The following is a 54175-nucleotide window of genomic DNA, read 5'->3' as shown; positions in this document are numbered from 1 at the left end:
CCAGCGGGCACAGTTTTTTTATTATAAATGCCTATATCTATATACCAATCGTTAGTTCTTCGTTAGTTCTCGATAGTTCTCCAATATTTACGTTAGTTCTCAAAAAATAAAAAAGTTAAGAGGCATACAAAGTGGGTACGCACACTTCACAATTATAGAATTTCCAGCGGGCACAGTTTTTTTACTATAAATACCTATATCTATATACCAATCGTTAGTTCTTCGTTAGTTCTCGATAGTTCTCAAATATTTACGTTAGTTCTCAAAAAATAAAAAAGTTAAGAGGCATACAAAGTGGGTACGCTAACTTCACAATTGTACAATTTCCAGCGGGAACAGTTTTTTTTACTATAAATGCCTATATCTATATACCAATCGTTAGTTCTTCGTTAGTTCTCCAATATTTACGTTAGTTCTCAAAAAATAAGAAAGTTAAGAGGCATACAAAGTGGGTACGCTAACTTCACAACTATACAATTTCCAGCAGGCACCGTTTTCTGACTATAAATGCTTAGGCTATATCTATACACCAATCGTTAGTTCTTCGTTAGTTCTCGATAATTCTTCAATATTTACGTTAGTTCTCAAAAAATAAAAAGTTACGAAGCATAAAAAGTGGGTACGCCAACTACACAACTATAGAATTTCCAGCGGGCACTGTTTACTGACTATAAATGCTTATATCTATACACCAATCGTTAGTTCTTCGTTAGTTCTCGATAGTTCTTCAATATTTACGTTAGTTCTCAAAAAATAAAAGTTACGAAGCATAAAAAGTGGGTACGCCAACTTCACAACTATAGAATTTCCAGCGGGCACTGTTTACTGACTATAAATGCCTGTATCTATATACCAATCGTTAGTTCTTCGTTAGTTCTCGATAGTTCTCCAATATTTACGTTAGTTCTCAAAAAATAAAAAAGTTACGAGGCATACAAAGAGGGTTCGCTAATTTCACAATTATACAATTTCCAGCGGGCACCTTTTTCTGACTATAAATGCCTATATCTATATACCAATCGTTAGGTCTTCGTTAGTTCTCGATAGTTCTGTAATATTTACGTTAGTTCTCAAAAAAATAAAAAAGTTACGAGGCGTACAAAGTGAGTACGCTGACTTCAAATTTATAAAATTTCCTGCGGGCACCGTTTTCTGACTAAAAACGCTTATATCTATTTACCAATTTTTAGTTCTTCGTTATGTCGTGTTAGTTCCCCAATATTATTACTAGTTCTTAAAAAATAAAAAGGCAATAAGGTCTTAAACGTGGTTATGCCAACCTCAAACCCAAATCATTACTAGCGTGCACCCTTGTCTGACTAAAAGTGCCTATATCTTAATATTAATCGTAAGATGGGCTCACTCATTTATTTTGTTAGTTCTAAAAAAATTAAATAAATATACGTATAGCCAATAATCAATAGATAAACTTATTTAATGCTTCTGATTTCCAGCGCGCACCTTCATTCAACGAAAAATGCTTACAGTATACTACTATACAACTAAATAAATATTGTCTCGACCCCGCCATACCCAATACGCCATGCTAGTAATGTGTTGTACACATTTATTCCATCCACTACTCCAGTCTCCAGTTTGTTCAAGTCCGTATGACCTTCCAGTCTCGATCCGTGCAACTGTCACTCGTAACGTGTTACGTTTAATGATGTAATTTTATAATACTAATACCGAACACAAACAAATACAAACAATACAAACGATTAGTTTAATTAATTTTTAATTGTTTAATTAATAATTAATTAATAAACAATTGTGAAGTTAGCGTACCCACTTTGTATGCCTCTTAACTTTTTTATTTTTTGAGAACTAACGTAAATATTGGAGAACTATCGAGAACTAACGAAGAACTAACGATTGGTATATAGATATAGGTATTTATAGTAAAAAAACTGTGCCCGCTGGAAATTCTATAATTGTGAAGTTGGCGTACCCACTTTGTATGCCTCTTAACTTTTTTATTTTTTGAGAACTAACGTAAATATTGGAGAACTATCGAGAACTAACGAAGAACTAACGATTGGTGTATAGATATAGGCATTTATAGTAAAAAAACTGTGCCCGCTGGAAATTCTATAACTGTGAAGTTGGCGTACCCACTTTTTATGCTTCGTAACTTTTTTATATTTTGAGAACTAACGTTAATTTTGGAGAACTATCGAGAACTAACGAAGAACTAACGATTGGTATATAGATATAGGCATTTATGGTAAAAAAACTGTTCCCGCTGGAAATTGTACAATTGTGAAGTTAGCGTACCCACTTTGTATGCCTCATAACTTTTTTATTTTTTGAGAACTAACGAAAAAAATTGGGAACTATCGAGGACTAACGAAGAACTAACGATTGGTATATAGATGTAAACATTTCTCCTCAGAAAACGGCGCGTGCTAGAACCCGGAAGTGTGAAGTTAGCGTACCCATTTATAATCGGCTATAACTTTTTTATTTTTTGAGAACTAACGAAAAAATTTGGGAACTATCGAGAACTAACGATGAACTAACGATTGGTATGATCAAAAGTGGATACGCTAATATGGGTACGCCAACTTCACGGACCTATCAGGTACAATTCGGCAAATATTTAATTCATTTTTGGACTTCCACCAACTTAATTAAGAATACGCGAGTATCAACATGAACAAGTCGGATCAACAATTAAATTGGTCAACTGATCAGCTGATTAGTTGACGTTCGAAGCATTACAATTTTAATTCTTTTCTCTCAATACTTGAACCTCATTGGTCCGTTACCTGTGTGGATATGAGAAAAACTATGCTGATATGAAATGAAACTATGCTGATATGAAAGTAAACAGCTGTAAAGTGAAACTTTTCAATTCTAAGAACTGGACTGAAATGGCTACTTTAAAAAACGGTCGTAGGTAAACACGTTTTCCAAATGACCTACATTTACAGACAGCCTAGAAAATTTGAGAATATAACACAATAATGACAGCAAATTGTGCGTATTTAGCCAAAGTTCTGTTTTATTCAGATCAACTTATTAGCGAAGGGACATCCCTCTACGTTGATAATGGATTAAAACACGCAAATCAAGGACTTGGCGAGGTTTTAACTAGATTAGTTTCAAACATTCTCGTTTTAACTCGAGTAGGTACTTTCTAAATTATAACAATAATGTTAGAGTAGTGAGTTTTATATCAAGGTTAATTTTGTGGAAATCAATTAGTGTTAGAAATGGTTGAACGATTTTACAGATATGCTTTGATTGTTTATGACGATAGGTTATGGTTTAGGTTGTGTATTATGTTTGTGATCAATTTTTAAATATTAGATGTCCAGTTGGAAATCATTGTGGCGTATAATTCCACCAAATATGGTGCAAGCTTAAGTCATATATAACGACATATAACCTATAAGTCAATATAACTCGTTGAAATAATCGTATGATTGCATAGCCATATACTTTTGCAAACCAGTGTTACATTCAACATCCAGTAAGAGCAATTCGGTTATTTGGCATAAAGTATTCACTTTGGGAATTCCTCCATTTGGCAACCATAAATTGTCCACTTCACAGGAGTGTCAAAGGTCCTAAATAATTTATCTTGATATAAATCATATGTTTGACGGTTGATTTCTTGCCTCAATATTCATCACAATTTTACCACTTTGATTTTAAGGATTTTTAGTAAGAAGTTTAACAAGCCAATAAAAGGAATGGAAGGGGAATTCCTGAACTAATCCGGAAGGTTACTAATCCACCTTTCCACATGCCATAGTTGTAAATGTATGTTTTATATGTACCTATGTCAGTTTGTTCTAATGTATGTTATTTATGTAAATTGAAAGTTTTGTCGCCATCAATCCCTCTTAGGTAAAGGATTAAGATGATAATAAGGTAAGATGATAATAATAATCCTAAGACTGAATAAATTATACTTTACAATGGTGTACTCAACCATTGACTATTGGTTTTATAAATAGTCAAAGAATCAAACCCTACGCGATAAACTAATTTGAAATCAGTTTTTTCAGCGATTACCATTTTAACGCTCAAACGAATCATTTTCCACAATTTGACGCCCGCAATCAGTTCACGTCCAGTTTCAGTTTCTCGTCACTTTGCCATCGAGATCGGCAGGGTCAAGTGATAGTATTGATAACAGGTAAGACAGGATCGTTACCTACCTCCACAGCTGCCCGCTAGGGGCGCGCGCGTCGGTGAAAGTCACAACCAGTGTAGCCTCCGCCGTGTCGTCACCTCCGACATAACAAGCTTACGTAGACCTTTAGTGCTGTGAAGTCATGACTAGTGTCGAAGGAATCCTCAACTACCAGAAGAAGGAAGAGGAAGACCTCTACGGAATCCTGGGATGTGACGAGAACGCAACGGTAAACACCAGTTTTAGATCTTAAGTTGGTGAAAGATTATACTAGGACGTATTGATTCCGGAAATTCCTAGGTATAAAACAGATTGTAGTTTGCAAATGTATCGTCAAATTGTATTAAAAAATATTTAAATTTTTATTACATGCAAGAAGTACGGAAGTAATTGTTGAAGAGATGCTGAAGGAGTTTACTACAACGATATGCTATAATCTTGTTTACAAACACTACCTGTTGAATTTTCCTTGTTTGCTTGATTCACTTTGAAATTTGCTACATTGAATGCTTTTTTATGTACTTTATTGGTAGAACGGCTACTTATCAGTTCTGTTTTGTTTTGTCGAGATAAAGCTGTTTACATCGCTATATTATTGGATTTTAAAAGTATTTTAGATGATTGATAACCTTGAAACCTTTTAATTATTCGTTATCACCCGTCATACGATGCTGCTAAACTTATTTTCATTTAAGTTAGGGTCTATTTTTTTATTTGATGGTAGGAACCGGTATATTCTCTAGTAATGTTTCCGCTACCAGTAAACTTGTTATAATTAATCGAAATGAGACCTCTTATAAAAAGAGACACTTAAATGTTACTAGCTCACCCGTGCGAAGCATTCGCACTGACTCCTTCTTAAATCTCACTTATTTAGTACTCAACATACAGTTAAAACTGCCTAGTAAGTGAATCCTTGATTTAAATATAAACCCTTACTTGTGTATATATTATATATTATTGTGTTATATGTGTGCTTACATTTTAGATAATTAACTTTTTCAAAATATAATGCTTAGTTTATGTATAACGATTTTACATGTTTACGGAACCTCTTTCCATACCTCTACATATTTGTATGCATTTGTTAATTGATACTAATAAAGTAGGCCTACGTATATAATTTTTTATACAATTTTTCTAAAGATTTTTTTTTATTTTTCGTTAAAATTGTAAACTTTTTGTTATAACACTATACAATTAGTTTAAACGACATTTGAATGTGTGAAATAAAGAACACAAAACACAACCATTTAAAATGTTTGTTATTTACGAGTACTCATGTTGTACAATTTCATATTTATTGCTTAAAATTGTTTATGTTGACATTAAACATTCTTTTCAAACCAAATTAGTTAGGAATATTTAAAAAGTATCCTATGTTTAATCTACTGTAACTGATAAATAAAATAGTACCCACAGAGTTAGTTTATTAGATTAAATAATTGTTATGTCTTCTGTTACAGTGAGCACAACAGTTGTTGTATTGATAAATTACTAGATAACCCAATGATCGAAATCGAGCAAAAATGCTACTTGTAATAAGAGAATATAGACCAAAAACATAAACAGCAAGAGCTCAATCAAAGAGTCACTCTAAAGTAATTTGTATGACTGATTATATAAATTTGAAATATGTTGTAAAAAATTGTATAAGTAATCTACAATATTGAAATATGGAACCGGTCTCATACTGCATTGGTTATGTTATGTTATCTCTTATGTACAGTTGGCGGGTGCACTCTATGAGCAAGTAGATTACAACCACACACTGTAAAGTGAGCTTTTCAGACATAATGTAGTAAGCTAAATACATCTCTTGACACCAACCAGTACGACACGTTCTATAGCATAGTTAAATTATTTCTACGATATGTTATGTTTTATTCGTGTTTTAATTAGGGGCCCCAACCAAAGTCTCCGGTTGGGAAAATGAGAGGGCAAGCAAGTGTATATAACGACGGATCTAGAATGAATACGCGTTTAACATGATTAGTTAAAAAACTATGATTTATTTGGCCAGGTGGTGCTCTGTTTTGAGCTTCAAAAATAGCTGCGACATCTAACAGGTAGCATCATTGTAGCGAGGGAATTTTGTCTCTTATTATGTACATAAGAATTTCACTTGACTCCTCGGAGCTCTCGTCCCTAAAAATTTCTTCCACATTCTTAAAAGATTGGGCAAATGGTTTGGCATGTGTCCTTATTTCCCGCATATTTTTTAATTGAATTCCGCAAAAAACGAACCTTTCATTTATGGCAACAAAGAGTAATAATCTAACCGTCACGGCCAGTCTTTTCTGCTTAAAATGTAAGCCACGACAATGTAAACTTTTAGTGTTTATTTGTCCAAGGTTGGATGTATCACCACGGTGGTAGGCCTACTGCCACTCTGTATCCGTCAAATGTTCCATTGGGAGGTTGATGAAAGCGGTCACGTTCGCTCCCTCCAGCCACTTATAACAGTTCTTGGTCTTTCTGGTGGCATTTAATTTTAAATTCAAATAAAATACGAAGGTTAACCAAACAACAGAAAACACTGTAAAGGATTTTTGATACACATTGTAAATTCCATGATAAAATGGTAATGTAGAGGGTAACTGCACTGTGAATAATCACTTTTAAACATTCACTTCATCACACAAAATTACAATATGATAATTCAGTAAAATACGATGCAAAGTAAATCAATTATTCAACTATTACAAACAATTTGTTGTCTAGTATTGCGTATTAATACATAGATTTAAAATTTTCAATTCAGTATTAAAATTCTGTAACTAATACTGTACAGTATTAACACTATTAACAATGGGGGTTCTAGAACCATGCGAGAAGCCATGTTATGTAATAGAAACATCTGCGTAATACATGGACGATAATTATACAGTAAATTTTGCAGTACCCTACTATTACTCCAACTAAAATGATTGTAACACAAATTCTCTTCAGTAAAATTAATAGTTTTTCTTTCAATCAAATACAAATGCTTATTGCTAATTAGTATTTTTAGAACTCTTTTACAACTATACTATGAGGCATCCTCTCAACACTTTTATTACTGTTATATGGAAACACTTAAGAGGAGTTAAATCTACTCTTATAATAATTCCGTTTTGAAAATCTTTGTACAACCATTGCCTATTGGATACTGAAGTATAATAGTAAAAAGGTACAGCTTAATTGACAGTTCTAGTGGACCGATTTGTTTAATTAATAAAAAAGCTTTCGCTGGAAAGCTCACTCCCTGTAGATTTTCAAATAATTAATTATGAAAGTTTGCTTTTGTTCAAATGTATAGTGAAAAAAACATGTTTTAAACACCATTTAAAAGTTATTTGCAAAAAGAAAAAGACTACTTGACAGCTTTGTTTTTCTTAACAATACGAGTAATGGACCAATGACGATCAAGGATTAAGAAAAAATAAGTAAATTTGCAACGCTTTGAATGTCAACCTATCAGCTGTAAAGACCAATTTAATTTAATATACAATGAGTGAGTGGTTCTGGTTGGGACATTGAGTCTTTGCATCAGAATCAGTGGCAATGAGAGGTTATAAACTAAAACATAACCTCTCTTAGACGTTATGAGTAGTGATTATTAGTAATTAAAAACGGTCGTAGGTAAAGTAGTGTACGCAACTCGCGTGGTAATTAGCCTTTAAGACACTCGTAAAAGTTTTAAAGGCAATCGCCAAGGCTCTTAGCTTTAATCGTGTCTTAAAGACTGTCTTTACGCGATCGTTGCGTAAACTACTATACCAGCTGATTTAATTGTTGTACTGTTATTTATTTCCATGATTTGTCTTTGTTATTTTGTGGTTAAAGTACATGTGTTCTTTATGTTTTGTGTGTATTTCTAAAGCTATGTGCACAATCTGTAACATTATTATTGATTAATTAGTATGGTGTTTGGATTTCATACCCATTATTTTTCTAGAGACCGTTGTATTTAACAGGGCTCTGTTGATGGTCATTAAGTATTTATATTTTAATAGCACTGTCTCTCTAAATTCTAATCTTACTTGTATGAATACCAAATTGATATCTGACAGTGTTTTTCTTTTCTACAGGAAGAACAAATAACAGCGGAGTACAAAGTGTTGGCCCTGCAATACCATCCTGACAAGAATGAAGGAAACAAGGAAGCTGAAGCCAAGTTTCAACAACTCAAGGTAAACTTGTTTTTTAAATACTATTGATTCTTTCATTAGAAACTTATACCAAATATTTAAAATCTAATCTACTGTTGTTCCTATACAACTTTAATTTTAATATTAACATACGATATAAATTTCTGTAATACTGTATATGTAACCTAAAAAAAGTAATAAGTTTGTAAATCAAAAGCTTAACTGCATATGTTTTAAAAAATAGGCCTACAACAACTTTGAACAAATATAGGCTACACATGCAGAAATTCCAAAGACTAAATATAAAAAAAATTTAAATTATCTTTCACAATCCTACTAAAAAATTGCATAAATAAAAGCATATTTTATCTGTTAGTGTTTCCTGATCTTTTTCTGTAATTTTCCACCAACTAATAATCTTGCCTGAAAGTTAGCTGGTTTTGTTATGTATTAAACTATTAAATGGACCCACTCATTCCATACAATAAGTTCATTTAAATTTTAACACATGACAGTACATCTTGGTGTCTTTGTACGTAAAAAAAGTCACTGACAGTAAAAACAGATAAAAATATTAAGTGCTACAATTTTATTAAATATTTTGTCTAAAAGAAAACGGTTTATTAACTATTTTTATTCATGATAGAGCGCCTTCCAAGCCCAAATATCATTTTTCAAAAATATCATACACTCCTCGATCTCAAATAAACCCCTTCCCTTGGTCAGACTGAGCTGGTTTGTGAACTCAACCAAATGGAAGCCGCTTTAGAGGTTTGATCAAAATTTGAGAGTTATCGTCAAAGAACGATGTTTGCTTTATGAAAATTTCCTCAAGTGAACTCATTTACTTGATGTGAGCCAAATATGTCCATGGTCGCACTTAAATGTTTAGGTGATAATTTTTTTGGAACCAAATTTATCAAATTGTGTAAATTTTGTGATAAAATTAAACAGATAGTAACCATAATTGAAGGTATAGCATATTTTTTTAATAGGCTAGATATCTTATTCAAAACTTTTTTCAAACAACTGTTAAAAGAAAAGGTTAGGTAAACGATACACTTTTTAACTTGAGAATACTCAACTACTCTTACAGTTGATGCAATGTCAAGGAGATGTTACCACAATTATAGAACACTGAGTCTTTCACTAAATGCTATTGACCAGCCAATTTAGATAAGATAACTAAGTAATTATGGAGAATGAGATTTTGGATTTGTTTAATAGTAAAAATACTCTATGAAAACCAATACATAAAATTATATTCTGTAAACAATGTGAGGCTGGGCTAGTGTTTGGAGCTTAGGACATCTCTCCTGGGAACTTGGGTTCGAATCCCTCCAATCACCAACAGTAAATAATTGTAGTATCATGACCTTAGTGGTTAGTAATCCATCTATAAAGAAAATACCCATGTCCCAGCAAACCTGCAGACTAAGCGAATGTTCATTTACCTCTTTGAATGTTCAATAATAAATTTTCCCTTAAAATAATTTTCCGCTGAATGCCACTTTAAATTCACCTAGATCGCTATATTTTATTGTTGACATTAAATCATGAAAAATATATCTATTGTGGTACCTTCTTATTTTTTGTGTTCATTATTTGAGGGAGCTGGGCCCCCCTTATATTCGCCCCTATATGTGACGTTTGTAACTTTTAAGTTCCCTACATTTTAAATTAATTTATAGTTTTTATAAGAGTAACATTTTCTACTATCCACATATAAAAATGATTGGTTGTTTATTTGGATTCGTACAGTTTATACAACTTTACAGGAAGCAAAAGAGATTCTATGTGATCCAGAGAAGAGAGCAAACTACGATAAATGGCGACACAGCGGAATCTCCATCAGCTATAAGCAGTGGCTCGGCATGAAGGAACATGTACATCAGGTAAAGTATGGTTTTAAATCATTGATCATGTCTAACTCTACAAACATCTTACACTATTTAATTTCAATTTATTTATACTTTAAAGTTGTTTTAACTATAAAGGACAAGAAAATTTTATTCATCTTCTAGTTTTGTCCTTTGATAAAATTAAGAAGCATGTCGTGGAAAAAGAAGCTGACAATGTCCATTGAAATATTCAAAATATATCCCCATTTAATAGATCAGGTACCAATGTACTGCAAATTGCTGGAGGCAGGTAAAATGTAGCGCTGTAATGCAGTTTTTAACATGCTAAGATATCTTTAGGATAAAACTTTTAGTAATGGAGGATAAATAAGGCTTTTAGATGGATTTATACTGGTGCAAAGTTCTTTTGTTAATTCCACTCAATGCTTGAACCCTTGTTTCATTCATAGTCAGATAAATACTTAACCTTTGAATAAAAAATAACCAAGATTTAAATGACAAAATTATGATCAATGAACTCCAGTAGCTTTAAATAATAAAAGTTAAACGGGTTTTTTTAACAATATACAGACCGAATCATGATAAGGTGTCCACTATTGTTTTCAGACAAACTTTCCTAAAACTTAATTCATTTTGAAGTTTAACCATAATTTTGTTGCAGTCAATGCACTGGACCTCTTACAAGACGAAGGACAGGATGTTACCAGAGACAGCTGGTGAAGGAGTAGCTGCAGGTGCGTCGTCTGCATCACGACTACCGCCCTCGGCCAGTCGACGTGCGTCTGAAGGTGGAGCGAACATACACTGGGGCGGACGACAAACCTCCGGCTGGAAATCTGACACTCCCAATGATGTCGTCAGTAAATTCCGAAACTACGAGATATAAGGACAGATGTATTTCGCCTTGCGGCTGTTTGATTAATCGTGAGTTTGGTGTATCCCGATGTTTGTCCACCACCTCGCTCCTTTATCTGTGATGTGTGTATACCTGTACACTGTACAAAGCTCCTATATTTTGCTATTTTTATTTGTAAATGTAGGTACACCATATAGGTGAAGATAGAAGAATGTGTAGGATTTTGAATCCTGTACTTTGGAAGGTAGAAGCAATAAAATAAAATTTCCCTGGGAGAAGATGTAAATTTTTATCGCAATGAATGTCATTGAGTCAAACTATTAAATTTGAATTACAATCACAAACTGTTGTTATCTTGGGCTCAAGATGCACCTACCCAATTGCTTACCTGGTAATAAAAGTCTGCCATTGTTTTCATCAAAATGTTATAGCATTGACCATCCGTACTAGTCCGTTCAAAAAATGTTGGCGGTTTAAGGGAAGGGTACCTGGGTTGACAGCAAGTATTGGTCAAAGTGGCACAAAAGCAATTGGCGGTATTAGGAAAATTCAAATGCATATTCTCCTTTAAAAATCAATTTATATGCTAGTCAAAGTACTATGTGAACCATCATTGTTACCGTACAAAAAATATTTTATTTATGACAATCTAAATAAATCATAAAAATGATTTCTTAATTGAGTGCATTCGCAAACAAGTATTGTGGTTTATTTAATGTTTCTAATATCTTATAATTGAAGTTTCAAATAATCTCCATAATAAAATTTGATCAGTGAAATGTGAGTTTTATATGTATAATTAATATAATTAATAATTAATAATTAATTTAACAAAATTAATATAGTAATTATATTAATCATTAATATAATTAATATGTAGTAATATAAATTACTAAGGAGGCTATTCTAGTTTCTTCAAATACTTACATAGAAAATGAATCTGTAAAGAAATGGCATGTAGATAAAAATCATGTTTAGCGGGAAAAACTGTAATTTATTATGATGCCAAGACAGTTAATTAATCATATTTTTATATTTTTTTTTCAAAAAATACCCTTTGAAGCTTACACACCATATTAGGAACACAATGTTTAAAAATGGTATAGGTACCAAAATTACAATTTTTCTCAAGAGGTCAATGTCTTGTCTAAGGTCAAGAATGTTAACATTTAATGTTTTCAGTTGTTCACTGCTCTAAAATGCATTTGTGTAGACAATCCATAACTACTTACCAATTATGCATAGGTTTTCTACTTGAAAGTATATATTTTCATAGAAGCTATATTTAAACATATAAAGTTTTAAGTACCAGTAAGTCTAGATTTAAAAAAATATATTCTTAAACTATAGATAACTTACTTCAAGTTACAGATTTTCAGCACAATTTTATTTCTAGCTTATTAATATTGTTAATTGTAAACTGTAATAACACATTATTACGTTTAATTATTTTTAATTTTTTTCGAAAGCTATACTTCACAAACTAGTTTTTATCATTGAGATTACTGTATTGTACAAAGAATGGTTTATAGTCAAGGTTTATATTAGTTCAGATAATAAGTTTATTAATATTTGTTAAACTAGTTTGTTGTTAATGTTTTAAGTTTCTATATAACTAGAGTTTACTATATTGTATTTTATAGAAGTTCAAAAGTTGAGTGATCTTCAATGGTGCTTCCTACACTTTCCTCTTATGTGGTATAAATAAAGAAGTGTTTGAGTTTATTTCAAACATAGAACACCAGTAGACTAACTATTTTACTAAACATTATTAAACTGATGTCTATTTATGAACTATCTAAGATCAATCAGTTTGTAAAAAAATGTGGCAAAGTATTATATATTTAATTTATTCTAACCTACTGAATCTTGCCTTCTGTATCTAATTTAATTCATTTCTTTACCCTAGAACACTTTATGCTTACTCTTGCCAGATAAGAATTCTATCTATAATTTGTAACTTCTTATTTTAAGTAATTCTGTCATTTTGGACCTCACATGTAGGCAAGTGATCAGTCTTGTTTAATGAAAATTTGTGAATTTCTATATAATAAACACTCTTAAGTTGGTAGAAATTATAATAGGTAAACAATAAACATATAGACTAATTTAAGCATGGAAAGTGTTTTTGTGAGACATAAATTCTTATGTTGGTAATTTAAAATATTCAACAATCACACCTCTAACAGATTGACTTTTAGTGTAACATTTTGGAAACACAGGGTATAAAAATTTAGGATTCATATTGTCGAATGTCTTTTGAAACAGTACATTCAATATTATGAAGTAAATCTATCAATTACAATTCTGTATTGTCTTTTACGTATGGATTCTAGAACCTAAGAATATCCTACACCAATTAACGATCTTTAAATGTTCTATAACCTATAAATCCCACACAAACGCACAACATTTACATTATGTTCAGTATTTTTGTTAAATAAAAAATCACTGGTGAGTTTTTGTGTGGTTTAATTTATTTTGAAGTGTTGCTGTTATTACATTGATAAAATACATGGAGCATAATGTTTTAGTCGGCTCCCTGTTGGATTTGTTACACATAACATGTCTGCAGGTAATAGGCTTTACGCCTTATAAATATTTCCTGTAAATGCGTGTGAGTGTTACTGCTCGTAACACGTTGGTGTCGATGCAATAAAATGTATGTATTGACTTGAAAGTATGAGTGTTTTTAAGTTGCTCCTTACACACCTCTATCATAGAATTTATGGTGGTTGTCGTTGTCATATTCCAAAGTATACTGTATCAAGATTATAAAATAATTTAATCGAGAATGAGAATTAGCATTATAAAAGCAATTTTTATTTGGCATGGAGCACAGATATTGCAACAGAAACGGCATGGATCATAAACATGAAAAATTACGTTACTGGCTGGAATTTGTACTGTAGGCCTACTTTGTTCATAAAATTTAGGCGGTTTGATGGGAAGTGATTCCATCCCTAACGATGAAACAGCCGCCAACTGATCAACTGATATATACAATAAGCTAAAAAGATTGGTGGGTGACCCAGAAAACCTTCCCTTTAAACCGCCTAGATTTTGTGAACAAATTCTAATACTGTTAATACTGTTCAACGAAATGGCGACAATACATAGTAGGTATTTTAAGCAAAGTATGAATGGAGATGAGTTTAGGATGAGTGGCGCGATCTTGTAGTCTTGTACGTTAACATGGTTTGGAGGTTTTTTCATTTTAATTATAAATACAAACATGTTCACTTCCGGGTCAGTGACATAATTTGTTTATGTTTTACTGTTTGTAGCTTGAATGGAAATTTGAACTTGAACACTTGGTGGCAGGTTCAGTGAAATTAAGCATTGACTTTCTTAAATTAAAGTCATTCTGGATTTAATTCAAGCTGGTTGAAAGGCGATTAAGCCCTATCTTGCTTTTAGGATGTTATAGGGTAAATTATTTAAAAACTTTGGTTAATCACTTAGTTGATATTGGAATACACTGCATAACCATGGAGCTATGTTTTGAGTTCACTTCTCAGTAGTACCTATAAAATTTGTTTAGATCTGTTCATACTGGCCTCTTTTGTACAATCCATACATTGACCCTGAGGCCTATACGAGTGAGCAAACAAAACTAAGAAGAAAACTTCTTCCTCTTGATTGAGAAACACTATAGACCTTTCAGTGTGAGAATGCAAGGTGCTAGGTGAGCCTTTCAAACACTCTTTAGCCCAGCCTTCCTGCTACAAAATGTCACTAATAAATTTCAAATTTCATGAAATCAACTAGCTGAATTGAAGGTGGGTTGTCGGTCAAGACAGTCTTTAATATTTTCTAAATTAATATTTACAGTGGTATTACAACTCAAAACAATTATTCTTGAAACCATATCACAAAGTAACTATAATTAAGACGCTAGTTTATCAACTGTTTTTCGAGTGGGGAGACTTGTGAAGGGGAATGCCAGGACTTTACGATTTCTGTAGGACGAAGATTCTTCAAGATGGGTACTTCTGCATGTATGATATTATTTTTGTGTTCTAAATTAGTTACTTATTTGATGGTTTAATCAGAGGCTCAAATTCTTCATCATCATCCATGACCGTTGGCTGAATCATAGTTCAAATTACAACAAATATTTTGCTTTTGTACTTTATCGTGCAAATCTTGTTGAATAAATATGATATTCAACTTATCCTCTACAAAATACTTCAGGCCAAAAGAAATAAGGGTTTGAATAAAAAGGTAGATCTCAATGTTTAATGTCATTTATAAAAATATTTAATTCCGGAATCAACAAAAGTACTAAATAAATAAACGAAATTAATTACCTAACTAACAAATTATTTACTAACACGAAAACGGGGAAACCGTGTACTAAGGTAATAAAATAGGACTAAACTTAAAAACGTAATTATGCATAACAACTCATAAAATTACAAAATAGTATGGTATATAACTATATTGTCTGAGAAAACATTTCCTACTACTTAAACAAACAGCAATAAAATCTCAAACTTTCTTAACATGGCTGTTTCAAATGATTAACTAATAGAAATTCTATATGGCAAACAGAACAACAGCTAGTGACACAAACATTGTATTGTTTGCTGTATTATAGTTGCAGAATGATAATAAATATTAATTTTAAGGTTGAAAAAATGTGACATTACAACAATAAGACTGATAAAAATTAAAAACTGTAAGCAGATTTAACATTCCGTTTCTCTAAACATGTTAAGTTTGTAAAAATAAACAAGCCATGAACATGAAATCTAAATAAAGTTGTTTTGGATAAAAAAGCAAATACAAAAAATAATTTGACTTTTACCCAAGCATAAGACATCTATAATTTTCTAGGTAGAATTATTGAACAGTCTGCGTTCTTTCTAAAGGTACACACGACTTAATCTATACAAAGCAACAACAAAAAACTTGTGTAAACTGTTAAATTTTAGTTACTTCTTGTAACAGTAATTTAACTATTAAAAAAATAGATAGTACAGACTATTTGACATGATTTGAACATAAATTAATCAATTAATTTGGAGAGAGTTCATTTGAAAGATATTAAACATATTTTTGCACATGACAAAAATTCAGATGATCTTTGATGTATTAACAAAATTGGAGAGCTATAACTTTTACAACTGATAACAAACATGAGTTTGAGTTTATAAATACTCCTTGTGATTTTAATGTAAACCTCTAAGATTTATGATTATTATTTTAAATCCATTATATTAACTAACAGTCAACTAATATTTCAATATAGCTATAACTCACTGTAGAAGTATCTAGTATCCACAAAACGATAGCTAAGGAGCTAGTTTCCACTGATTAATAATATTAATAATATACAAATTTAGAGTTTGAATGGATGTAATTTTTAATAGCTCAAAAAATGATTAAGGAGTGTAATTTATATTTATCAACATAAAATCTGGATTAAGTTAATCCACAGTTTACAACAAACTTGTAACTACAAATTCTATATTTTGTTGTTGGGTTCTAGTTAAGTCAATAATGGGAATTGTAATAGAGTATTATTGTTCTAAAACTATTTCCAAGCAAAAAACAATGTAAATTCTTTATTTGTACTGATCAATAAAATACATACAAATCCCAATCTCCCTCATAATAACTTGTTGACTTAAATCAATTTTTATTTCAGTAATATTAAAACCTTTATTGTGTTGTGAATAAAATAGATTGAAAACGTTTAAGGTCTAATCAAAAACCAAATAAGTTGTCTTAAATGCTAAAAACTATAAAAAGTTCCTTGAATATATTTTAAGGAATTTTCAAATTTGCAACATATTAACATATATTATCCAACCTTAAGGTGATCCGAACTTCTTTTTCAGATCTAAATTTTTACATTTAAAATAGCAAGGTAAAAACTATTCCATTTTATTGTACTTCTTGCATGCAATTATTGTTTCTAGCATAGAACACAATAAATTAATCAAACTACCTCCTATATCTAATGTAGAGGTACACAACTTATAAATTTAAAATGTACTGTCTTTTCTTATTTTGATTTTTACTATAGAATATGTGAATGTGCTTTTATTATACAGGGTGACTTTGGATGATGTATTTTGAATAAATTATCATGCTACAAGCTAAATAAGTAAGTATGTTACACGAAAGCATAATAGTTTCTGTACAAGGCTTGCGGAACGTGGGATTTCATGCAAGTATCGTAAAATACCTTCCGGAGTGAATCGTGCATGATACTTTCCACCACACTACTAGCAAAAAATGTATAAGTAAAACTCATTGTATACAAACAATCCCAACAATGTAGCACTAATTTAAAACATTTTAACATAATTTTAAAATTGTTATATAATGAAACAAAGTGTTTTAGTTTTGTGATTGTTGTGGAATTGCAGTGTGCCTGTCCAAACCTATCTAATATAGGGTAGCTTCATTGGAAGCCTGCTGAAGAAACTCCCATTATTTTCCCCACAAGAGTGCTAGGTAAATTTACCAATCTCCAGTCGATTTACCTACTTCAGCTATTTTTACTGATCCCTTTCAGTAAACAACCACTTTTTGGTCTACAATGAAACCAGAATCTAGCTGCTTACTGGGTAGTGTGGACAGTGTGGTGATAATATTTTTGTTCAGCTAGTTCCATTAATGCTCAGCAGGCTGTAGTAATATTAATATAGAGGGTGTCCCGTAAGTAAACAGCCAAACTCCGGGAAATGGTTCTATGGGTCAAAATAAAGAGAAAATCAAGCATAACATTTTTTACAAAATCGCGTTGTTAACCAGATATCCGCCATTTTGTATTTTTTACATAAACATTTTTATTTTTGAGTTTTTTTCAACCAATCTTTATAAAACTTTGTATGTAGGTTAAAGTAGAAAAGATCAATGTAAAAAAATTCATCTTGATTCAACTTAAAATTTCAAAATGGCGGCCACTTTAATTTTTTAAATTTAAATTACTCAAAAACGGCTAATTTTATGAAAAAGTGCCAAGAGCACTTATATTTAGCTAATTTAATTAATCAAACGATACCAAGATTGAATAAGAATTAGCTGAAATATTACGATTTTTAGTTGTAAAAAGGGGCAACCTGACTAGCTTCTGTCTTTCTACCCCATTTTACAACTAAAAATGGTAATATTTCAGGTATTTCTCATTCAATCTTTTTGGACTTGGTATCGTTTGATAGGGAATTAAAAATGCTAAATAAAAATGTACTTCACATTTTTTCATAAAATTAGCCGTTTTGAGTAATTTTAGTTTAAAAAATTAAAATGGTCGCCATTTTGAAATTTTAAGTTGAATTAAGATGAATTTTCTTTTCTAAAATTGGTCTTTTATACCTTAACCTACATACCAAGTTTTATAAAGATTGGTTGAAAAAAACTCAAAAATAAATATGTTTATGCAAAAAATACAAAATGGCGGATATCTGGTTAATAAAGCGATTTTGGAAAAAATGTGTTTCTTGATTTCCTTTTTATTTTGACCCATAGAACCATTTCCCGGAGTTTGGCTGTTTACTTACGGGACACCCTGTATACACAATCCAATGCTTCCAATCCAATGTAGTGTAGCTTTAAAGCCTAAACTTCATTAGCCTTTAGTATTCTTAACTCATCTGAGACGATTAAATAATTTCACATCTTAATTCAAAAATGTTCCTGAATCAATGGCACAAGTTATGACAAACAAAATGTGGAAAGAAACCCTGTATAAAAAACTTAGTGTTAACTGACAGGTAAAAGCTTTCAATATCAATTAAACCTACCTAAAACTAAACATTATTACGTACATTAACTTTACGTTGTTTACTAACTTAGCTTGACTTGAATGAGTGAACTATGAAGATTGCACCACTTAATTACTGTCTCATTAGTTTGTATAAAGCACACATACAGAAAACATAATGCCTAGCAACCAACAAGTTTATCATAAAGGCAGTATTCTTATATAACCTTAAATCAATCAACTTTAAACAGTTTAAACGCATGCTTACTAAATGTCAAAAAACAGTACTGAATTAATAAACATCTTTTTAACTAAAACATTTATTATTTAAAAATTATTTACACATAAATTAGAAAGATTTATTACAAGGCATAGTTTTATGAGATTAATCATGTAAAAAATACATTTTTTTATTCGAATACTCGTCCAGCACCCATCTATCAGTCTCTATACCCAGACTATTAATGTAAAATATTTTTTTTAATGTTGCTAAAATGATTTAATCTTCAACATCATACCAGTAATTTAAATATTGTTTATTATTGGGAAATAAAAATATTAATGCTCAAATTGAAAGTTTAAACATTAAAAAATATGTTTGGTTAAATAATAAAACACCCTTAAAGAGGATAGAGGCTTATAAATAGTAAATAAGTTTTCAAAATTATAAAAAAGTTTTAGTCTTGTGTGTGGTAAAAATATAACTTAAAATAAAGAAACATGATGAAACCAACTCATGAGCACCAGTAACTCTTTCTAAACCTTCTATAATTACCTCTCTTAAAACTACAGAAATAAATTAAAATTAAGTATCTATAATAAAAAGATCACAAAATAAAACATCAACATATTGTATAAAATATCATGTAATCAACGCTCATAACCTACAGATATTTGTAGAATCCATATATTGTGTTACTATTGACTTTGGATTCTGAAGTGGACATCCCATCTATTTGGACCAACTGTAGCTATTTTTATTTAAAAGGAACATAGTTGAATAAACCACTCGCAGAGTGTAGAGTCTATAATTATTTTCCCTCCAAAAGTGTTTGTTCCATCAGCTCACACTTCTAATGGCTTCTTTCAACTTTGTTCATATTAATTATAAAACTGGCTACAACTTCAGATGGGAACGGTATGTCCAGTTCTATCCTTAGTCAAAGGAGATACCACAAAATAATTAATTACTTAAATTATACATAGTCAGCATTGATCACAATGATTCAACTACAACTAAGAAAGACCGAGCTAACAGCTATAATGACTGCAAACATATGGTGATTTACTTTATTTTGATTTTGTGTAGTTTCAGTTTGAAGCCGAGCATTTCTGAGAGCACTCCTGATAGAGCGGAGAGAATGACTACTTTGGTGATGGTGTAGAGGTACGGGTTGGCCGACAAACCAGATATTTTAAAAGGACTTTCCAGTTCCTAATAAACAACAAAAAATCAATTTTGTGTTTGAAGACTAGTATAACTTACCATACAAAACATTTTTTTTTTACTGATTGTACGTAATAGGACAGAAATGTTAAAACTAACATTAATTTATAGTGCATACAGTGACTGGTGGGCTTAAATCTTAGTGGGACATTCAAACGTAAAACAATCATGTAGGCATATTTAACATTTCTTTCATTTCCTTTAGACAATTTTATTTCCTTACCCCTTGGCGCTACAGTTACATCTCTTACTCTTATTATTTATTTCTTTTGCCTTCCCTTTACATCCCCTTAGGCCCATACTATACGGACGCTAAATGCACGTTAAATATGCTGCGCTATTTTTCATTTTGGATGGCAATGCAAGTCAATTGGAACGACTATACGAGTGCAGTCTACGCGACGCCCTCCAAAATTGCCGTTGACACATTTTACACGACCAGCCCTGGAAAAATAACCGCTAGCATCGCAACGTAGATACCGCTGCGCAACGCTAGAGGCTAGACTATACGGACGATAGATGCGTTGCGCGCTGGCTTGAGCCGTGAGTGAGTAATCTGGGAAGCACTGTGGTGGTTTTTGCGCTTGTATAGTCTGGCCATGCGGGTTGACTTAAAAACAGCACGTTTTTTGCGTTCGTATAGTCTGAATTAATAATGCGCACCTTAGCATTAACACGACGCATTAACGCAACGTATTTAGCGTCCGTACATTAATGGCCTAAAATTAAATTTTCTTAAACCCGTACGTCTTGCCTCGTCTTTTCTTTCCTCTACGTCTTGCTTTCATCGTTTAGTAAGTCTTCCTATCCAATAGTCCAATAGTCTTTCTTACTCCAATTATCTTTACTATCCGACAATTAATTTTGTATGTCAAGTAAGTCACAAGGCAGCAAGGACTATTCATTTTTGTTTCGAATTCAACAACATTTAGTAAGAAATAAGAGTAAAGTAGGTATGTTAAAACAAACTGAAGAAGTGTCTTTTTCCAGTTTGACAAGGAAGGCTTGTCAAACTGCCTTGAAGGGTTAATGACACTGTGGGTTTACAAATTAACTGACTTACCTTCAACAAATCAGCAGCCAGCTTTAAAACACTGTTGGCCACCATCAGTTCCTCCTTCTTGTTTGGTTTTTGTTCAATCTGCAGATACAAATTTATCTGGAACAGAAAACAATTGAACATTATTATTATAGGCTAGGTGCTTTAAGAATCTGTAGTACTTCCATAATTTGATATTTAAGGCTAAGAACTCAGTCTCAATTTTAACAATGTACACATAATATAAATCCATATTCTGATAAACAATAGGTTACCTACTAAATAACGGTTTTATATAAAGTATCTCTACTTCAGTATTCAAAAGTCAATACTACTTTAACATGGAAATGCAATATACATTTCCTTATTCTAAGGTACTATTGAGAAACTGAAATGGGTTTTGTAAATCAAAGATTTTGTAACCACTTGACCCCACCTGTTCCGTGATGAGGACAGACAGGTTGCGATACTTCCGGTTGATCTTGGTCCCCAGGGTCATGAACCTGAGTAGGAACACGCCCATCACCAGACACCAGCCAAGCGCCTCCACGTTGTACACTGACCTCAGCTGCTCCGAGTCCTGCATACACTCAAACTATCAAACATAATAACAGACTGCCACAGAAACATGGTGAGAAAAGTGTTTTAAAACTATCAAACATAACAACAGACTGCCACAGCAACAGGGTGAGAAAAGTGTTTTAAAACTGTCAAACATAACAACAGACTGCCACAGAAACATGGTGAGAAAGGTGTTTTAAAACTGTCAAACATAACAACAGACTGCCACAGAAACATGGAGAGAAAAGTGTTTTAAAACTGTCAAACATAACAACAGACTGCCACAGCAACAAACAGTAAAACTGCATACAATTATCTGTATTTTAAGTTGACTCAAACGACTTAAAAGTCCTAAGGGTTTTTGTTAGAACAGCAAGCTTGCCTTAAAGGGTAATGAGTCCACATTTTCACAAGAAACATAAAAACCGTTTACTTCACTCGGGGGAAAATAATTAACTGACACTGATAGCTTTTTCGACCAAGGAATGTTTAGGGTGTTCTTGTGTTTCTTGTGCCTGGGAGGACTCTTTCCTATTCAGGTAAACCTGACCAAACAAAAATCCCTAAAACTAGAGTTCGTGGTTCTATGTTAAATTCTTAAATTTTTTTATTAAAAGCCCTTTAAAATAATTTTTGCCATTGCTCACATGTCATGTAAATCGGTTTCTGTAAAATTTGAAATTCTAATCTTTCTTTGTGTTAGAAAAAAAACAGAACAATTTTTCTATTCCCTTCCTCCTACAACAACACAAAGTAAAATGCTCTTTTTTCTTTCTAGGGGGAATTCGCTAAAAAGGGAAATCATCAAATTTTACAAAATCACACCGAACACCAGGCGACACACCTCAAGCAAAGACGCTACTACACCAAAACTTAAGTCATAATCAGTTGCATATCAGCTAAAATACTCATCCTTCAGTTCATATGGATCCAAATTCTAGATCATGTGTGAACTTAGGCTACTTGAGCAAACGTCAGTTCCTTTACAATGAAAATCAAGCTAAAAGTTACTTAGTATTTGACACAAATAGGTTATATACCTTGAGTAGCTCCACACTAAGGAAGGAGAGCAGCAGTAGGGTGATGATGAAAGCTGCTGAGACGACCACGTCCACTGATCGCTGCGGACCTCGCTTCTGTAAAATCATTATAATGTTTGTTTGTTTTTGCATTAGCATTGTTCGTTACCTATCTTGCATTTGCCCATCCACATAGTCTATGGACCTGTGCTTGGAATGTATCCAGCAAAGCAAGGTGTAAAGCTCATACATTAAAAGGGTACTGACTTATAAAAAGTTGCAGCAGTGACCAGGATCCCAACCCACGACATCGCTGCCTCCTACCAACTGAGCCACTGACTCACCAATCTCGTAAGGATAATACATCACAGTAATCAAAGCAATGATTCATTTGACTTAACCAAAGCTGGCAGCATTCTTAAAAAAAATATCTTTGGCCACCATGAAGGAATTAAAAAAATAAGAAGGGGATTTTAGTTGATAGACTACTATGCAGGAAGTGCGGTAGAAAGAAGGAAGCATTTTTCAATGTGGGTTGAATGCCCAGCCCTACTAGATTAGCATATTAAATATCTTTTCTTTATGCCCAACCTTCACATTCTAGAACGGTAGGTTCTAACCCAGAACTGTTTTACATATTACTTCAGGCTAAAGGGTCTAGGTAATTGTGTTATTGTACATGTCAATATGTCCAACTATTGACAAGAATGCAAAAATAAGCTATCAAAGATTAAACAAATTGATATATCATTTCGATACATGCGACAATCTAAATATAGCTGGGTAGATCAGTGGTTATAGTGCTCGCCTAGTAATCAAAAGGTCGCAGGTTTGATCCCGAGAAAAGTGTATAGCTTTTTAATGGTTTGAAACTGGACCCAGTTGTCCTTGATCCTTGAGCCTTCAATAAATGGTCCTGACTAATGAAACAGCTGGTCTTAGTCACTAAAAAATGCAACACAAGGCAACACACTCCATTAATTCTAAACTCATCCTCAACTCATATATTAAGGGTTAAAAAATGCACATAGGTGGTGTCCCTATCTTAAATGGTAATAATAATAATAATAAATAATTACAAGTGACTGATTTTTACTCCCTAGGGAAAAAGACTTTTTACCTAAGTGCTCAGCAGTAAAAGGTGTTTAAAAACTACTTGATCAAAAACTTCTTAAACAGGGACAAGAATTTTTCCTAAAACATAATCATCTAAAATGGTTTGCATCACCCACCTTAAGGTAAGACCTCACTGAGAGCCAGGTTTTTATGTTTCTGACTTTGTTCAGCCTGAAGTGAGGTAACTCAGATTTTCGAGCCCTTCGGAACGATGTCAGGTGTGAAAAGAATTTTGCATACAGGAACCTCTGTTTGAACGTCCTCTCCGCAACGGCGAGGAGGAAGAAGAAAATTGCTCCGAGTGCAAATTTCTCCATCATGGCTATTGAAGTTATGATTCTTTCGCTGGAAAAATCACAATTCTTATTAATAGGGGGTAAGTATTACAATTAAAATTAATGTAATGAGTTATGATTATGCTGCTTGCAGGTTATACATATTTGGTTTTGCAATTAAAATTAAGACTGGTATATACATACTAAAAATAATAATTTTAACTGGAAGTGCTTATCAAGTTTTACATTTTTATTTTTTGTAAAAAATTACATCTAACTAAATTACTTCCTGTATTTCTAATTTAGTCACTGTGAAAGATGAGTCCTCACATCATTCGCAAAGAAGCGACCAATGAATTTTCAACACTAAAAAGAATAATTTATTTGATTTCTTAAGAAATTCATATTAAAATATGAATAAAACTAGAACTCATATACCTGATGACGGTTTGGTTTTATTTTGCGATCACAATTTTCTTACTACTGTACATATCATAATGTAAAAAAATAACCAAAGAAAAGCCAATAATGAATAATGATGTTATTCAACCATCGGGTAATAATAACAAAGGAACCGAAAAAACTGGGAATTGTGCATAAATTGTATCGAAAAAATTAGTGAACCATAGATTAATTTTTCTGGGCTCGGGAAATTTTGATAAGTATCATTTCAAATTTCACAAGCCAAAAAATTCATCTAAAATTCACAGACTTTTCCCCGTCAAAACACACGTATCATTACCAAGTTTCCTGCAGCTAGACACCGTGTCAAAACTAAATTTGAAAGTTTGAAGCTGAAGTTGCTGTACCTGTGACTAGATCCGAATGCAGAATGCATGGCGAGGTCCAGGGAGTCTGACAGTGTGAAGCTGGACAGTAGTGAGGTCATGTTGAGAGTAACTCCTGTGGAACCATCACTGACTCCAGCGCTGAGTCTCCACAGACTGGGGATGGCAGCCAGCAACAGAGAGGCAATCAGTCCTGCAAGTGACGAAAAACATCAGAAACATCAGTCTTTTCACACTTGTACATTATTGAGTTTACATGAACCGTGTTTGCTTGAAAAATCCTAAGGAAAATATTCAAGCAATCACCCTAATCACTGCTCAGTGACGTTATTAAATTAGACACCAAAATCTATTCTTGATTTGATACAGATACCATGGTGGTGGTTTGAAAACTCTGTCTTTGATGTCCTTATACAAAGTAGTTTTGGGATAATCGGGAGTTTTTTTAAGTAAGGAAGGATTTTAATCAGCAATGACAGAGTCTAACCAACCAATTCAAATATAACCCTTCCAAACACATTAAATAAGTATGGACGATTGTGATAGATGTATCACAAGCATAATGTGTTGGTATGTGTTTTATGATGAGTCCTGGATATGGGGTCACTAGACAAAAATAAAAGAGAGTGAAGCCAACAAAAAATGTCCACAAGTAAATACTACCTTGCCTTAAAGCATGTAATTTAAAAACAGAAGTTCTTGTGAATCCTGCAAAATCACAAATATTTTCTTCGGTCACAAAAAGATCACCATCGTCTTCTGTAATCCCAAAATTCCATGGTCTTGTGGACATCATTGTCGTCATCCACAATCACGGCAAAACCTTGAACTTCTCCCCCAGTCAAGGGAATATTATCATCGTTTTACACGATCATAGCAAAACCCTAAATAACAACAGGAACCATCATCACATCATCTCCCGCGATGGCGGCAGAATCCTAAATATCTCCCTCGGTCTTTTGGACATCATAGTCTCCCGCAGTCAGTGAAGTGTTATTGTCATGATTCGCATTCGTAGTAAATGTGTTAATTATTCAACTACGCAATATAGGCAGGCACCGTTTGTGATTACAATAACTGTAGAATATTTTTATTAGCATCAATTTATGACTTGATACCGCTGTCAATGTCCCAAGTATTGATGGTACCAAGAATCGACAAATCCCTAAATTAAACACAGACATACTTTGTATAAACTTGTTCAAACTTAAAAAAACTTTTTTTTATATGTAGAAACTTTAGTCAAAAACAACTGTGCATGGTGCCACAGGTTCATAGAAAGAGTATCCCGATGGCAATAAATGTTTATACCTCCGTAGAAGTAGTCGAGGTTCTCCGGCATGCTCTCCACCCGAGCAATGATGGCCGAGCTGATATCCAGCACAGACAGTTCTGCCTTCTTAACATCCCTCTTGTCCCACATAGTGCAGCTCACTGAGGAAAAAAACAGAAACTTATCTTTGCCTAAATCAAAAATCACTTTTATTTTATTTTAGAAATTAATAACATACGTTACGATCTTTTTGATCTCGGTGTCGTTTGATAGAGAATCAGGAATTCAAAATAAAAGTGTGCGTGACATGATTTTACAAAATTAAACTTTTTTTAAATAGTAGCCGTTTAGCAATGTTTATATTAGTTCGACTTGTCTTTCCTAACATAATATTAATATACATTCCCCTGTTTTATTATAATATACATACCAAGTTTTATAAGGATCAGTTAAAGATGAAAATATTATATATACAAATCAAAATGGCGGGTATCTGAGTGAATATGACACCTTTATATAAACCTTTTTCTTTTTTTTGAAATCTAAATAAAGAAAAAAACTTCTTTTTTCTTTGAGACATCATTTACCAAAGTCCTTAAACGTTTTTTAATGGACACGCTGTATGTGTGAGTGTGTCCGTTTGTAAGTCGAGGAAAACTCAATGACTTGATAACTCAAACAGGGCCGCTTTTATAAAAGGGCCAGGTGGGCCTGGGCGTGTATAAGGTTTGTTGAAGGCACAAGGAAGAGACAAATTCCCCCATCATGTAGGTGGAGAGGGGCATCACATGCAAACCAACGGCCTGAACTCAGGTAAAAATAATCAGATTTGTATAGAATTTTGTACAAACGTGTGATCCTAAGTTTATTTGCCAGCATGGGAGCGGGGTTTAATGGGGTAAAAATTGATTTTCACACAATTTTAAGGAAATATTTGAGTGAAAATCTAGGCAAATGGAAAATTGCTTAGTCTGCAGGTTTTCTGAGGCAGTATTTACCTTTATCAGATGAAGCACAGCTGGGGCTAAGAATTGCAGCTGGTGACTGAAACAAAGGATATTATGTAAGAGGGTGCTTTAAAACTGTAAAGGGGTCAAATCGCTGTAAAAGCTGATGTTTTAATATTGTTTTACAATTTACAAAAACTCCTTCATCCTATTTTGACAACAATTCAAGAATTAAATCGTATTTCTAAAAAAAAAAAAAAAAAAATGGGTGTACAAGTCATGCTCTGTATGGAAATTGGAAACTAATGAACTTTAAACTCTGTCTTTCATCTTATCTCAAAATCTGATAATTATTTATTTCTTGATGCCGGAAAAATTAATAAATCAATTTAAAATTGTGGCTGTGTCTCTATCTACATGATTTAACTTAACTATAAAGCTTAAAACATTTATGGTTAAGTTAAATCTAAGATTAAACAGGTTGCAAGGACTTACAATCTGGAACTCCCATGCGAAGGGGTGGTCGTTGACGTCGTGGAGCGAGGTTGTCTCTCGTTCGTCCAGTTCACTGCTGTAGCTGCACTCCTCGCTGTTAGTTGTAACTCCGATCCATTCGGCCGCGCTGGTCGCTGTATCGGGCACTGTCTCTCCGTCACTCTCGCCGCTTGAGTTGTACGAACTCTCCGCAAGCTTAACACTCAGAGTCTGTAGCGATCCTCGTCGTCTGCTCAGCAGCTTCTGTGAAAACCGAAACATTTTAAAGTTTAGATATGTTTATTTTTTTCCCACGGTTAAAATGTAAAGTTGGCAATACAATATTTATAATGCATAAGCAGTATTTTACTGAAACATTAACTTCAAACAAATATAGAAACAATATTTAGTTACAACAGATCAAGGATAGAAAATTAACTTACAATTTCAAAAAATGGATTGATTCTTGTGGATAAGTTTTGAAATATTTCAACTGCCTTCTGTATCCTTTGAAAGGAGTTTTGGTCCTTGATGTAAACATGACTAATCCTTACTGGAAGCTCTAGCTCCCAAAATGTGCCTATTGTGTTACAAAAAATCTATCCTCAAGACACTCAAATCACTGGGTTTTTAGATCATTTTTGACAATCATCAAAGTTATCTTTTTGGTTTAAAAAGGGGGCAATGGGTCCAATTAGCAAATAAACCAAAAATTGTACAACAAATGGATAAATTTGCTATAACTATCAAGGTTAGATCGAAATGTAACATTATTTAGAGTGAAAAGAATTTCACAATTGAATAACATTTTAAAATTTAAAACTATAAAAACCTTAACGCCAAACGATAGGAAAATATATGTTACTTAGATTACCTGAGCGGAAATTGCAGAACGAGGCCGGGAAGGTTCAGAATCCGTGTCTTTGTCACTCACTTCTATGTAATCTTTAACTATCACTGTATGTAGTTTTTTAGTTATCTTTTTGGTTTAAAAAGGGGGCAATAGAATAAGACGCACGTCCAGTCAGCAAATAAACCAAAAATTGTACAACAAATGGATAAATATGCTAAACCTATCAAGGTTAGATCTAAGTGTCACATTATTTAGAGGGAAAAGAATTCACAATGGCATAACATTTTAAAATTAAAAACTATAAAAACCTTAATGCCAAACAAAAGGAAAAGATACGTTAGTTTAAATTACCTGAGAGGAAATCGCAGAACGAGGCCGGGAAGGTTCAGAATCCGTGTCTTTGTGGTCGGTTTCATCCACTTCCCCTGTGCAGCCTAGACCAGACACCCCAAAATCATTTACTTTCTACTTCGCTTTGTTAAATGTGTAGTTAATACTTATAGAAATACAGTCCTCTATTCCAAGTACACAGGTAGGTAACAGAAGACATAACAAACCCGTTTGATACTGGACAAACTTAACTTTGACCTCCGCAACCACTTCGTCGTCGGATCACACTGCACAGAACATAAAATAACTCAACACATCATAGAAAATCTACAACAGTAGGTAATAGAAAAATCAATTTTGCAAAGTCTTAGAAAAGTTGCTTGGAAAATAATCTTACAATGGTAAACTCTTCCACTAATCTGACACAATTGTATCATCATGAGAGGTTGGTGCACTTTTCAACCAAATTTGGAGTGTGTTCCTATAAAGTGTATTTCATAATTTTGCAAAATAATCAAATTATAATAAAAAATGATAGTATGCAAGTGTACGATAACTACCGGTTGTAAATTTAAGGTTTAACAAATAAAATCTTTGTCTATGAAAACACTACTGTAAAATAGAGTTTCAATCAGAGGCGACTAAAAGGGTAAGACTACGGTAAATTAGAGCACCTTTCATATCCCTGTAAAATCTTAGAATATGAAAAAGGAAAAGAAAGACTTATTCAACATGCCCTCTTTTAGTAAAAGACTGGCTACAAATAATGCCATGTCTACTTCAGTATCATAAAAAATAAAAAGTCAATACATAGGCTACACAAATTGAGAGTACCGGTATGGCAATAATCAAAATTAAAAAGGGATACATATTTTTAACCAATGACAAACAATAATCATGCTAACTTCAACTACCCAACATTTGTGATGTGTTGAGTAATAAAGTAGAGGATTCAAATCATGATTCAAACTGTTTCCAAATGCATTAAATCAAATCAATCATCAAATATCCAATGGGGAAACAGGTTGTGTATCAAAATTGACATCGTAATAAAGTTTTTAAAATATAATAAGAATTACTCTCAAAGCAAGAAATCAAAACCAGAATCAAAAAGTCTTAAACAACACATTCCAACCAAAAACATTTAAACAATACTTAAAATGAAATTCTTGCTATGCAAAGTGCTAAGGATGAACTTATTACACTATAGGTTTTAAAGTTAGGGCAAATCATACCTGATGGGTGGTCACTACTGGTGCAGGTAAATGAGCTATTGTGGGAGAGGCTACTGTTCAACACACCTTCCCCTTCCATTACGGGTGCCTCGGGTGACTCGGGTGTCTCGGGTGCGGGTGTCTCCCCCTCACCCGACTTGTCCTCCTCATTGTTGTCACTTGACCCGTTGCCGTTGAGACTCTCGAAACCATCATCCTCCTGCGACGGCCGGCCGCACAAAGGCTCTATTATCCTCACCTCTTTCTCACTGGAAGAAAGTTTTTTGGGGTCAAATTTGAATTTTTAGCCAGGGCCGGATCTAGGAACCGCGATACCCCGCAATGCAGGGGGGCCCAAGCCCTTAAGGGGCCCAAAGAGCTCTATAATTTAAAATTATTTTAATGCATATAAACATAATTGAATAGTACGGTAAGTTTAGTTTTGACAGACAAATATTGTCAATATCAAAGCTAAAGTTACAATTATTGAGTAAATTTAGACCTACTGATTTTACTCGTCAACAACTCGGGACCTCGCCGTAGACAGTTTAAACTGTGGTTTACTGTCACTTTCAGTCAGTCCAGTCTGTAAGCTCAGCCCAGTCCAGTCAGCTCGTCAGCTGCAGTGCACGCTTCACAGATCCACTACAGTCCGATCGACGTGGACGTAGTGTCAACTTAATCAACTATCAGTTGAGCTGAGCAATAAGTCTGTTGTACAGGCGGGACTTGTAATAACCTCTGTAGCGTTATCTAACGACCTCAGGGCCGGTGAGAGCCATCGCGTGCCTCTGAGCTGAGCGATCCCCGGCGCCCTATTTTCCGGATTTAGTGTCTAGCCGCCTCCGTGCCGTTTCGTTAAACATTTAACAATATATCTAAAACGTGTGATAGTTTGATTAATTCTCTTGCTCATAGTTGCAACTTTATTCCACTCAAAAATTAATATGTGAACTGAAAAATCAAAGAAAAAAAAAATCAAAAATCAAAGAAAAATCAAAGATTTTAGCAGATTGCATGTACAGAAAGATTTCACATTAGACCAGGCCAGGCCCCCTTCAGAACCCAGGGCCCCGGGGCTTTGGCCCCTCTGCCCCACCCTCTGGAACCATGATTTGTATGTAGGCCTATCTATCTTGAAAATATAGTATAAAAAGAAACTAAGTTTAAATTGAGTCGTTTGTTTATTATTTTACATTATTATTTATGCTTGAAATTCTTTATGTAAAACCTTTTACTTTTTTTGAACAATATGTATTTTATTTTATAATCTGTAAACCTATTTGAAAGGCTAAGAAATCCTATTACATAAGAATAAAAAAATTACGCATTTTAACGAAAATGTTTTTTTAACAAACAGGATCAATATTTTATCTTTAAAACAGCGTTAAAATTCAGTTTCAGCTACTTATATTTTAAACATTTCCCCACCACCCCTCCCGCAAATAAGGCCTCCCTGCTATTGATGCCAGCTCTATAGGGGCCCTTGGAGGATTTTTGCAGGGGGGCCCATATTTTGTAGATCCGGCCCTGTTTTTAGCTTAATCAAATTGAATAGAAATGTTTAGGGAAAAGCCTAGATGGGAAAGTCTTTCCTTGCTTAAGTCATGCTCAATCTTTATACTTAACACAAAAATTAGGCTTGAGTTAGAAGGAATCCTTGAATATTTGTATTTTAATGTATAGTTTACAGGGGAACACACCAAGATCTTCCAATGCCAAAAGCTTCTGTTGTAATTGGCCGTGACATCATAACTTTGGATTCTCTTGACAACAGAATCTATTGACAACAGGACCTCTTGACAACAGAATCTATTGGCATCAGCACCTCTTGACAACAGGACCTCTTGACAACAGAATCTATTGGCAACAGCACCTCTTGACAACAGAACCTCTTGACAACAGAATCTATTGACGACAGGACCTCTTGACAACAGAATCTATTGGCAACAGCACCTCTTAACAACAGGACCTCTTGACAACAGAATCTATTGACAACAGGACGTCTTGACCACAGAACCTCTTGTCATTGGAAGATCTTGTCATTGCACCATGAATGGTCTTTTTGCCAGTGATTCATAGGATGCTTCAGTTCATCAATCAAATCAAGGCACAGTAGTTTATCCTAAATTCAATCAATATAGCTAAAAGTTTTCAAAAGAAAAGCTAATACTTTCTCAGCTCCTTAAATGATGAATGTTATTTGTATTAACTACTACTACGCAGCCCCACTGACCTGGCGGAGCTCCGTAGTTCCTCACACAGCGGGGGCTCCTTCCCCTCCGCTAAGGGGGGTTGTGGCTTTTTATTGCGGTTAAACGCATCTTCCGGTGACACACTAAAACATGCAATGGTGACAGTGATGGGATGATACCATGTTATAAGATGATAAGGTTGATTCTGAACTTATTAGTTACAGTGAACACGTTACTACTGGTTAATCCTAACTTTGAAATTGGATTCGAAAAATTAAAAACTTGGATTATATTGTTGGACTTAATATCAAGCAGTGAGCAATAATTAATATATTGTACAGTAAAAGTGTATGCATGTTACTACCTTGAATGTGACATAAATCTTTAATATTTAGCTAGTGAGAGTAAAACTAGTTAGATTTCCTTTTGTAAAAAAAACATGTAAATATTGTGAAAGTAGTTGACAACTCAAGTTAAGAATTAGGATTAAAAAACATCTTGAAAAACAAAACCTAAATTTACTACAACTAGTGTTTTAGTAATTAGTTTCTTGGTAGACTATAGTTTGAAATATTAATGAAGCCCATGCAGTTATAATTGCTATCATATTTTAGTTTAGCACCTGGTGGTTAAAGACTGGTTAAACCTTAGTATATACCAGTAATGCAACACTTGAAAGACATTGTGATTATTGGAGTAAAAATAAGCAACATTCCTTGATGAGTATTGTTCTATTTCTTTTACCAGTACGGTAAAGTTTTTTTTTTTTATTGTTAAATTGAAAAATTAATATTTAAACTTTAAATAATTTTTAGTTTTGATGTATTTTACAGAACAAAATATTTGATTTGATTATTTTAATGTTCTACGAACTGAAACAAAATTACGAATTATAAGGTTAACATAGTTGTTTAGTCCACCAGCATGACCGCTACGAGTAGTTTTCTTATCACCATTCTCAGTATTGGTTTTTAAAATGTTCAGATTAAATGTAGACTTACTTTCGTAGACGGACACGCTTTCTGTACTTGTTGCTTTGGTTTGTTGTCAGTTCAGGGCCCGTATCAGGGGACGATTTTGAATCCGAACCTAAAAATAGATAAATGGTAAGAGCGTGTTGTGTTTCCTTGAAGCATTTTACTTGCCTAATGCATTTTTGAAATTAACAAAACCAATCTATGAACACAACAGACTTCAGACATATAAATAACAATGAACACTACAAAGAAATCTTAACATCTGCTTAATTTTTTTTTCTTATTATTAACCCTAATTTTTTTAATAAGAGCACAAGTTTTATAATTAGTTTAGTTAAATTGTTGCAAACGCTGCAGCAGTGTGTGTCGTAATTACACGGCACTGCTAGTGGTAGAAGCCAGAACATGCGCTAAACGCAGTACTGCTGTCGGTCTGTATTTAATTTTTTTTGCCTATGATATTATATAATGGTAAAGTAATATTTATTTATGTTTTGGAAAAATTAAAGTAACTTTACAAAATATTCAATAAATCATTTTGAAATATCAGAGGGAAAAACCAAATAAATATTTAAATTAAAAGTTAAATATTTTTAACATTGAGTTTAGTTTGGAAATCAAACCTAAAAGCAAATAGATTTTGCCAGTAATAAATTTACAAAATGTACCGTGAAATGTCCTTGCACACATAAGTGCACTAGAGGATGTATGGCATGTTACATTAACAGATGTTTTAATTGAATTGAATGACAATACTTAGTTGCAGACCTAGGGCGCAAGCTCAAGATAGTTGTTGTGGCAGTTCAGGCCATTGAATTAATTATACCATCTAATCCATTAATGTTGAAACATTGATTACTTATGAACCTACCTATGTTGGAACGGTACCGCTGTAGTGGCGGGGGACGACGCTTGCTCCGCTTGGCTCGCCTCGCCCTCCGCCCCGTAGTACACTGGCTAACACAGGAGTGGGGCGACACTATCTGCGAGTGGATGATACTCAAGCCAAACATCATGGCGAGCGGCACTAACACTTCGCTCAAGTTCACCCGCTGCCGAACAACATAGTTAATTAATTCAGTTTTAATGTTGATGTTTTTGAATGAGGCTTATGAGAGTTTCACAGAGATATCTGACGATAAGCTGTTACAAAATGTACAAAGGAAAATTAAGATATTTCGAAACCTTAATAAGATGACAACGTAAAATTTTCTTGATAAAGGTAGCACATTCACAACACCTTATAGTTAAATTGTTTGATTGCGTAAATCATGTATTATTTCTTCGGGACTGAGATGCACTTGGTGCTGTGTAATTGAGCTGAATATGAGTGAAGTATGAGTGGAGAATGAAGTAGGATAACTTGGGAAGCTGTGTAACTGTTTGAGACCAGTTTTTATTGATCTAGGACAATATTGATTCATATTCCAATTATCAGGGGCAACTGGGTTTAGTTTTAAAGGGATAAACTTAAAAAAAAATCGAATTGACAATTTTCTGCTTACCAGCACTACATCACTCATCTAATAAGCTCAATAGAAAGTGTGCTAAGATAACCAGTGTAAATTCATCACTCTCTTTGAACATTGAGGATTGAAATGAGTATCAATATGGAAAAATTCTGTAATTACCCAGCTTGGTTACACAAATTTACTTCACTTTCGATATCTTTTGCAAAACAAAGTATTTATAACAGGAGAATGCATGAGATATTTAGTTCTGATTACATAAATTTTACGTTTCCTGTCATTGAAGTAAAAGACGTACCTCCTGAAAATGATGTGATGCCATTGAATCACAAATCAAATAAATATTGTCAAATAAAACTGTTACTACCGTACCTATATTTAGTACTTTGGTTTATATAACCTAACCTAAGGGTGCACTATGTTTTAGGTTAGGTCATGAATATTTTGTTTTATTAAACTAATTAAAATCTTATAGTCGGAGAAATATAGGATATGACCTTAAAAAAATTGCAAGAAAACGTTTTATGGTTTTATTTTGTAGAGTTGGGTTTGCAGAATGACATACTAAAAGTTGCCAAAAATCGGTGCACGAGAAAACCACTAAAATCATAATTTAAAATGGCGGCTTTTTCCAACATTGGACAAACTAAAAAAACATATTTCACATGCATTTGTTATGCTCATTTTTCAAGATATTGACTTGGGACCACCACCTGTATTTATTGGGTGGTAAGTACTTCATTTTGATAGGGAACATGTTTTTGCCCGCCATCTTGGATCCGCCATATTGGACATAGATAATTTTTTATTCAATGTAATGATAGTGTTGTGACACATCATTACCAACTACAATTTTACGCTGATTTCAATGCCGAAATCTGTTTTTAAATATCTTTATTCATTTAGAAGATATATTCAAACGAAAACTCTCCACCATACAATTCTTATGGACGTTTCGTAGTTTGATAAATTTTTTAAAACTATCTTTCTTATATCTCCAGTTCTTATAGACGGTTGTAGTTCGTTCTAGGCTTAAATATTCAGTAATATAAGGGCTTTCGTTTGAACTCTTGATCATTAAAATCAGACGAGTTAAAGACCAGCTACAAACCTCAGAACAATATTAAATTTATCTTTTTATAAATATATTTTTATCAAAAGATTTATAACTCGGGTTGTTAATACGTCACTAAGTTATTTCTGCTCTCAAATTACTCAGTAAATGTTTGGCTTCAATTTTATCGATCATTAAACAAAATCTGACAATTTTAAAATGAGTCATGGACCATAATTTAACATTAAAATGTATTTATATTGAAATTTGTCTTTAGTTAAAGACGTATATCCCCAATTCTAAATAACTCCCAAAACTCTTTATAGTCTTTAAGCCAAAATATTGACTTTTATTTTAGACATGGATTACTTTCCGGGAGTTATTAGGGTTTGGGATATATGTCCTTAACTAAGGACAAATTTCAAAACAAATACATTTTAATGTTAAATTAAGAACCATGACTCATTTTAAAATTGTCAGATTTTGTTTAGTGATTAATAAAATCAAAGCTAAACATTCATTGAGTAATTTGAGACCAGAAAGAACTTGGTGACGTATTAACAACCCGAGTCATAAATCTTTTAATAAAAATATATTTATAAAAAGTTAAATTTAATATTGTTCTGAGGTTCGCAGCTGGTCTTTAACTCATCTGATTTTAATGATCAAGAGCTCAAATAAAAACCCTTACATTACTGAATATTTTAAGCCTAGAACGAACTACAAGCGTCAATAATAACTGGAGATATAAGAAAAATAATTTTAAAACAATTATCAAACTACGAAACGTCCATAAGAAATGTATGTTGGAGAGTTTTCGTTTGAATATATCTTCTAAATGAATAAAGATATTTAAAAACGGATTTCGGCATTGAAATCAGTGTAAAATTGTAGTTGGTAATGATGTGTCACAACACTATCATTACATTGAAAAAAAATGATCTATGTCCAATATGGCGGATCCAAGATGGCGGCCAAAAACATGTTCCCTATCAAAATGAAATACTAACCATCCAATGAATACAGGTGGTGGTCCCAAGTCATTATCTCGAAAAATGTGCATAACAAATGCATGTGAAATATGTTTTTTTTAATTTGTCCAATGTTGGAAATAGCCGCCATTTTAAATTCTGATTTTAGTGGTTTTCTTGTGCACCGATTTTTGGCAACTTTTAGTATGTCATTCTGCAAACCCAACTCTACAAAATAAAACCATAAAACGTTTTCTTGCAATTTTTTTAACGATACCTATGTAAGTTTGTTTAGTTTGCTTGGACTATTATTTGAAAGTCGATTTATCAGTGTGGTCGGTATAATCCCAAAGTAGCAAATATTAAAACTAAATTTATGCATCTCAGTAGTTAGTACCGTTTCCTTTTACAGGTTTACTTTTACAATTTTTGCTGGAACCTACTTCAATTTCATCGTTTTCCGAGTGAGGTGGACAAACGTAGAAGTACAGAACCATATTGATGATCTGTAGAGTGTAGAGGAGCAACAGCCCGGAGAACACAAAGTACGACGTCTGCTGCGCCCACCATTGCGAGTGGAAGGGTAGAAACACCAACCGCATCACAGCCAGCCTCGTAACTGTCATCAGCCCATGCTTTGGCTTGGCTTTGGTAAAAGAGGATCCTGTACAAGAAAAAAACAGTCTTAAAATATAACTTTATTGGATTAGTAAAACTAACAAGTGAAAATATCATGTACAGTATAATAATTTTTATTTGGCCAGTAGCTTTTACAACAGCGCAATCAAATCAAACAAGTTTGCTTCAACAAAATAAACATTGGTTAACAGCATTATTCAGTTCCTACAATGTCCAAAATTGTAGGATTCACAATCCAATTACTATCGATAAACAAGTAAAAAAAACTTATTTCATTTTTTATTACCGTACCAATTTTTATCTAAAACTTAAAGATTTTTCATAACAGAATTAAATTTTGTATATACTTTATTCCAAAAGAAACTTACCTCTAATTAAATCAATGTCAATCAATTCAGTTTTGAGCTTAGCAGTTTTCTTGGGTATTGGTGTGAACCCACTCAAGATATGCTGTTCTACCGTTTTCTCCCAAGGTTGTTTGTCATAAGTGCCAATCTTCTTTTGATACCTGAAAAAATTCCAATTTGGAATCACGTAGTTTTATCACTTATGTTTTCTAAATAATATACATTTACAGTAGGTGTTCAGACAATTTCATTATTGATTTAGTAGTCAGTTAACAATTTGGTAGCAAGAACTTTGAACTTTATTTGTTTTCATTGAGATAATATTTGCAGGTATGTTTACAGGAAAATTTTGTATAAATCAACACACAGATTAAATGAGACTGATTGTTGTTGTTCTTTTTTAAATCAAACAAACATCAAGCGTTAGTTCTAAAATCCATACTTCACACCCCAAACATAATCTATACAGCAATTAATTTTAACACCATTGTATTAATACAGTTTACACATTACAGTTAACCAGTTATTTTTTGTTTCTTTCCAAAAACTGATTTATAATAATTATTATAAAAATTATTTTGTAAACAGTAGCTATGTGTTATTAAATTTTGATGAAGATTTTTAACAAATGCGAATAGTCTACTTTATTCTTTAAAATAATTCTACTCACCGTTTCAAACGTGGTTTGAATTTTGATCAGGTTAAGGATCTAAATACCCTCCTATAGGTTATAGGATCTAGGTACCTTAAAACTATTACTTGAATTCCTTAAAAGTTTCAATGCAAATTAAATTGAATGTCCTAAGTTCATGATCCATTTTTAAAATCATCGTGTAATTTGAAAATATTTTTCATGAAGTTTTTAAATCTTCTATTAACCTAGTTTTTAAAACCAGAAAATAATTTTCGTCATACTGCAGCAAAAACAGCCGTTTTTAATGCATGCATTGCGGGTCTAAAGTAGCATTTTTACTCCCTAGGGAGTAAAAATCACTTTTAGTCTCTAAGGAGTAAAAATCAGCTGCAAATTTCGATTGTGGCAATCGTATCAACCGCAATTATTTATCGATTGATTTAATAGGTAAGGTTTTAGCCTATTGTTGTCAATTGCTTGACATATCGATGGTATAATGTACTGTAACACAATCGTAATCGACAAAATGATTTTATCACTTATGAAACAGCTGCTTATTTGCATTAGCAGAATTGAAAACAAGCTGGAAGTCGTTTTGAGAGGTTATCTTTATAAACAAGTTATTTCGTTTTCTAGCTTTGTTTGTTAGTTAATGAGGCAATATGACAAAAAATATATTTCACCACACGGGCAAAAAGTGGCTTTTAACTAATGCTCATTTTCCGACCTAGGCTTCACCTCGATCGTAAAACTAGACCTCGGGTCAAAAAAAGTCACTTTAGGCCCTAGTGATGACTGATGAAATGTACTATTTAAAATCACCTTGCATGCAGCATTTTGTGTCACCAGTCAAATCAAACAAATACACAAAACAATGTTGTACAGGAAAACAATATTTATACGAGGAGTTAAGTAAAATATGTATTCAATAAAAAGAGAACATTTTTCAGTGATTTAAAATTTTTCCTCGATATTTTAACAAATTTAAAGCAGATAAAACCCTAATAACACTTCTTGATTGCTACAAAATAAATTAAGACAACCAAGTCTTATAAAACATAATCCAGCATCACTTGAAAAGGAAATTTCGATGGTGTTCGTGGTATTTGGATAATCCAAGATTAGGTATATTTAAAGGGTGTAAAAATTCAATGAGTCTTTATCTTTATGCCTGAACCACATTTACTATGCTGCTTAATGAAACTTGCCAAATAAACTCCCGAGATGGTAATGTTAAATGGCCTTCAGCTGACTCTATGGTTATATTTAGACAAGAGGAACTTTGCAGCAGTAAACAATCTCACGTGTGGCAAATGTAAGATATTATAAGCTTCCCAGCAATTTATTCTCGTACCAACATTCTTCCTATTGCTACAGCCTTGTTTACAGTTTGAATTTCAAGGGTCCAAAATGAAGTCCTCATTTTGTTAGAGATTCTCAAAATTGTTCCAACCATTCATCGAATTGTGTTTAAAATGAGTTTGTTTTCCCTAATGTGAAACTAAATGAAAAGAATTATTTACAAATTACAATGTTACAATGTACAGTGTTACAAATTTGATACACAATTTATTTTAAACAGAAAATTATTATAAGAAAAACAATTAAAATAATATTTTATTTTTATATCAATCACATAACCTAAAGGCCTACAACAAAAATTTACGATCTAATTTAATTTGGTGGTGTTAATTTAAGTGTTAAAGTGTAGGTACAAAATACTTGTGACCTAATTTCCAATATCAGTTAAGTAGGGTTAAGAAAAACCATAGGCTAATTAAAGAAGTTCAAGCATTATCATTCAATAAACTGAGTTAATTAGTAATCATGATGGCATTTAGTATTTTCAACTTACCAAGAAACAATATCCTGTAAAGAACATCCCATGATCCAGTAAGATTGTCTTTAAGAGGCTCAGTTATCTGCAAACAAAAATTGGTATGATAAATCATTGACTTTGGATGCATAAAAATCACATTTATGGAATAGCAAAAGCCAAATTTACATTCTAGTAAAACTAATATGAGCCTCCACACTGAATGTACCCTTAGGGGTAGTTGCTGCCAAACTATACGAGGCTGACGACCCCTAAGTACCCTAGCCAATCTCTAGATCCCTTCTCTTCTTCGTTCTGGGCGTACTTTGTTTGCTGGCTCTTCTTCCTTCTTCACTTTCCAATTGAAAAACTCTTTTTACCATCTCCCTTCCTTTTGCTTCTGTTTCCGAACCTCAGTGGTGTCTAGCAACCCATGCCAAAGAGGTGAATGCCATCAGGCTCCCTAGCAGTGGAGCCTCAAGGCTACCAGGTGACCTCCTGTAGGAATTAGCCTCACCCGAGCATGCAGGGCTCTGCCTGGGCTCAACCTTCAGCCCTTTGTGGGAACCCATTGTAACCCTTCATAACTTGTGGAAACTTTATTGTTTCCGAAAAACCAAAACCATACTAGGAAAAGCCTCGGCACAACTCCAGTAGTTGCATTGCCAACAACTTCAGGGGATAGCTCATCCCGAGCAAGACCAAGTTCTTGAATGGTGCAGATGAAAAAAGAAAAAGCCCCAAAGATCAAAGGAGGGAAGAACACCAGGCCCTACTGTGAGTCCGGATGTCGGAGCACGATGGCCAAGCGAACTTAACGCAACGATCACTCCACCCTCCGCAGAAGGACCTTGAAAGAAGGCCAGATGTTCAACTCGTAGGTCTGTAGAGGGTCAAGACGCGGGGTGTTTCAGGAGACACCTTCACAATCTGGGCAATGGTATCAATGACAACTAGGAGTGTCGACTTTGATACCAGGCCGATAAGACTGGAAAGAACATACCCCAATTATGGATTGCGACAGACTTGAAGCTTGGAGAAGGTCTTTGATTGGTCAAAAGCAGCCAGGTGATGAACCAGACGCTAACATTGGCCAAAAGCTCCTGGACCTGGTGGGTAGGCCTATAGGCTTATTTAGTTATAGTGGATGTCGGGCAAGCACATACAATACAATAAAACAGAATGTGCTACTGAATCAAAGCTATATTTTTTATATTTCAAAATATCGGGTGATGTCAACTTTTTTAGGGCTGATGATTAATAATAATATCTATAGAAATTAAAACCCATTTTATCTTTCATATTTAGATGACAGGAAACATAGGAGAGACTACAGTTTGGCATGATTAAAAAGTTGGTGTAGAGAAGAAACGACGAAGATGGTAAATTAATACACTCTGTTGTTAGCTCAACTAAATAAAAATGTTTTCATTTAAAAATTGTACCTTAATGTTTTTATTTCATTTGCAAAAACAAGCTTTCAAACAACGCTAGGCTACTTACACCTCTTTGTCTTGCAAAAGAAGAATTATTTGTGCCAGATAACAATACAAAAATGAGAACAAATTCAGTTTTTTTTAGATTTTTTTTTTTGTAATAACTCTCAAGTTACAGTAGTATTATATTTATAAACACTCAAAGTCCTAATCTTCATGGAGGAAGCTTTATCTTTTGTCTCATGCCAGATATTGATATGGAATATGATTATGGAGATTCATATGTTGTTGTTGGGAAAACTCTGTTAGTTAGTTAACTAGATTTTCATTTCATTTAATTTCTTCATGACTGCATTTAGCTTATTTATGGTAGTAATTGAGTAGCTGGCAGGGTAGTTACCCATACGTAAAAAGGGAGAGAAAGAGGATTGTAGTAATTACAGAGGAATCTCACTTCTTAGTATCCCATACAATTTACCAATTTATCCCGAATTGCCCTAAATCAGCTAGAAAATATTCAAACTAGATAACTGGTGAGGATCAGGCTGGTTTTATCTGATCAACAACTGGGCAGATATTATTTGATAGGCCTGTTAAAGAACTCTTTAGGAATTTATAGATATTAAAAAAGCATAAGAGCGTTATCTTTGGACACAGCTAAACGAATTTGGTATCCCACCAGACACTAAACATTAAACATATAACTTAAATAAAAATGAGTAACGAACCAAAGGTTCCAAGTGTTCTGTGATGGGTTATTGTCTTCTTGACAAGGAACCGTGTGAAGAAACCATATGGTGCAACTTTTATGGTTAATACAGTACAGTCCATGAGTAATTTTTCTCATATGTAACATTACGGTACTTTGATAGGCTATGTGTTTTTGCGACAGGTATATTTAAAACACACAATCAATGACAATGACTATTCTAAAAAAAAGAGGCCACCTATAACTTTGGTTTTACCGTACTCAATAAATAAAAATATTATAAACCTGAATTTTTTTAAATATTATACAACTAGTGAGTAAAGCAACAATGAGGCCACTTAGGCTAATGCCCAATACACACTCATGACTAACTTAAGCAAAGTTGGCTTTAAAACCAAACCTAAAGTGAGTTGTGATTTAACCTTAGAATGTAGGGCTGCTAGTAACTTATTAATTGTAAGTTAACACTGATGAGAGACAAGATACCGGTACTAGAACTTCTTAATAGATAGATGGGAATTTTTGTTAATTTATTCGAGTTAACTGTCCTATGGTAACATTACCGTATAGGCTATTAGGATTGGTAAAGCGTAACTATTGACAGGTTTTGTTATTATGGAGTTAAAATAATAGTTCCACAATGCACAAGTTTTGTTAAATACGATCAACTCTGAGCATTCTTTGCAACTTAACCCATTATATTTAAAAAAAACAGAGATCATAGGCATTGTTCAACTGTGGGTTCCTGGTATTAACTTGTTGGGATGAAAACCTAACGCTTTCTTACAAGGTTCCTAAATCCAGTGGGTTAATAACCCTGACACCAGCCTTTTGAGTAATAATTTTAGTGATAAAGTTTAAGATGTTTCTTTCTTATACGTACATTTTTTTCATATAACTTACATACATTCTACCAAGTATACTATCCGTGGCCTAAAAGTATAATTCAGATGAAAGTAATTTATCATAGCCTAGTCTTAAACCTTAAGTTAACCATTAACACTAAAAAATAAAGGAAAGTGTTCAAACAAAATGCAGCCTAGAGAAAGAGCATCTGAAAACATTACTAAGCCTATTTCTTTCTAACTTACCCCAAAAGACTATTTCTGTTTCAATGTTTAAAATATTTACTAGAAATAGACTAAAAGTCGTCTTGAAACACTTGCAGCACATACAATTTGTTTCAACTACTTAGACCAAAGAATATTGTTTTCACAAATGAACAAAACCCTTTCCTTCTACCTCTTCTTGACTTCTTGACACTGACATGGAGCTATGGTTGGTGGGGGAAGATAAATCTGTCTGCTAATTGTCAGACGACAGTACATTTACTAGCAACAGGGAGTCAGGATAAAGTGCTTGACGGAATACACGTGGACCATTGGTTTAATATGTAAGATTCTTCATGTTTCTTTTTATAGACTTTCTTATACCTCATGGTGAAATTTATTAAGTGACTGATTTATTTATTCGTTTTGAAGATATATACTTATATGGCAGTACAATCAGGACTACGCGTGATTTCCAATTTTGATTAGATTTGATATGTGGATACTAATCCATGGCATCTCCAGGCGTTTATTGTTCAATTCATTTATATATATATATGGTAATGTGATTCCCCCTATAAAATAGGCTAATAGTAAAATCCAATCATCAAATAAGCAACTCAAACGATTTTGATTAAAATTTAGTATGTTATAGCCCTTATACTCTTAACAAAATTGTAAAACCCTGAACACTGTAAAAATTCCTGTTCAAAAGTTATTGCAACTCTTGCAACTTTTAGCAATAAAACATTTGTATTTCTCTAGTATTCGTGGTCACTCTCCAGGACGTCACTCCCACCGTTTGGCCATGATTGTTGGTTGACGCACTAATGGGAGAAAATATGTGTCAGATTGATTATACAGTTTATTTACTGTCAATTGAGATGGGGATACACATTTTGCCCTAAATATGAGTGAAAGGATGACCGAAGTATTTGGTTGGTGTAATGATAGATAACACATATTCTGGTGTAATTAGTATACCCACTTTTACTTTATTTATCACCATACTTACTTTTTCAAATGATGGAATATTTCCGCCCAGACACGCTGTGAAAAGAGCAAAGGAAATGTATTATTGTTAAACATTTAGTTTAGTTATAGACTAACCAACACAAGTAGACTTCTCATCCCAATGTAAATTTTGAAGCTCGTTTTTTATGTCTAGTTCATGTATGCCACACTGGGCGCTAGTGTTGACGAAATTTTGTTTATATTATTTTAGGGTTAATTTCTTGATTTGTGCTTTACTGTTTGGTTAAATAACTAGGGGACAAGTTATTGTTTATGATTAGGGCCCGGTTTCCCCAAAATGGTGTAAACTACGTTTATAATAAACTAGTTTATTTTTAAACTCCGTTTAAAATGTGTGTTCAGTTTCTCCAACATTTTACTGGCTTCGTTTAAGATAAACGGCAATTCGAGCGGTTGGCAATCCTGAATGTGTATTTGTAAAGCCCCCCACACACTACCAGACCAGACCTCCAGACCAGACCGTCTGGTCTGGCGTCTGGCACTTGACTAAAGCCCCCCACACACTACCAGACCAGACCTCCAGACCAGACCGTCTGGCTGCAACCAAACCGTTTTGGACGGCTCTACACACTCCCAGACCAGACGGTCTAACATTCGTAATTGAGACACCGTGGTGAGAACTCCAACAAATGGTTGAATACTGTAGCGACGGTCGGTCGTCTGACAGACAGCGCTACACACTCACAGACCAGACAAAAATAGTGGTGGGAGAACCTCAGACCGTCTTTGGTCTGAGGGTTCAACCATCAAGCCCCCCACACACTACCAGACCAGACCTCCAGACCAGACCGTCTGGTCTGGCGTCTGGCACTTGTCTTATCGTGTGTGGGGCTGTCTGCAGACCGATTTTCTCGGACCAGACTGTCTGCGTGTCTGATGGTTGAACCCTCAGACCACAGACGGTCTGAGGTTCCCCCACCACTATTTTTGTCTGGTCTGTGAGTGTGTAGCGCTGTCTGTCAGACGGCCGACCATCGTGACAATCTTCATCCATTTGTTGGAGTTCTCACCACGGTCTCTCAATTACGAATTAGGACCGTCTGGTCTGGGAGTGTGTAGAGCCGTCCAAGACGGTCTGGTTGCAGCCAGGCGGTCTGGTCTGGAGGTCTGGTCTGGTAGTGTGTGGGGGGCTTCAGACACGCAGACAGTCTGGTCCGAGAAAATCGGTCTGCAGACAGTCCCACACACGATAAGACAAGTGCCAGACGCCAGACCAGACGGTCTGGTCTGGAGGTCTGGTCTGGTAGTGTGTGGGGGGCTTTATCGTGTGTGGGGCTGTCTGCAGACCGATTTTCTCGGACCAGACTGTCTGCGTGTCTGATGGTTGAACCCTCAGACCACAGACGGTCTGAGGTTCCCCCACCACTATTTTTGTCTGGTCTGTGAGTGTGTAGCGCTGTCTGTCAGACGGCCGACCATCGTGACAATCTTCATCCATTTGTTGGAGTTCTCACCACGGTCTCTCAATTACGAATTAAGCCCCCCACACACTACCAGACCAGACCTCCAGACCAGACCGTCTGGCTGTAACCAGACCGTCTTGGACGGCTCTACACACTCCCAGACCAGACGGTCTAACATTCGTAATTGAGAGACCGTGGTGAGAACTCCAACAAATGGATGAAGACTGTCACGATGGTTGGCCGTCTGACAGGCCACCAGCACCGTACACCACTCCACATCAAGGCGTATGAAAGACATCACCAGCAATCAGGAGCTGCAGCACTGTCAGTTAAGCCTGGTTTACACGGGTCGAGTACGGCGGGCGAGTCAGTGTGCGAGTTGCCACTCGCTCTTTAACTCGCTTGGTGTAGACATGCAGGCGAGTCGAGCAACGGGCGAGTTGATAAAAAGAGGTCAGTTGAGAGCGAGTCGAGTGATTTAGTTGAAAACCGAGTTGCTCGGCCCAGTAGCTACCCCCACCACCACGATTTGCCCGCAAAACATCTGTTTACTGCTATCAAGTGAGTCCAGCGACCACAGAATAAAAATATTTTTTTTTATTTTGTGGTCGCTGACAATGAGTCGATCACAACGATCAATATTAATTTTACATTTTAAAACGTTTTTATTAGCTCGCTTTCTTGTTTGGAGTTAGTTCAGTAGTGTATGCCTAATCACCCTCAATACTCAATGGTTCAGTTGAACAGAGTTGGCCCTGTGTTGCATTGTCTTAGGGGCCTGTTTCATAAAAATATATAAGCTTGTAATATAAGTGTTTACCTGATATTATTAAATTATAATACTAGTATTCTGTTTCATAAAAATATAAGCTAGTAAAACAAGTTATAAGTTTACTGCTCCAAAATACCAGTTATAATACTAGTGTTTACACAAATCTTGTTTCAAAAACAATAGAAACTAATAATATAACCCTAAAATTTAGAGTAATATATTATTAGCCTTTTTTGACTCATAGAATTTTTACTTGTGTCGTGTATTTTCTATTAAGATTTAGCGAAATATAAAAATATTAATAACTTTATCTAAATAGAGATGCAATCAAGCGGATCAAGTGATGAAGAAGACATAGTGGTGGTTAGAAGACCAAGAACATTTAAACAAAGGATTTCTTACTTTCAAATTCAAGAAACCTACGAGTTTAATGAAAGGTTTAGGTTAAGCTATGAAAATTTCAATATCATTTTGAATACAATCGAGCCTGTGTTACAGCACCCAACGAATAGGAACCATGCATTGACACCAAAAGAACAATTACAAATTGCACTTCATTGGTTTGGTAGTGGTGTACAATACCATTGCATAGCAGATATGCACGGTGTGTCGAAAGCGACAGTTTGCCGCATCATAAAAAATGTTGTAAATGCAATTAATGAAAACTTATTGATTGACACCGTTCGCTGGCCAGAAGATGTAGGAGAAACAATCAATGCGTTCAGTAATATCGCTGGCATGCCTCTTACTTGTGGTGTAGTTGATGGGACTTTAATAAAAATAGATGCTCCTTCAATCGACGAACCAGTTTTTGTTGACAGAAAGGGACATCATTCCATAAACGTTTTACTAATTTGTGGACCTAACCTGGAGTTTTACTACGTAAATGCTAACTGGCCATGTAGTGTTAGCGATGCTCGTGTTCTGAGAAATAGCTTCATAAGTGACAGAATGGAAGAAGGTTGGCGTCCCTTTCCAGGCGCTGTGTTGCTTGGGGATTCTATCTATCCGCTCAAGTCCTGGTTAATACCACCCGTTCTTCAAAACGCTGGTGACCCTGCACAAACTCGTTTCCTAAGAGCACACAAGAAAACTAGAAGGGTAGTGGAATGTGCAATCGGTAGGTTAAGGGAAAAATTTCCTTGTCTTAACTACTTGCAAGTAAATCCTGTCTATGCATGCAACATAATCAAATGTGCTGTTGCTCTTTCTAACTTGGCAATGATCGAGAGATTTGTCCTTAATAACGACGAAGACGATGCTCATGTAGTTGAGGGGGTAGAAGAGTACGCGGAAGGAGCGGAAGAAAAATTACACTTCTTCTACAACCACTTCAGAAATTAGCTGCATAGCTTAGACTTGTTGCTGAGACCTTGTTTTGACTTTTGTTTCTATATTTTTTTAGTTTTTCTTGATGTTTTTTTCAGTAATATTAAGAAGAATAGATTAGTTAATGGTATATATTAATCTAATTTATACAGTTATTTCTGTTTACCCCAACCTAAATAATTTTCCATACCGTACTTTAATAGTCAATTTGTATAGTTATAAACCAAATGTAAGTCTATTATGTTTATGATTTTTTATTGTTTGTTATTTAAAGATCTAATTAAACATGTCTTAATAATCAGGTTTTAACATTGATTAATAAAAAGAGACAATAATGAAATATACAAGCATGTTTAATTATTAAGTATTAGTAAAACTATAACAGACAAAAACACAATTAAGAGTAATTTTACAAATCCATTTGTCAGTATTTCGTACATTAGACATGAGTAAGTGGTTTTACAGATTGGGTTAACTCGGAATGTTCAACCCCTAGTTTGTTTTCCAGCTCCCACACTTCCTACTTGGTTTTTAGAACTTCCAACTCCAACTTTTGTTTTCTCAAAATCTCAAATTGCTTCTTCGCATCAGTCGATCTTACAATTACTTGCTTCCTTTTTCTAGTAGGCCTATTATTAGTAGTAGGCATTGCCACTTCTTCAAACAATGTGACATCACTGTCATCCATATTATGTGACCAAGCAACAATCTGAACATCCGATTGATGGATAGTTGGATTCATTTCATGGTTTGAAAGAGACTCATCTTCTTGCTCTTGACTCGAACCAGGTTTAGGTACCATGGAATCACCAACACCCAATCCTTTTAAAACGGGTGACTCCTTTCCTACAATGTTCAAGACCATATCGTCGATGGCATCTAGCTTCGAGTCTGGTGACCCACTTGCCCCCGTCTTAGAAGACTTGTCAACCTTTTCCATTGTTCTCTTCCTGAGATTTGTCCATGTAGTGTCTCTTACATAGGTATAGTCCTTATCATTAGTTATGAGTCCAATGGAAACAGCGTAATCACGGACAGCACTCCATGCATTCTTCTTGGTTTCTTTAGTCGCTGTTGCAGAAAACGCTTCAAAAAGCTCATCTTTTAGTTCAAATATCTTCCTCAAAAAGTTCAAGTTTTTCAAATTCTTCATTTCACGTTTACTTGACATTTTTATCAAGTTAAAATATTGCAGTCAAAATTAACCTTATACAAATCAAACCAAAACAAATACTAAAATAAACAAGCAAAATAATGCAACAGCTGACTAATAACTTGTATTATCAGTGTAATATTTTATTAATCTGTAAATTTTTTATGAAACAGAAAATTACCAACTTGTAAAATAAAATTTTATAAGCTTATATTACTAGCTTATAATATTAGTACTTTTATGAAACAGGCGTTCGTAAATTTACTCACTCTTATAAAATTCAGTTTTCAAAATTGTTGTACAACTCAAGTTCTACAGTTCTACTGGAACGATTTTATTAATCAATGGTTTGTTAGAAAGCTCACCCCCTTAAAATGTTTTTTTATCAGAAATACCCCCGCCGCAGCAAACCTGCAGACTAAGCGAATTTCCATTAATCTGATTGGATTTACACTAAAATGCCTTCATAAAAATAGCACATTTATTTCCTATTTAAATAGAATTAGTTTAACGAGTACTTAGGTTTGCTGCAACAGGGAGGGTAAAAAAGATTTTTTTTATAAAATGATAATAGTTTAGTAAGAAATAAAAGTATTTTACAAAAACAATCAAAATATGTTCATAAACAAGCAAACCACAACAGTTGACTTGTTCTCCATAAGAATAACATGGGAATTTTAAAATTACAATTTTTTTGAATTTTCTCCGTAACAATTAGGCGCATCATAACGCTTCAATATACTAAATTATTTGTTTTTTAAGCTCTACGAAATGGTTTAAAAAGAAATTGTGAAATTTTGTGTTTTTAGGGTCAAAAATGGGAAAAACCTTTTTTTACCCCATAAAACCCCCCATAAACCCCCGTTCCCATAGTCCGATCATGCTGGTTCGCGAACTCATTCAAGTTTATCCCGCCTTACACCTTCAAACCAAATTTTATCAAAATCGGACAAAAATTACTCAAGTTATCGTGCGGATGGACATATATATATATATATAGATATATAAAAATTTGAACGACTGGTGTTTTTGGCCTCTGGGGACATCAAAATGAAAAAGTAAATCGGTCCCGGGCTTAGGTCTTACCATGAGACCTACGGTAATAGCTACTTCCCTATAGGGAAATTCGCTAATACATTGAAAACGGTGTTTTCACATTTTTTTATTTGGAGGCAACTTTTGGTTGCCTATATATTTTATTTTAAAGAAATGCAGTACCGATATAGTAATTTGTAACAAATCTTATTCTTTTAGAATACCGTATCACCTTCCACTTTGGTCTATCGTATTTGCAAAAAAAAAAACTTTTAAGCAACCACTGAATTTAATGGGTGATTCAGTTTTAAATCTAATAATCTAATTCAGTGATTTAATTAATTTATAAATTCAGCATTAAACTCTTGAAGTCCCATTTTAAACTCAAACATTTAACACGAAAGCTACGGTATACGGAATACCCTACACAACAGAACATAGATAAATTATTATAAAAATTACTTCTCTGTGCCTACACTGTCGCTGTTCGAAATAGGAATGCGTGTAGACAGTCTAGTAAAGTACCGGGCAAGTTGAACAAATCAACAACTGGGCCTAGTAACTGGGCCGAATAACTCGTCTGAAATACTCGACCCGTGTAAACCAGGCTTTATAGTGCTGTTACAGCTGTTAAGTTTGGTGGTGCAAAAGCTAATGGGTCTGACTTAGGGGAGGTACGAATGAGGCATTAGTTCAAAATTCCTCCGTGAACAGCGCTGTAGTAGAGAACACTTTGGCAATGAAGGTTTACTAATACTAATCGCAAAAATCGTTCTGTTCATAAAATAAAATTATAAATGCCTCAAATTCAATTTTATAATTTTTAAAATATAAAATTTAACTATCATAACCTTATCGAACTAACCAAACTTGCTGATAATGAAATAATATAACAAATGTTTAGTAATGAAAAAATAATTCTGTTTATTAAATAAAACTAGAAATTGCTAAATTAAAATTTTATAATGACTTATAATAAAATTAAACTGTCATAACCGAACCAAACCAACCAAACTTGCTGATAATGAAAAAATCTTGGACAAAAAGTTAGTGCTACCAGCGGGATTCGAACCCGGGACCTTCAGCATATCAGCCCGTCACGCTGACCACTAGACCACCGAGGCCAATGTCCACTGACCGTATTGTTTCGGTAATGGCGTTCCTTCAGCTAATAAGAAGTCCACAGCTGTCATCGTAGCCTCTTCTGTACCTCCCCTGAGTAAATACCAAAGCGAATGCTATTTGTGTATTTTTTTAAGAACTAGGTGAAACCCGTCGAAATCGACGGTTATTTTCAAGGCTTACGCTAATTCATCTAACTGCGATAAATTGAGTGAAATTGTACATATTTTGAGCATTTAGCATTGTTTGAAGATTAAAAGTGTAAAAACAATAATGATATTGATATTAATTGCATTAGTTACCAAATATGGTTGATCATTCAATGAATAAAAATATTGCCCATACTGTACGTCATCGGAGTTATTAGTATATTATCTGGTATCTCATCGTTTGGAAGAACCTTTAAATAGTATTAAAATCGTATTAGTGGATCTTTTGTAGTTAAACACTTCCGTGATTTCATCAGTGTAATGCAGATTAATCTATGCTTTTATTTAAAAAAATATCTGTTTGCGTTGGGAAGACATGTTCTAACTTCAAAGGGAGATATCCATTACAGTGTAAGTTAGATTTTTCCTTCGTCAGTAGTTCATATCGTAATTCTGTGCTAATGAATAACCCTCTATCACAGTTTTGAGAAATTTGTTGTGGGATTACTGTTAAAGCTGGAATTCCTTGACACGGGGGATGTCAGTTGGTTGTCTCAGCCATATCAATTACATAAAGTTGTCAATATAATCTCTCTACAGAATGTTAGGTGTAGTGGAATATACTTGAAGTGAAGTTGGCTTTTATTCTTAAACTGTTAGGGGCCTCCTCATTTATATGCGACTTCATTGGCAACAAATAATGCAAATGACATAGCAATGGGGCATTTCCAAAACGCAAAAACAACTTAAATTGGCTGTCACGTAAATATCAACGTTTACATGCATTGTTAATCAACGTATCTTATAAAGGATGATGTGATCTACTTTAAAAGGAATATGACCTTTCTGTCATGACAGTAGCTGCTTAAATATTATTTACTCATTGGGCCATATTTACAGCCGAAATGTTGTGTTATTTTCAATAACATATGGCTAAGTTATATAGATTTTTTTTTGCTGCTGATCAGTGCACTTAAAGAATATATATTTTATAGAAAGATTAAATGGTTTTTGTTGCTTAGTAGTGCTAGTAAACATGCACAACCCTTTTCGGGTCTAATAGCATTCAAAGGCTCTCTAAGAATTCAAGTTCTTATTTGTATTGTATTACACAATTGAATATTTTTCCAATGATTAAAAACATGTATGACAATAATCTCATGAACCTATGATGATCTGTCTAGAACAATATGATAAAAATAAAGACAAAAATGGTGAAAAGGGCAGTCACCAACCCGTAAAATATATATAAGGTCAATAAGAAATAATTTTAAGAGTTATTGTGATAAATGGATTTTCCACTGATTTCGGCATGGAACGTTATATATTGCAAAACATGACATGATACAGAAGAAAATTAATTTTAAAATCAGAAAATAACATTGCAAATGCTTCTTTTGGACAATTCACTAACCCCCATTTAATTCATGTGTCTTGTTTAAAATACAATTCACAAATTAACAGCTGTTTCATCGAAAAGTATTATCCACATGGCCAAAATGTAAACAAATCTGTAGAGGGATCTTTAAAGGCTTCTGGGGCAGAGCCCTAAGGGAATTTACTTCGTTTTTATTTTGATAACTCATCTTCAGACCAAGAACTTTCTTTTGACACCCCTACCAAGTTTCTACGCCCAGCCGTTCTCTCAAATTAGTGGAGACAATGTTTCCAATTTAATTTTTAGATTCCCCCATGTTAATCTTATGGGAGAAAATCCAACTTTGTTGGAAGATTCTGCCCAAACTAATAAAGATATCAAAAAACGAAAAACACTTTGCAAAACTACAGATCAGGGCAATTCTTTTGACACTTTAATCATCAAAATCGGTCCAAAAATGAGGGAGGAGTTCTGTTCACAAAAATCGGCTTAGCGTATTATATATACAGGGTGTTGAAAATGTCTGGAACCAACATTATATCTGGTGAGTGGTTAAAGAAAAAAAAATGATATTTTGTGTACGGATATACTATGGTTTTACCCATCTTTTGGTGCCTTATGAAAATTTTTACCACTTATAGGGAACGTCCTGTGGAGGATGCAGTAATAAGTTTAAATGGAAGCCTATGGTAAATGATACATCATTTTAAAGGCAATTTTTTTCTGAGTAAGGAGCCACAAGTTTCATCTCAAAAGGACCACCCTAGCAAAAATGACGACTGTTTGAAATTTAAATAACCACTTATAGGGAACGTTCTGTGGAGGATGCAGTAAAAGGTTTTCATTGAAGCCTATGGTAAATGATACATCATTTTAAAGGCCATTTTTTTCTGAGTAAGGAGCCACAAGTTTCATCTCAAAAGGACCACCCTAGCGAAAATGGCGATTGTTTGAAATTTAAAAATTCCGTTCCCTATAAGTGGTTTTTAAAATTTCAAACAGTCGCCATTTTTTCTAGGGTGGTCCTTTTGAGATGAAACTTGTGGCTCCTTACTCAGAAAAAAATGACCTTTAAAATGATGTATCATTTACCATAGGCTTCCATTAAAACTTTTTACTGCATCCTCCACAGGACGTTCCCTATAAGTGGTAAAAATTTTCATAAGGCACTAAAAGATAGGTAAAACCATAGTATATCCGTACACAAAATATCAGTTGTTTTCCTTTAACCACTCACGAGATATAATGTTGGTTCCAGACATTTTCAACACCCTGTATAGATAGATGTGAAAGCTTGGTTAATGAAAATATTGGCACCATTATGTACAGAAATAAATTTTCAATTTATATTGTTTGGTTTATGTTTTATTTTCAATCTTTTAATAGATTTGTATTAATTATAAATTTAAATTAATAATACGCAATTAAATTAAACTAATTAAATGAAAT

The 54175-nt window shown here is 33.8% G+C and overlaps 2 protein-coding genes across 5 annotated transcripts; one reads left to right on the top strand and one right to left on the bottom strand.

The window, feature by feature from the left end:
- Window positions 1-4232: 4232 nt before the first annotated feature.
- On the top strand, window positions 4233-13678 carry LOC128990661 (J domain-containing protein-like). Its single transcript, XM_054413159.1, has 4 exons — window positions 4233-4376; window positions 8221-8322; window positions 10059-10175; window positions 10804-13678. The coding sequence occupies exons 1-4, from the start codon at window positions 4290-4292 to the stop codon at window positions 11026-11028; spliced, it is 531 nt and encodes a 176-aa protein (XP_054269134.1). The 5' UTR covers window positions 4233-4289; the 3' UTR covers window positions 11029-13678.
- Window positions 13679-17979: 4301 nt separating this feature from the next.
- LOC128990723 (protein phtf-like) lies at window positions 17980-43554 on the bottom strand. 4 transcript variants are annotated; one of them, XM_054413259.1, is made up of 18 exons: window positions 43393-43554; window positions 40196-40262; window positions 37728-37867; window positions 37164-37384; window positions 34098-34278; window positions 33251-33338; window positions 32291-32392; window positions 30142-30323; window positions 28862-28944; window positions 27679-27921; window positions 27235-27280; window positions 26275-26397; window positions 24985-25156; window positions 24017-24245; window positions 22806-22901; window positions 21641-21799; window positions 21229-21324; window positions 17980-20153 (listed from the first exon to the last, which is right to left on the bottom strand). In XM_054413259.1, exons 2-18 carry the CDS (start codon window positions 40225-40227, stop codon window positions 20004-20006), a joined length of 2343 nt encoding a protein of 780 aa, XP_054269234.1. In that variant the 5' UTR covers window positions 40228-40262; window positions 43393-43554; the 3' UTR covers window positions 17980-20003. The 4 variants fall into 4 exon arrangements, with proteins under 4 accessions (XP_054269234.1, XP_054269235.1, XP_054269232.1 ...); XM_054413257.1 differs by having other exon boundaries at window positions 17981-20153; window positions 30076-30323; XM_054413258.1 differs by having other exon boundaries at window positions 17982-20153; window positions 21641-21784; window positions 30076-30323.
- Window positions 43555-54175: the final 10621 nt, after the last annotated feature.

The sequence above is a fragment of the Macrosteles quadrilineatus genome, unplaced genomic scaffold, assembly GCF_028750875.1.
Source record: "Macrosteles quadrilineatus isolate MER2022 unplaced genomic scaffold, UCM_ALF_1.0 Scaffold_3__2_contigs__length_128488019, whole genome shotgun sequence".
NCBI classification, from domain to species: Eukaryota; Metazoa; Arthropoda; class Insecta; order Hemiptera; family Cicadellidae; genus Macrosteles; species Macrosteles quadrilineatus.
The sequence above is the reverse complement of the archived record's forward strand: the minus strand, read 5'-3'. Positions and strand labels throughout refer to the sequence as shown.

What these genes read in the sequence shown, in the direction of transcription:
- LOC128990723 (XM_054413257.1), bottom strand. Translation starts at nt 40,227, where the DNA reads ATGGGATGTTCTTTACAGGATATTGTTTCTTG. An exon ending in TTACAGGATATTGTTTCTTG is followed by an intron (nt 37,868 to 40,195) that starts GTAAGTTGAAAA and finishes GAATTTTTTCAG; the next exon opens with GTATCAAAAGAAGATTGGCA. An exon ending in TTAGTGTGGAGCTACTCAAG is followed by an intron (nt 21,800 to 22,805) that starts GTATATAACCTA and finishes TATGTTTGATAG; the next exon opens with TTTGAGTGTATGCAGGACTC.
- LOC128990661 (XM_054413159.1), top strand. Translation starts at nt 4,290, where the DNA reads ATGACTAGTGTCGAAGGAATCCTCAACTACCAGAAGAAGGAAGAGGAA. An exon ending in GATGTGACGAGAACGCAACG is followed by an intron (nt 4,377 to 8,220) that starts GTAAACACCAGT and finishes TCTTTTCTACAG; the next exon opens with GAAGAACAAATAACAGCGGA. An exon ending in CCAAGTTTCAACAACTCAAG is followed by an intron (nt 8,323 to 10,058) that starts GTAAACTTGTTT and finishes ACAACTTTACAG; the next exon opens with GAAGCAAAAGAGATTCTATG.